Source organism: Erpetoichthys calabaricus, chromosome 13, assembly GCF_900747795.2.
Source record: "Erpetoichthys calabaricus chromosome 13, fErpCal1.3, whole genome shotgun sequence".
NCBI classification, from domain to species: Eukaryota; Metazoa; Chordata; class Cladistia; order Polypteriformes; family Polypteridae; genus Erpetoichthys; species Erpetoichthys calabaricus.
The window spans coordinates 102601931-102674019 of NC_041406.2; the positions used below are offsets into that span (position 1 = coordinate 102601931).

General features: G+C 38.7%; 2 protein-coding genes across 2 annotated transcripts; both read right to left on the reverse strand.

Annotated features, from left to right (window-relative positions):
• Positions 1–12821: 12821 nt before the first annotated feature.
• On the reverse strand, positions 12822–48232 carry LOC114664016 (natural killer cells antigen CD94-like). Its single transcript, XM_028817989.2, has 6 exons — positions 47971–48232; positions 34851–34967; positions 30805–30882; positions 29438–29601; positions 24397–24509; positions 12822–13208 (listed from the first exon to the last, which is right to left on the reverse strand). Exons 1-6 carry the CDS (start codon positions 48086–48088, stop codon positions 13088–13090), a joined length of 711 nt encoding a protein of 236 aa, XP_028673822.2. The 5' UTR covers positions 48089–48232; the 3' UTR covers positions 12822–13087.
• A 9380-nt stretch (positions 48233–57612) lies between these two features.
• On the reverse strand, positions 57613–69066 carry LOC127530086 (killer cell lectin-like receptor 8). Its single transcript, XM_051935955.1, has 3 exons — positions 68917–69066; positions 66038–66141; positions 57613–58939 (listed from the first exon to the last, which is right to left on the reverse strand). The coding sequence occupies exons 1-3, from the start codon at positions 68926–68928 to the stop codon at positions 58822–58824; spliced, it is 234 nt and encodes a 77-aa protein (XP_051791915.1). The 5' UTR covers positions 68929–69066; the 3' UTR covers positions 57613–58821.
• Positions 69067–72089: the final 3023 nt, after the last annotated feature.

Below are 72089 nucleotides of genomic sequence, written 5' to 3' on the forward strand. Positions count from 1 at the left end.
TGAGGGGCACAACCACACAACCACGCATCATCATCCATGCATCAGTTTCAGTTAAGATTGCCTTATACAGCCTGGATTTTGTTAAACAAAATGGGCAGACTAAACACAACAGGTGTGTAACTCTAAAATCCGTCCATCGTGAGTGTACTTGAATGTTTAATTTATATCAGTGGACAATTAATGATTGATTAAAATGAAAACTTACCAGACATACAGTATATTAACAGTTTCTGCTTGGGCCTCAAGTGTTTAGTAGTGCAGCTACTTTGTTCTTAAGTGGTCGCTGTGTGAGAAATTCACCAGACGCACTATGGTATGTACTGCTGGTCAGAAGAAATGCGGGCACCAGCAATCGATTTTCTCAAACAAAACAACCATGACATTGAAATCCCTCTCACGCCTATAAATTACATACAGAGTGCCGACAGCAGCTGAAAGAAACACAAAAAGGCACCAGGCGTCAGCTCACAAGGTAACTGTCACTGGCCAGTTTTGTTAACGTTTATACTGTGTGCTGAACTTGGCAGGGAGAAGCACGATACGTGTCTGAGAAGTGATATATAATTTGTAGTCTTGTTTACTGTGTAAAGTGCTTTATAACATCCATATTGATTGATATTATATTTTGCATGAATGTTCTAAAAATGTGAGTTGTATTGTTGCAGCTCTTTCATGTTTTCTTTATTGTCATTACCAGCAATTGACCTCAAGTTCTCTTGTTAGAATCTTCATTTGCTTCACTTATATAGAAGACTTTTTGAGTTGGAAGATTACGCAAGGTACAGTTTAAAGATGTTTACTTTTATGAATGTTTTCAGACTTATTCTTGGTTTGCCTACATCCACTAGTAAGACTGATAGAGTCGGAATGTACCATGCCAGTCCTCACAGGGATGTGAAGGTCATAAATCATGATGCTTTGGGATCATGAGGTGGTTCGTTTTGTGGTAGGACCTCCCAGCCTCCCTTTCTCTGTTTGTATTATTTGTACTCTTTGTATTATTTGGCAGGTACTGTATCACATATCTATGATCTGCTTCTCACAACTGAGAGGACGAGGTGGATGTTTGCTGATGGCCCGACCAACCACAAGCGTGACCTAGTAGGTAACCAACCAAATATATATATAGTAGAAATCCGGGGCATGTACAGCTGCTCCAACCCCGACACAGACAGGCAGAGACACAGGTGCAACATACAACACTCTTTATTTACAGCTGGGAAGTGTTTTTCCTCGCTCCTTTAGGGCACAGCACAACACAGAACCAAAGTAAACTGAGACAGGCCGTTTCTTTCTTTCCTTTTGTCGGTCCTTCCACCTCCACTCCTCCTTATAAGCTTCGTCCTTCTTCCTCCCAACTCTGGCTCTCGGAGTAGTGGCCGCTGGCTTCTTTTATACGGCACCCGGAAGTTCTCCAGGTGCTTGATGTTCTTCTTCCAGCAGCTTTTCAGAGAGTGGCGGAAATGCTGCAACCCAGGGTTTCAGCTGTAGTTGCAGTGCCACCTGGCAGAGCCCACAGAACCCAACAGGTCTGCACCAAACTCCAACTCCCATGGAGTCCAAGACACCACTGCAACCCAGGGGTACTGACACCTAGCACTCGGGGGAGGTGATGCTCTGGATACGCTTCCTCCCCCAGTCCTTCCAACAGAGAGGGATCCCAACCGGGTAAGGGCCCTGGCCATCCGCCACAATATATATGTGTATTTGTGCCCACTAAAACTAGAACTCTCATGCAGTCCTGTGGGTGTGTGAATGGGATGCATGCCTGAGGGATATTGCCACCGAGTGTACTGGGGAAGCACATGGCCCTATGAAGCAGTCTCCCCCTGTCCATCCGTTACATTGGCCGAAGGCCAGGAAAGGTACCACTAACCAACCTGCCCTTCCACCCACAACCTTCCAGTAAAAAGGCCTCCCAGCCAGGTAAGGTAACAAAAAAAGGATAACCAGGTAAGGACACCAGCCAACCCACACTGACAATTAAGGTATATACAGTATATTGTGGCAGGCGGCTGGCGTCTATAACCAGCTGGGATGCCCCTGCACACTATATTCGGGAGGAGCAGCCCTGGACAGTGCAATACCTCCCCCTCAATGCTAGATGGTTGCCCCCCTGGGGTGGAGCAGTGCCCCGGGTTCCCACAGGGCTCCCAGGGAACTGGAGTTGGGTGCAGCCCTGTTGGGTCACGCAGGCACCGCCAGGGGTGCTGTGTTTGGGACTCCTGAGCCCATGTGTGCAGCATATTCATCACACCCGAAAGTGCAGCCAGAACTTGGTGATCAAGCACCTGGAGCACTTCCGGGGAAACTATAAAAGGAGCCAGCAAGCACCACTCAGCAGCCAGAGTCGGGTGGAGGAGGACAAGGTTGCTTGGGAGGAGTGGTGGTGCCAAGGAGGAAGAGAAAGTGCTTTTGTTACTTGTGTGCTTGAGACTGTGTTGTGTCTGTGGGTACAGGAAAGGCGTAGCGTACAGACAAAAAAAATAAAAGTTTCTTTGTTTTTACACGTGCCTCCCGTGTCCAGTCTGTGTCGGGTCGGGCGCTATATAGCATCCATCTTACAATATATTGTGGCAGGCGGCCGGGTCCCATGCCCAGCCCCTTCTACATATGTTCCGGGGGAGCAACCATGGGCATCTCACTACATCCCCCGGGATGCTTGGTGGCAGCCTCTCTGGCTGATGATGGTGCCTCAGTTTCCCGCAGGGTTTCATGGGAAATGGAGTTCTTCCCAACCCTGTGGGGATCTGGGATGGCCACCAGGTGGTGCTGCATGGATATCTCTACAGCCCCGCCCAGAAGTGCAATTAGCCACAGGTGATCAAGCACCGGGAGCACTTCCGGGTGGGCTATAAAAAGGGCCAGCATCCACCACTCAGGAGCCAGAATCGGGAGGAAGAGGACGAGGCTGCGTGGGAGTTGTTTGCTGTATTCAGTGCTTGTGGGACTGTGTTGGGCCTGTGGGACATGGAGAAGGTGTGCCCCATGGCTGAAGAGAAATAAAGAAAGCCTTGTTGATTTTTCACGTGCCTCTGTGTCAGTCTGTGCCGGGTCGGGCGCTATATATATATATATATATATATATATATATATATATATATATATATATATATATATATATATATATATATATATTTATATTCATGGCATTCGTAGTCTGTGTCACAATCTGATTGTATGGGTGGTTACCTACCAGGTAACGCTTGTGGTTGGCCAGCAATCTGCTAACATCTGCCACGGTGCCCTCAGTTTGTGAGGAGCAGATCATAGAATGGTTGAAATAGTTTACTGTCAAATAAATGCAAAGAATACGCGACACGTGTTTCACCCTCATTCTGGGCTCATCAGGCGTACACACTCCACTGCACTCCCTCTCGGGAATCGAACCTCGGACGTCAGCGCCAGAGGTGATGCCCCTAACGTTGCGCCACGGCGTGTGGTTCGTTTATTTGACAGCATGTAGATCGGGGTAATTACATTCACGGCATATATATATATATATATATATATATATATATATATATATATATATATATATATATATATATATATATATATATATATATACACTAGCTGTCTCTGCAGCATGTTTAGTTCTGATGGGAGAGCTTCCCCCATGTGGGGAGTAAAGCACATGGCCGTGATATCTCTGGCAATCAGCAGCTACCCTCTAAACACACATAACTCTGATCTTTCTCTCAGAAACGTCAAACGTTACTCTCTAATAAACTGTAGATAATAATATATGTTGAACAAACAGGTATTGCTGGGTAAGTGGATGCAAAGTATGCTCCAACACGTGGCGAGAGGTAGGCCGACTCGAATGGAGACTGGCGCTTGAGTGCATATATAAAACTATATATACTGTAGATATATAAAAATAACACATGGACCAACTTGTTTGACTGTCATGACTATTTTTCAAAGGGAGCTCTTGGTGTGGATGGTACAGTCAGTGAAGTGCTGACATTGAAGCGTATTATTCTTACCCCATATTCATTTTTTATATATTCAGTACTTATAAAAAATATATGACATTTATATTTGCCCACATTGCAAAGATCTGCTTTAAATTTGATATTAGAGTCTTTTTCTGTTGATTTGTGTCAAATAAGCCAGATTAAATCCACTGGGCAGCCAGAGCCAATCCTAGCAAGCATCGGGTGTAAGGCAGGAATGACAATTGAACAGGGTAACACAAACACACACACACACACAATAGGGTTAATAAATATAAATACAGCACACACATTAGGCTAAATATGTACACATTAGTAAAGTTATCCAAAATGAATGTGGGGTAAGAGCCGGCTGTCCCCTTTTCTGTGCTTTTAATTTGTGGATGTTTTAGAGCCTACTGCTATTAGGACTCAGAAAGATCAATGAATTAAGGAGAAAACTGTCTCAGAGAGCAGAGGCAGGCAAGTGAAAGTCGTCTGGTATTTTAGATGAGGCTTCTGTAATATGTAAAGCCAAAAGAAGTAAAGAAAGGACAATAATACACAGTGGTAGGGTTCTATGAAGCATCGGGATCCAAACTAAACATACAAAAATGAGAAGGAATAATGTTTGTCAAATGGAAAGAAAAGCCACAATATGATACAAAAATAGGAAATGAGGTTAAAATATTGGCAGTTACATTGGGTTGTCAACATATAGAACAATGAAACTGGTGAGAGGCACAAAAAAAGTTGGCCAAACATTAGGTTTATGTTCACTAAGGAAGTTGACCATGGAAGGGAAAGTAATATTAATAAAAAAAGCTAATATTTAATATAGCTGTGGTTTGCCACTCACCCAGTAATGTGAAAAAATGAATAACAAGAAAGAATGTTATACTTTTTTGGAGTTCAAAAAGTGTAGACATTGCAACAAATAAAGTAATGAAACAACAAATGTAAAGGAGGAAAAGTTTTCCAAGTGTGAATAAACACTAAAATTTGAACAAAAGAAAAAAAACACCACAACAGCAGTCAATACTGAGCCACATTAGGAGTGTAAAAAATAGCTAAAATGATAAAAGTGTCTAAGAGGAATCAAAAGAATAATGCAACTTTACAGCCCGCCTAAAAAGAAATCAGTGGTGTTAACACACCAGACAACCATAAATGGACAGTAAAAATAATTAACTTTAACATTCTCCAAAAAAGATTGTGCATAATTTGGTCAAATGCTTTGTTAAAATAATCTGTGGAATCATGAAATTAACCCATGGTGGGGAGTACTCTCTCCTAGCCCACTTACGTTTGGGATGACTTCACTGAGACGTTTTTATGTGTTGTCACTCATGCTTCCCAGATTCCTCCCAGGTATGTAATACCACTGTGGGCCGAGATGGGGTGCTGCTGCCAACTGTGTCATCTTCCTTTGCTTCCACAGTACAATGAGACCACCCTTTGAGGGCAACTGACACCGCTCCTCCTGGCTCCCAGACCATAAAAGCCCAGCCGCCCAGAAGGAGGTGTCACTTGTTGACATGATAGATAGATAGATAGATAGATAGATAGATAGATAGATAGATAGATAGATAGATAGATAGATAGATAGATAGATAGATAGATAGATAGATAGATAGATAGATAGATAGATAGATACTTTATTAATCCCAAGGGGAAATTCACATACTCTAGCAGCAGCATACTGAAAAAAAAAATTAAATTAAAGAGTAATAAAAATGCAGGTAAAAACAGACAATAACTTTGAATAATGTTAACATTTACTACCCCCCCCACCCCCCCCCCTCGTCCCCCCGCCCACAGGTGGAATTGAAGAGTCACATAGTTTGGGGGAGGAACGATCTCCTCAGTCTGTCAATGGAGCAGGACGGTGACAGCAGTCTGTTGCTGAAGCTGCTCTTCTGTCTGGAGATGACACTGTTTACTGGATGCAGTGGATTCTCCATAATTGATAGGAGCCTGCTGAGCGCCCGTCGCTCTGCCGCGGATGTCAAACTATCCAGCTCCATGCCTACAATAGAGCCTGCTTTCCTCACTAGTTTGTCCAGGCGTGAGGCGTCTTTCTTCTTAATGCTGCCTCCCCAGCACACCACCGCGTAGAAGAGGGCGCTCACCACAACCGTCTGATAGAACACCTGCAGCATCTTATTGCAGATGTTGAAGGACGCCAGTCTTCTAAGGAAGTATAACCGGCTCTTTCCTCTCTTGCACAGAGAATCAGTATAGACAGTCCAGTCCAATTTATCATCCAGCTGCACTCACAGGTATTTACCTGTATAGGTCTGTACCCTCTGCACACAGTCACCTCTGACGATCACGTGGTCCATGAGGGGCCTGGGCCTCCTAAAATCCACCACCAGCTCCTTGGTTTTGCTGGTGTTCAGGTGTAGGTGGTTTGAGTTGTACCATTTAACAAAGTCCTTGATGAGAGATCGAGAGACGGAGTTCCTAGGAGCCATAATAAGATGACTTGATACTCAGCATTTTCTGTTAAGATCATCAGAAGGAAACATTTCTTTGTATAACTACACAGTCAAGTGTAGATTTCTTTTTGATTATTGAAGTAAACAAGGACTGCCGGGTTAGCACCCCAACATTTATCATTGTCAACAATCCATTATATCCTCAATCAACTACTGTGTATATACTGTATATGTACAGTGCCTATACAAATATACAACATCTATATTTGTAATTAATGAAGACCACTCTGCAAAGAGCTGTTTTCACTTTCACATGAGGGTCTTTTTTGGGGTGGACTGATTCGGTCCCACGGTGGCGCAGTGGGTAGTGCTGCTTTGGAGATCTGGGGACCTGGGTTTGCTTCCCGGGTCCTCCCTGCGTGGAGTTTGCATGTTCTCCCCATGTCTGCGTGGGTTTCCTCCCACAGTCCAAAGACATGCAGGTTAGGTGGATTGGCAATTCTAAATTGGCCCTAGTGTGTGCTGGGTGTGTTTGTGTGTGTCCTGCGGTGGGTTGGCACCCTGCCCGGGATTGGTTCCTGCCTTGTGCCCTGTGTTGGCTGGGATTGGCTCCAGCAGACCCCTGTGACCCTGTGTTCGGATTCAGCGGGTTGGATAATGGCTGGCTGGCTGATTCGGTCCACATATTGCCCCTTCTAATACACTGTAAATGTTCAAATTAAAGGTCAGTAAAGGTGTAAAATGCTATGAAACAGAACCAGCACGTGATGCTTTATGGGACCGTATGGATGTCCAAAAAAGTGTAAAAAATAAAGAAAAGGAAACATTGGAAAGAGTTTTCAAAGACCACATTGCAACAGAAGAAAACTTCCTCTGTGGACTGGAAGAAAAAAGAGAAAATGAAAAATAAAAAATGTGGTAAAGGCTGTGTTTGGGTGAAAATTAAGTGGTCTCCCAGGCAAAAGAAATGACTGTAAGTGGAATATACAAGGAGCATAAGCAACTAGACAAGAAAAGAATGGATGATACAAGAGTAAAGAATGGATTAAGGTAAATTAAGTACAGAAAACATTAGATGAATTTGTAAAGACTATGGTATAAAAAGGATAAAAAAAGACCTAATGTATCCCCACAGACTAGGCACAGTAGTCCAGTACTCGTGAGAACTCATATCAATAAAGTAAGAGTACAAGAAAATACTTCAGATGAACAGCATCTGAACTAAAGTAGTTTCAGACATGACAGAAAAAAAAATGAGTACACTGCTCAACCAGCCCACCTGCCGGTGTGAGTGTAAGTAGTGTCAGGTCCAGAGTTTGCCTCCTGCTTATGCACACGACTCCCTGCAATCCTGCAATTGAAAAAAATAAATAAAACTGACAGTGTCTGAATAGATGAACATAGGAGCTATTTTTCTCATTAAATTCATTTACATATCAATGCATTATTAATACCGTCATGCAGCACTTCTGGCTCGTCTGCCAATTTACACCTCTAAGACGCAGAGAGGCCTCAGGCTGGACTTGTGTCGAGACAACTTAACAGAATCTCCCTCGGGAGGAAACAACAAACCACAAGGAGTTGTTCCGTAAGTAAATTGCAGTCCAGTGATGCCTGGGGGGAATGTGCTCTGTTGACCTCTTTGTGCTTTAGTCCCACCCACCTGAGGGCCTGGAGGGCTTTCTGGGTGTAAACTAGGGTATTAATCATACGAGGTGTGCCTTGATAATCAGAGTGCCTCGAGGCCCTCTACAACTGACAGCCACCCCTGCCCAGGTGTCTGCTATCCCATCTGCTTGCCCAGCTTCAGTCCCCCAGCTCACTTTTGTTTATTGATGGCTGTTGGATTCTTCTTGTCTTGGTAAACACTGATGCTGTTTATCTGTTCTTGATGGGATGAGTTCAGTCCTACCACTTTTCATACTTTTAAATAGTGGGTACCAAGACAGGCTATACTTTAAGGTGCTGGAGCTTTTTTAGGAGAGGGATATATTTTCATCATAATGAGAGCTGGTGGTATCAAAATGTAAAGTGCTACACTGTTGAAAAACAGTCCCTCATTTGTAGACACATATCCACATCACACCAGTCACGAATTAGCCTAACAATCGATCTTTAGGGTGAAAGAGGAAACTAGAAAACTTGAAGGAAATCCGCAAAGATGGTGAGCAGGTCAGGATTTGGTCCCAGTTTCTTCTATCTGAGAGGCATCAGCAATAACTCTTGTGCCATCCCAGTCTATATTATTTCCTTTTAAAGTGGTGCTGTATAACCAAACACACTCAGAGCTACTCATATTGAGGATAATGGCAGTGTGGTCTAGTGGCCACAAGGGGGCAGGCTCTCATGCATGAACTTCCTGCTGAGCAGCCTGCTTCTGCTCCGAGCTGCACGGCAGTTTGGTAAACAGTGCTGGACGTTTAGCTGGTATTAGGATGTCACTTAACATGAAAGGCACAATAGAAAATACAAAATCATTGTTAAAGTACAATGGCTGCAATTATTGAAATTCCTTGCTTAATTTCTTATTGACTAATTGTCAGTTTCAGAAAAGCTGGAACCCGACTAGAGAACTGTGTGGATTCAGAAGTGGCAACTGCCAACCGGTTGATGAGTGAGTGTGTGCACCCTACAATGGAGTGGTGCTCCACCCAGGCCTCGTTTCTTCCAGGATTAGATCCAGCCCTATGACCATGAAATCGGATTAAGTGGGTTCAGTAAATGTTGGATGGATGTATGAACAGTAGAAAGTCCCTCAACCTTCCTTCTTTCTAAAACATTAATCCTTCCAGCTACAATTAGACATAGAATGACATCATAATATTGTCAAACTTGCTTAATCCAGTTCAGAGCCATGGTGGTGATAGTCCACTGCAGGGCTCACTCACAAATTCTCAGATGAGACCAATTTGGAATTAATAATTAACCAAACAAGCACTTCTTCAGGGACATGTGCAGCCTCCACCTAGGATGCTGACTCTTTTGGGCAGCTCCTGTTTCTTGAAGGCCCAACTTACGGTGAGTCAGTGTGGTGGAACTGACCTACCTACACAAAGAAGACAAAATAATACTCTAAGAAACTCTGTGAAAAGGGAATTGAACAGCATAGGTCAGGGAATGGAGACAAGAAAATATCCAAGTCACTGAATATCCCTTGGAGTCCAGTAAAATCAATTATTAAGAAATAGAAGAAGTACTGCACTGCTGTGAATCTGCTAAAGCAGACAAACCAAAAAAAGACTGAAGAAGTCAAGATGAGAGAGACCTGCAATAACTCTGAAGGAGATAAAAGATACAGTGCATAAAACTGCAGAAACTGAGTAGACAACCACTGTTCCTGGGTGTTTCACCAGTTACAGCTTTATGAGAGAGTAGCAAAGAGAAAACCACTGTTAAAAAAAACACAGTTTGTCAGGAGGCACACAGGAGAATCTGAAGCCACCTGGAGGAAGGTTATATGGTCTAATGAGACCAAACTCAAGCTTTTTGATTATCAGATACATATCATGCTATACTACACATTATGAAGAACAAACCATCCAACTATGAAGCACCATCATGCTACAGGCACGATTCTCTGAAGCAGACCTTGGAATGTTTGTGAGGGTAAAATGAACGCGGCAACAAATCCTGAAGAACAAGCTGATGCAGCCTACGACAATTCTACTCCATGGGGGAAGATTTGTTTTTTTAGCCAGCAAGACGAAAACCCCAAGCATAAAGCCAAAGCTACACAGGAATGTTATAAAAACAACAATCTGAATATCCTGGAGAGTCAGAGTTCAGATCTCAATCCAATTAAGAATTTGTGGTTGGACTTGATAAAGGCGGTTTAGTCACAATCTCCATGCAACCTGACAAACCGTTACCAATTGTGCAAAGAACAAGAGTGGTGAAAATGTCCAAATATACAAAAATGATAGAGAGAGACCTGTGCACACAGACTCAAGGCTGTCATGGCTGGCAAAGGTTCATCTACTAAATACACTGACTTGAAGTGGGTGAACACTTATGCAATAAATTATTTTCTGTTGTAAGTGCCATTTGGGACTTTGGCATCCCATCCAGGAGGAAAAATGGGCCCTGGCCAGGAAGGAGTGGAAGGACAGTGACAGAATGGTATCCCTGACCAGTTTGGGAATTAATCCCTTTCCAGGTAGGGTAGCTTGGACTATAACTTGGATGTTTTCTTGTCTCCATAGAAGCACCAGGAAAGTTAGCCTGTTCGGAATACATACTCCCTCAACATGCTAGGGGGCAGTATACATGTGTCACTGCTCCTGTTTTCCGGACCACGGGGTAGGCTGGGTTCATGGTTGCCACCATGGGGAGCTGCACTGATAGACCATCCCTACTTTATGACACTTCTGCCTGACTTGGATGTAACTCCTTCAGAACTTTGCCCAAACGCCAGAAATACTTCCAGGGTCTAGCTTAAAAGGAGTCCTCCACCTCACCTCAGGGAGTTGGAGTCGAAATGCAGAAGACCACACTTGCATGGAGGAAGAAGAGTCAGGAGGAAGAGAAGAAAGAGAAAGGATTTACTGTCCATGTATATACAGTGCTGTGTAAAGGTACTTGGACAAAATAAATTCATTATATCTGAACCCGTGACTGTGTTCATGTCAGTTGTGTCCAAGCTTTGGGGCTCAGTGGCAACCGCTGTCTTCTGCAGTCCTTTATATTTGTAATTAATTTATACCCCTTTGCAGAGATCTGTTTTTACTTCAAGATTAAAGGGTTGTTTTTCTATTGATCAGTGTCAAAAAAGTCAAATTAAATCCACTGAGTTTCCGTGTTGTACAGTATAACAAACAATGCGAAAACCTCTATGGAATAAATAATTTTAATAGGTGCTGTATAATGTTGGGAATTACAAACAGAGAGGTCTATCACTAATATACACTGGGACCTCCTTTGTTGTACGAGCACCGCCATTTACAGCACGTGGCAGGGCTACTGTTATTACTACTACTACTAGGCAGGCTTCTGTAGAGTAGAAAGCATATCTGACTTCACTGGATGCAGCTCTGACCTGGTTTCACTGGTCAACAGACAGACTGGGCCCTGGAGCTGGAAGTGTCTCTGAAGGGACTGGAAGTGACTCCATAATTCTCATGGGCTGGAGTTTTAAAGAGACTGTCAGACATAAGGCAAGTAAATTTGGAGATGGTTCAGATGAGGGCTCAACCTTGGTCATTGAGAGAGGAAAGAAGATATGGGAGTGTGCTTAAGTGTGTCTGAGATGGGCTTATACTACAGGTACCCTATCTGGAAGACAGCAGGACCTGTTAGAAAGGATCAAGAAGGCCAGTAGGTTTATTGCTTTCTCTTATGGCTGCTACCAGGGATATAGCTCAGAACTCTGGGCCCTATATGCATAAGCAGTTTCTGTGGGCCCCTTCCTCTCAAAAACAAACTTTTCATTCCAGGCTTTGAAGCCCCCACCCGGGGCGCCCTGTGTAATCATTACTCTTTTTCCCCTGACTACAATGCCCATGGCTGTTAACTTAAATTCTCTTATAGTTATCACTCTATTATTAATAAACCAGCTTACTGTTAAAATACTTGTAATATTTTTAGAATCATTCTTTGGGTAAACTAGAGAGCTCCTCGTAAAGGTTACTAATTAAATGGTGCCACCGAATTAGCCTGCCATGAGTGTGAGTGTGATTGTGGCCTATGATGGGGTGATCTTGCCTTGTGTCCAATCTTACTGGCATAGATTTCACTCCCCCAAAACCCTGAAAAGGACAAAGTCTGCGCTGAAAATGGTGAGCAGGTGCTACAGTGTTGTGAGAAATGCTTTTACTGTTCAGAGAACTGCATTTTAGGTTTTGTTAACATACTGAGAAATCGAAGTAATTGAGAAACTGTTAATGAGAAAGTGGCTGGAACAAAAATCTGTAGCCACTGAGGCCCACCAGGATCTCATTTTGACACCTGTCATATGGTATGTTATTTCCCTCTAGTGGTGCCAGTGTGAAACAGCAAGTACTCCTCAATGTTCATGCTAGTCTCCAGCAGAACTCTGAACTGCAATACACTGTTGATTGTGGCCCTCCAAACTGGAAAGGCATGTCTTTAGGTAGTAAGTGGACCAAATCAGAAAATCCATCCACATGGTACTTCGTAGAATGAAGACCTTATTTTATGGATGTGAGTGAATGCTTGCTGCAAAAGCCTGGCTTAATGTTCTCAGAAAGAATGAAGAAACACTCAGTCAGAAAAAGACTGCATCCTCCCAGGGTGTCTTCATTGTGTGATGCTCAATCAGAAATAATTCTGGTGCTTCTTTAAATAATTCTTAATTATTATTTGTTCATAACTGTAATTGGTTACTTATTAATTAATAAAAATAGCAAGTGAGAATATTTGAAAATAAAAAAATGCAGATGTGTAACAAGACTGTGGAAAATCTTTATTTTATATAGTGCCTTTAACAGATAAAAATAATAATTTTATAAAAACTTCAATTTATTTTAAGTCAATTTACATTCCAAAAACGTTTTTCCTTTTTCATTTTCTAATATTTATAATATTTACCAATGTCCATTACTATAATAGGTCACAAATAAGAGGACGGGATGTCAGATTTGGAGGCCAGCTGTATACCTGATGGTTGCTGAGGCTACAGGGGTGGCATCAACAAGTCGCTTTGATGCATAAATTTTCTTCTTTTCAGAGTAGCTTAACTTGTGCAGCTCATGAAGCATGGCAGGGTCTCTGACAAATCCACATGAATTTATTTTCGCATTTGGACATTTGTGCTGATGTCTTTGTCAGAGACAGGCAAAATTTTCCCTCTTTCTTTTCAAAGTTAAACCTAAAAAATAAAAATAAAATTTTAAAAAGTCACATGCATTCTTTATACTTTATTTTATATTGTGCTTTTGTAGGAGTTTTTGTAAGGGAGAATAGAGAGGTAGTGCTGTGTGTCCTACCCTCAGACAGTGCGCTTAGTCGCAGTTCATTCATACTCACATGTCACACCTTCCACAGAAATAATTACTCCACCATGCCTTGAAAATACTACCCAACACACGCCTTCAAGTCCTAGTTGTGAAGCATGTTCAGATGCATCTTATACAAAATTATTGCTAGTATTACTATAGCACCTTGTTTTACTGTTGCTCACGGTTGCTCACTCTTGTTGTATTTTGAAGCTTTGTCAATAATTCCCATCTTGCTTAAACTTTTATCAGTATAGGAAATGGATCTCAACTCTTCATAACATACATTAATCATCAATTTGTACAAAACATATTACAATTCAGCCAAAAATGGTCACTCATACATGGATCGCTTGTTTAAATCTTTTTTAAAATATCCTAAAAAAGATTTGAATTGTGAATGCCTCATTAGGTCATTTGTTTTGAGAATACCCTACACATTTTGGTTTATTTATTTATTTTTTTTAATTTGATAAACCTTACTAATCTCTGATAGAAATTGTCCTTTAGCATGATCTTTGGAAGTCATAGTGCAGTGTCAGCCAATGTACAGCACTCTTGGAGCTATTTTCAGGTTAATGGCCCTGCTCAAGGGCCCAACAGAGTAGGATCCTTTATGTAGTAATGGGATTTTAACTGGAAACCTTCCAGATACCAGTGCAGATCCTTAGCCACAGAGCATCTCCTTTAGATATGGCATATCTTTCAGATTGTTTCGATTCTAAAATCACTCTAAATCTATTAACAGCAATGTTTGGAGTGACACTCAATGAGATAATATTATCTAAAGGAAAATCTATGGTGGTACCCTACAGTACTAGTTAAGTTCACAGCACAGATAAAGCATGCTGATTCTAGAGTCATGTATTGAGGAGGCATCGGCTAATTGCAAAGAATTAGCCAGGGCAGGTGACATGGACCCTCGTCTGCATGCTTTCCCATGGGCATCCTATTTAGAAGGTAGTGGCAGTACATTTATTCAAGTCATCGCTGGCTTTAGGTTTTGTGATTAACCAAACACTTCCTGATATTCTACATTCTGAGAAAAAAAACATTGTCTGACTTTTGTTCTAAGTTCCCTTGCAACAGTGTCTAAATGAATGAAAAGTGTATAAACTTTTATGCCAATGAACCAACAAAAATAATTATGCTATATACTTGCTGCCTAACTACAGTAAATGAAATTATGAAAATGATAATATTGAAATTAGGGTTACACATTACTGGTGTACAAAGCAAGCAATGGAATGCCCCATACCATATGCATCACATTCAATAAATGAAGGTAGAAAATGAAATGGAATTGTAAATGAATAATTCATCATACACAATGAAATACTTATTTCAGGCTGAGAAATAGTTGAAGTATTATTTTGGAAAAACTATTGCTTCTTCCCGAATTTATTGTTGAGGTGTAATTACTACTGTTCACTGACTGTTTTTGCAGAAACTACTTGAATACCTACATTGAAATGTGATGCAAGATTCAGCATGAATAATGCACACTAAGCAGTAGTAACCTAGCGTGTACAGCTGTGGACTGCAGGGGGAGCCCCAGCTCTCCAAACCCAACACAGGCAGGCTCAGACACCAGTATAAAATGAATAAAGCATTTTTTTTATTGTGGGAAATGCTTTCTCTGTAAGTGTTTTCCACCACAGCCACAAGTACAAACACTGTAGCACAAACACTTTACAGCCAACACACATCAAATCTTTTGTCCCTTCTTCTCACTGTCTTCATCACCTCTGTAACTCCTCCATTCCTCCTGGCAAGCTTCGTCCTCCTTCCTACCACCACTGGCCCCTGGAACTGAGGCATACAGCTCTTTTTTTCTACCACCCAGAAGTACTTCCAGTGTTCCATACACGTGGTCCGAGAGCACTTCTGGATGAGGTAGAAGCCCCATGAAGTGGGCTCCCCAGTTCTTGCAGCATCTCCTGGCGGCACCCATGGAGCCCAACAGGGCTGAGTCAAAAAACTCCAATTCCCAGCATACCCTGTGGGAATCTGATGCACTGCTGCAACCCTGGGGGGCTGCCATCTAGCCATAAGGGGGAGATAATGTCCTGTGTATGCTCTTTCTCCCAGTCCTTTCATCTTGAGGGGTAAGAACTCTGTCCATCCCACACAGCGTATGTAGTAGCTGATGAATACAGAGGTACCAGACATACTTCGGCTTACTTACTGACCAATAAAACTCTTGTGTTGATTGATTTGGAGGAACTGGACATACTTACCAGTTATGTACTCCCATACACATATAGATTGTACAATGCTTGCATAAAGATTCATCTAGGTTAATTGAAGGAATTCTGATCCACTTCTCATAGTTCAGTATACAAGTACAGTATTGAATTATATTATCTCATACTAGAAAAAAATGAAATTCTCCCTCTGAGGCGCAGTTCAAGAATTTGTTATAGAATTCATTAATGTTGTAAAATGGCTACCAGGTTCTTGCTTAAACTCTGTGGTTCTTTTAATATGCATAACACACAACACTGGGATTTTTTATTTCCATTTAACTCTGTGATGTGGCCTGGAGAAGGAGGTTATTTTTTTAGGTGGAATATTATTGGTTTTTTGGAACATAATGACTGTTCAGCTATATTGCTTATGAAAGTGTCATTCTGACTAAACTGTGTATGTATTTTATTCTTTTAAATAAAAATAAAAAAGTACCATTCTTATGCTTGTTTTTTGCAGGCAACAGTTGCTCTTTTTAAGTATTGCTCACAGTTATGAGCAAAACAGACAACTTTGATTCACATACAATTTAATGAAACTGATACTTAAATTTGTTTCATAGGCAACAAACACAAACGAACCGCAAAACTCACTTTATTGGAGATGCTTAACCTTTTCAGCTGACATATTTTTGGGTAAATGGTCAAGACCTGTGAAACTTGTCAAGCTGGATAGGAGTCGAGTGCCCTCTGGAAAAGCTGAAAGGCAAAACTGCACCTTAGAATGGCCAGACTGTTTGCAGCTTAGTGCAGCTTTTGACTCCCATGGAAACTGACCTTGAGCTTGTCTGATACCTTTACTGTGTTTTGAGAAACCGTCTGCTCTTCTAGCTCAAAAAAGCCAGTTGTTCACTTTGGGGAAGAAGGGGGAGAAAAGTGGTTGTCTTTTTATTTTTTAAGTTTTTTTTTCAAAAAGAGTTTCGGTTCAGTTTTTAGTCTAGTTTAGTTTAGTTGGTGTTTTCATGCAAAATGGAGTACTTTGGCTAGTTGCTACCTTTCTGGAACTTTGAGAGGGGCCACAGACCTTCAGACGAAGCATGCTATCTTCTTAGCTGCTGGACACTTTCCAAGAAGCTCTGTCTCCAGCAAGAAGTCTTTGTTTTTCACTTTTCAATTAAGAATAGATAATTTTTTTACTAATAAAAATGCCATCTGGGACTGAATGAAGACTTCATGAACCCACCCAGTGTGTGTAATTCTTTGTACTGCTGATATTTCATTGCTATTGGTTATTATGCAAATAAAATTAATTTTTAAGTAAAATCTTAAACTCACTATTTCTGTCCGATTAGCATTGTTGACTGCTGGATTGCCATTCTTTGTAAAGCAGCACCCCCTTGAGGGCACCAATAATGCTTTGTGTAATCTTCTACTGGTGATAAACTGAGCTGAAGTAAAGGAACGGCAATGAAAGAGAGCCCCAGTCAGTGAGGAGCCTGCCATTAGAGGTCCCTAGGGTTGAATATGCGGACATCGAAACAAGTAAGAGGTTACACGTAACAGTTATCACTGGTTTTGACATTTCTTCCTGACTCCATTTAAGACATAAGCCTGAGTGGTTAGTTGGTACCTTTTGTGTTAGATGCATGCCACAGGTGATCTGATAAAACACTAAAAAGAGTTTTTGGTGGGGGGCTTAACGGTTCTTTGGCATTCTAAACAAGTTATTTTTCTCCCTCAATCTAGGTTCATACGTTTGTGTTTTACCTGTATTTTGTACCTGTAGATGTGTAACCCATGTAATCTGAACCACCATCCCAATAAAATCAGTTCTGTTTAAGAATCTTGTTTGCATCACCATGTGACATGCTGCATAGTTTCCTCAGAAAGATGCACCAAAACACACAATTGTGCACCTTACTATGTTTTCTTCAAAGGAAACCCCATCACGTGGAAATCCCCCCTTTTACCAGCCCCCCATGTTACCTAACGACTGCCTTTTCCTGTTTCTTTATTCATCCAGGTGATGGCTCCATGGACCATGATTTTCACTACAAATGAAATGTTTCAATCATCACTAATCATATTCTTTCAATTACTACAGCAGATTTTAACTACAGATTTTAACTAGCAGATTTGAATCCTTCAATAAATAACAGTGACAGACCCCCACGTGGGTTTTCATTAATCTTACATTACCATGCAGTTCCAATCACACAATGAAACAGGCAAGGATGGGAGCTTTAAGCCCGGCAATAATGTTCTTTGAATTTTTAAAGTGCCTTTACCACCATTCTACCTTACCAACTGGGGCAAAAGCTCGAGGCTTTGAATCTTGCTGTTCCCACAGTCTCCTGGGTCCTGGACTACCTGACCAACAGACAGCAGTTTGTGAGGCTGAGGGACTGTGTGTCAAACCTGGTGGAGAATCAATACTGTCAAGCTGCTTTATATATTTCAGAGTATCCCCATATATATTAACAAATCGTTCTTGAAGAAATTAGACTCTAATTATGCCCTCATGGCCAGATGGGCTTAAAGTGGAGAAGGGCAAATTGATTGTAATTGCCTATTCCACTCTACTAGCACACAGTCTTATCTTGCTAAACTGGAAAAATCCCAGCCCACCTGTTATAAGTCAGTGAGTAACTGATGTTCTATACTAGTTGTAACTGGAAAAAATCAAATTCTCGCTTAGAGATAGATAGATAGATAGATAGATAGATAGATAGATAGATAGATAGATAGATAGATAGATAGATAGATAGATAGATAGATAGATAGATAGATAGATAGATAGATAGATAGATAGATACTTTATTAATCCCAAGGGGAAATTCACAATTCACAAAAACAAGAGGACATGTTCAAACCTTTTCTAAAAATATGACAAGATCTAATTAATAAAATTTTAGAATACATATTTATATATTGGGGAAAAGGACACTCTCCCTTCTTTTTTATTTTTGTCCTTGTTTTGGATCTCCTCTCTTTCTCTTTTCTTTGTTGTATCAGTTAGATTTGATCATATTGCATGGTATTTTCTTCAAATAAAATGTAAAAAAAGAAATGGTGGGGTGTAATACTGAAGAACTTCAGGGAACTGTCCTGTCAACCTCCCTGTTCACCCTCTACACAACAGACTTCCGGCACAACACCAGCGCTTGCCAACTAAAGAAATTTTCTGATGACTCCTCCATCCCAGGCTGCATTAATAATGGAGACATTTCAGAGTACAAGAAGGGTGGAGGACTTTGTCTTGGGGTGCAGAGATAACAACCAGCAACTCAACATCAGCAAAAAGAGCTGGTGGTGGACTTCCAGCATGCCAAGAAGCCTCCGAGACCAGTCACCATTCAAGGGAAGGACATGGAAGTGATGCAGAGCTACAAGTACATGGGGGTTCACATAAACAACAAACTGGACTGGTCTGACAACACAGTGGTGCTGTTCAAGGTGGGGCAGAGCAGACTGCACTTGCTAAGGAGACTCCTGTCTTTTGATGTGTGCTGGAAATGTTCCATTAGTCCATAAAATGAAGCCATTTCAATTTGTAACAAATTAAAATGACAACACTGCCTGACAGGATACTACTACACAATCGACCTGTTTTACACAAGTTCTGAGAAAATGGACATCATAAAGCGAGGTGTCAATGGTTCCAAGAAATTTGCCTTGTTGGTAGGAAATTGCTTGGTCCTATATATTACTTGTTTGTCTTTAGTTGTTTCTCCATTTTGAAAAGTTTCAGCAGATAGCACCTGATCTGAAGCCGTTGTATCGCTACTTCCAGGCTTGGTAGTTGCAACCATTTCACTCACTGCACTGTCTGCATAACCTGCTTGCGGCCATTGTGACAATTCACCAGCATCAGCTTTCTCAGTTACTATCGCTGGCCCTTGCACAGTTTTAAAAAAGGTGGAAATCTTGGTAAGCTTAGCGTTTTTCAGTTCCTGTTGCCGGCATGCCTTACGTTTAACAGCACCACTCTTATAATGTTTGCCGGATACGCTGCGACTGGTCGACATGGCGTCGTATGACAAGAGTATAAAAAGCATCATATTGTTAAAATATTCGGCGATTGATGACTAGCAGGGACCATAACTTAACAGTATTGCTATGACTTACCATTCATGAGTTCAAACTTCGAAAACTGTTGACATCAAATCAAAGTACAAAAGTAACAATTATTTACAATAATAATGTATATTTACATTCATGTGATGTCCTTCAAAAGTTCTTCTGTTCACGTCTGCTATGGCATGCGAAAGGTCACCAAATTTGGGAATGTACACTTCTCTGTAAGGCGGACTAGGATTTGTTGTGCCTCCGATTAGACTCCGAGCCTCCGAACTAATGAAGTCTAAATTCATGTAAACTGTAGGCCTGCCGAATACGTAATATCATCATGGATTGAATTGGACTTGCCTGGTGATGGTGCAAACATGTCACTGAAACTGTGAATTAATAACACAATGAACTGTGCAAGTGATTTAAGTTATTATAACTTTTTTTTAAATCTATATGGCCCAAGTTCATAGGCCCTTGTGCTTTGCACATTCTGCACAATCCATTGCCACACCATTGCAGTGCCGTATATATAGAACATACTGAATGTGAAGTAAAGCATAGAAAAATAACTCATCCTTAAGTATTGAAAACAACTGAAGTTTAACAAGAAAAAGTAAAGTTTAAAGAAGAAACGCTTTCTCCTTTTATTCTGCATGTGTATCAACTTTTTCCTCTTTTTTTGTGTGAACTGTTTTGTTTTGAATTTTCAATAAACCTTTTAAAAACTAACTTTATTGGTCTGAAATAAATACGCGTTTGACTCATGCCGATCCTGCTCTACCAACTCAGCAGATACACATGGCATGTTTATTTGATTTTATGTCATAACTTACTGCTCTTTAAATGCAGAAGTCTCTTTTGAATCATTTAACCTCCATTGCCTTGAGCATGGGAAAGGTGTTATATAAATACAATTTATTATTTATTATTATGTTATGTTTATCCCTGGAAAAATGAGTCAAAAATGTCTTCAACATGAAAAAATGTTATTAAATGTAACTGAAATATGTAAATACAAAAACAAAAACATAAATACAGTAGGAAAGGTATGTCTAGGCGGCACGGTGGCATAGTGGTAGCGCTGCTGCCTCGCAGTTAGGAGACCCGGGTTCGCGTCCCGGGTCCTCCCTGCGTGGAGTTTGCATGTTCTCCCCGTGTTTGCGTGGGTTTCCTGCGGGTGCTCTGGTTTCCTCCCACAGTCCAAAGACATGCAGGTTAGGTGGATTGCTGATTCTAAATTGGCCCTAGTGTGTGCTTGGTGTGTTTGTGTGTGTCCTGCGGTGGGCTGGCACCCTGCCCGGGATTGGTTCCTGCCTTGTGCCCTGTGTTGGCTGGGATTGGCTCCAGCAGACCCCTGTGTTCGGATTCAGGGTTGGAAAATGGATGGATGGAAGGTATGTCTATTGGCCACTACTGTATTGATGCAGATTTAGTTAACATCTTTTGTGTGACACGTTTTGAAACAGTCACCAACACACAATCTGATGTTGCAATCGAGACATCAGAAGTGTGTTTCTTTGTACACCTTTCTTGTAATATTTTTCTGTTGCTTGCAGATGAGAGGGTAGAATGTCAGTGCCTGATCTGCATGATTAATACTCTCCTGGCGTTATTGTAGGCTGCAACAGAGAAGGGTATAGTGACTTCCAACTTTCACCTAACACAAACAAAATGTACTACATATTGATAAGTGCTTAAGAGGCTAATGTCTTTCTTGTCTTTCCAGCTCATTGCTATCACTTTGCTTTTTTGCCTCCAACCTACTTACACCACTTTAAACCTTCAGGCACACTAATTCACCAGGTATATCATAGCATTTTGGTCATACAGCGCCGAATACATCAGTTTCACTACCCATGTCAACGTCTGATGACCAATTCACATTGTCATCACGATTGCTTGATTCAACTAATGATTCAGTTTCAGTTTGTTCTAAAACTGGCTTTACAGCTCCTTGTGTACATGCTGCTGTGTTTTGGTTAGAGGCTCTGCCCCAAAAGCACCTAGAGCATGGGAAAGGTGCTATAGATAGATAGATAGATAGATAGATAGATAGATAGATAGATAGATAGATAGATAGATAGATAGATAGATAGATAGATAGATAGATAGATAGATAGATATAAATAAAATGTATTATTATTATTATTATTATTATTATTATTATTATTCCATTTGAGTTCATGCCATAATGTATCATAATAACCGGGTCCATTCCTTGGGTCTAGGTAGAAGTCTATGTAATGTATGGTGCTTATTATTATTATTATTTATGAATATTGATGAGTTATCATAGAGTGGCAAAATGCATAGAAATATTGATGTTGTTTTGCAGCATAACATGTTTTTATCCACTTAAAGGCAGCAGAATACTGTCCTGAGAGTTATTCAGGCTTTACACTGTAAATTGAATCAACAAATATCACCCTGAATCTGGCTCGGGCTTAACTAAAATTTCACAGAATTCCAAACCGGAGTCATGCTCTCATAGGGCTAATGTTAAGGTGGTTAATAAGGTTCAATTTTCTGCACTGTTCATGATGTGTTTTGGATGTTGATTAGCACAATAATATGAATTTTACTGTCCTCTGTACATGTGACAATACTGACCCTTTGCACTTATGAACATATCACTTGAAAATTCACCATATACTGTATAAGTTTATCTTTATGTTCCTTTGGGGACAAATTCTAGCTATCTATATGTTAGTGATATTATGTAAGACATCAAGGCTTCAAAACATGCTTTGAGTAATCCAAGAAATATTCATTGAAGCCGGTGTTGGTGCTTGTATCTTTTTGGACTCACAACATAATTGATGATTTTTGAAACCTCTCAGCCTATTTGCATCACATGACAGTTTTGGCTCGTAGATTGAATCATAGAGCAGGATACCTGTGTATATAAGACTGCTTGGATAGATGACAAAGATTTGATATGTAAGGGTAATTTTGTGCTTTCTCTGTATAACTTTGAAATAGATCCATGAAAGAAGAAAATATTTTCTCCTATTTGGGAACACCTCCATCTTAATACAGCCAATAAGGTGACATTATTAGAGATGATTTACATGTTAGAAATGTAATCTGTCAAGAATTTTGCATTGTGTTTGATTGTCCTTTTTTTCTAAATGTTATTGTGCTCTTAGAAATTGGGATACCACAATAATATGTCATTCATTATAAGGCATTACTGTGTGTTGTATGAGAATAAGGATATAGAGGAAATGCAACATGTCACGGCTGGGAAAAAACCATAATAATAATGCTTTTCATTGTAGGAATAGACATACTGACCCTACAGTAAAGATTAAAAAAAGACCAAATAACTGATATTCACCTCACTTCACTTTCTCTTCTCCTGTTCTTCCATTCCCATCACTCTTTTCCCCACATATTCATTGTCTCTCCTCATCACATGTCCATACCACTTCTATCTATTTTCCTGTCCTTTCTTAGATATCTCTCGCACTTTTGTTGTACCTCTGTTTGTCTCATTTCTTATTCTGTTCTTTTCTGTATCTCCATACATCCATCTCAACATCTCATTTCTGCCACATCTTCTTCTCCTGTACTCCCTTCTCTCAGCTCCATACCTCATTGCTGATCTTACTGCCGTTTTAAAAGCCTCACCTTTAACTTTCCTCCTGATACCTTCTTCCAATTGTTCCATCCTCGCTACACTCTGTGGGATATCTCTGCATCAAATTTTCCATCTTGGGCTACCACTGATCTTAGATATTAAAATGCATCCACTCTTTTCAATATCTTTCCCTGCCACTTCTGAGTCCTGTTCATCATTAAACCTTAAATATTCTGTGTTCTTCCAATTTATCTTCAGTCCTCTATCTTCCAAAGCCCTTCTCCACTTTTCAAACTTCTTCTCCACCTCCTCTTTTCTGGTGCTACACAACATCAGCAAAACACATGGTATATATCACAGAAAAAATATACAGTAGAAGTTTTCTCATGAACAGTTGTACTTATGTGTGTTTTTTAACTTACACATCCCAGAAGCCTTGAAGGATAACTGATGACTCTGGTATGTCCGTAGTGTGAGTGTGTCTATGTGTGTGTGCAGTGCCAGTTGTAGGCTATTTTGCACCCTAGACCAAGCTTATTAGTGCACCAACTGACTGTTCAGAAGCTAACCCATGCGGCTAGGGTTTTTACCCCTACTTATGGTCTGAGCACGAGACAAATGCCTAATTCACCTTAATGGTGGTGTTGGCCCTGTGTGTGTGTGTGTTTGTGTGGGTGTGGGTAAGCTCTGTAATGGACTGGCATCTTGTCCAAGGCTAACTTCTGCTTTTCACCCATGGCTGCAGGGATAGGCTCTGTCTGAGTGGGATTCAGCAGGTTTGACAATGTTATATTGTTTAGGTGTACTATTATGTTACATATATAAATGATTTATTTTAACATAACAAAGTACTGACATCTTTACTGTCTACATAAATATTTCATTTAAAATCAGTCATTTAATTAATCAAAGTTTTCCAAAGATATTGTAGCCAAGCATGTGATCATATCTTTTCTACATTTTTTATTTGTTCCATCTTCGCAAACTGCGACCTGTGAAATAGAGTGAAGTTATGATCTCTAAATTTTAAGCATAATTTGTCATTCTATAACTTTTTATGTATGTTTTAAATATCTTAATGTTATACATGATTTTAAACTATTTGGCCCCTAGTCAGACATGCCTGAAAGTTCTAGTTTCTTATCGAGGATGTTTAAGTTGTTGAATGTGTGACATGGTGAGAAGATAATAAGAAGTGAAAACCAAGTCCTGACTCACAGGGAATCATCTAAGGCCTGCTTATTCACCCACAGCCAGTTGTTCTCTTGGTTTTCACCAGTCAGGCCCATCCAGTAAAGTGTTTGTTCTTCCATCAATTGACGAATGAAGTCCTGCAAACATAAACAGAAGTACTTTAAGCATGGTATCCCCTGAAAGATCACCAGAAAATTAAAAAGCTGAAACCCAGAACAGACTACAGGGAGACTCTCAGTACTTGGAATATCAAGTTCAGTTTCAGACAATGGCTTCTTGAGTGGAGTCTCTAGGAAAGCAGTGAGGCCCTCAGTCCTCACCACTGATTGAACGATTAAGTCGTTTCACATTGTCATGTTCTTGGTTGTGACTTGCATAAATGACACTTTTAAACAGTTTTTCTAAAGCACACTATATAATCTTGAACTTGTAAAATTTGATTCTGGAGTCTTAGTAATTAAAAAACAGGAAGAGAAAGCTAAGTAATTTTCAGTAAAAGTCAACTTTGTTTCTGCCATTGTAAATTTAACAAAGGTGTAGAAGTCAGTCAGTTATTGTTCAACCTGCTATATCCTAACACAGGGTCACGGGGGACTGCTGGAGCCAATCCCAGCCAACACAAAGCAGGAACAAATCCCAGGCAGGGCACACACACATTAGGATCGCCAATGCACCTAACCTGCATGTCTTTGGACTGTGGAAGGAAACTGGAGCACCCAGAGGAAACCCAAACAGACACAGGGAGAACATACAAACTTCACACAGGGAGGACCCGGGAAGCGAACCCAGGTCTCCTTACTGTGAGGCAGCAGTGCTACCACTGCGCCACCATGCCGCCCAGGTGTAGAAGTACTGCACAACATTTTTACTTTCACTGAAGTAACAAGTATTTCAGGTAAAAAAATACTTGAATAAATGTAAATAAGGTGTCTGCTTTCAAAAGTACTCAGGTACCAAAAGTAAAAGTACATTTTTTATAATAATAATAATAAATCATGCCATTGATCAGTAAATATCTGCAGTCAGAGGAGCTTCTAATTTTCCACCATAAGATGTTATCCACCTTAATAAAAGGATATGTGTCTGTCTGCATGCTCTTCCGGCTGCTAGGTCTCTGTCATTCCAGAAGACAGCGCATCACAAACAGTTTTAGTAATAAATTGCGTTGCATATGTCATTCCAACAGATGGCACATCACAAACGTTAACACTGCTTTTACGAATCCTATAACAAATGGCATATAACAGAAACATATGCATTACATGATTGTGATAAAGTGAGGTCCACGGCTGTTTGGCAGCTTATGAATAAATAATTGCTGCACTCACATCTTTGTGTGGGGTTGGTGTATGGTAGCATAACAAGAGCAGTTCCTGTGCGCGATGCAGGAGCAGATGACCTTGCACATAGTGGCAATGCTTATGGAGTGAGGCAGGTGGTCAGGAGTGAGCATCAGGGCCATGAAAACCGGAGGTGGTGATAGGGGCGCTCCTTCTGAGCACTTTCTTGGGGAGTAGGAGCGGTCTGAGTGATGGCGTCTCCCCGCAAAGGTCGAAGGTGAGTGGCGGGAGAGATGTGTGGTGCTTGCTGCAGGGACCGGAACCGGACCGGAAGAAAGTTGACTGCACTTGCCGGCGGGCGTCTCCTTTTACTGCAAGGTCCAAATGGGATAAGTGGAGGAGATGCCAGTTTTTAAAGGGAAGCATTGGGGCTCGCTGTTTTAATAGTCTGTCTCTGGACTTTAACCTCATCGTTTTAATGGATTTATTTATTTGCCTTTTTAACCTCCTTGGTGCTCTTTATTTTATGGATCATTTATTTATTGACATTTTGGAGCACTGTACTTTTTGGACATCTTGTTTTATGATTTTTTTTTTATAAAAGCATTCTAGCACTTTTCATCATCCCCTTGCTTGATATGTTTGTCCTCATCTGCTCAGCCCATCCCAGTCATGACTATCGACGGTGTCGGGTTCAAGAGGTTCCCAAAAATGAAGAGGGAGCAAGGAGCGGACCCACACCATCAGAGTGGTGCACTGCAAATGTTAACACTGAGGTCTGTGTTGATTATTTAGATGGGGAGCACAGCTAGTCCACTTCATAAACTGTAAAACATTCTGTGCAGCTTAAACAGCAGCTGATTTTCAAAATTCCTGCATTTTTTCTTTAGCTTTCCCCAAGCTGAAATTCCATAAACTAGCAACAAAAATACTTATCTTTGCTTGAAGGAAAGATAACATCCATTTTATTAGTTCTGATAACAGCAAGAGTTTGATATTGTGCAATATTTTATTTGTACAACATATGTATATTTTTGCACATTATATAACTTGTGGTCTAAAGATATTACTTGTACCCATGAAATATTTTTTGCACAAGATTAAAAAAGACACTGCTTTTTAGGTCTTTAGGGACTCCTTGGGTTAGAGACGGTGTCACTGACCAGAAAGCAGGAGACAGAGCAGGAGGTAGCAGAGTTAAAGATGTTAAGATTTGCACTGGGTGTGATGAGGATGGACAGGATTAGAAATGAGGACATTAGAGGAGACAAAGTCAGAGAGGCGAGATTGCATTGGTTTGGACATGTGCAGAGGAGAGATGCTGGGTATGTTGGGAGAAGGATGCTAAGGATAGAGCTGCCAGGGAAGAGGAAAAGAGGAAGGCCTAAGCGAAGGTTTATGGATGTGGTGAGAGAGGACATGCAGGTGATGGGTGTAACAGAGCAAGATGTAGAGGACAGAAAGATATGGAAGAAGATGATCTGCTGTGGCGTCCCATAACGGAAGCAGCCGACAGAAGATGAAGAAGAAGGGATTCCTTATAAGATAGCTTAAGCAGAGGAAAAAAACACTTACATCAACATACTTTTTAAATTTAAAATAATATTCTTGAAAACAGAGGTTTCTTTAGGTGCTGGCAGGTGCAGAAGGCACTGCATTATGCATTAATTACCTTTGCATTTTATACATTTGAACATTTCATTGTGGAAAAAAATGCACATTCAGTTTCCATGTCTTAATATTGAGAAAGGGAAGGACAAGATGTGGTAGAAAAAAGTGTACAAGCAATAGGGATAACCGCATCCTGGAGAGGTTTGTGAAACAAAACCCATTCAAAAATGTGGGGGAGATTCACAAAGAGTGGACTGCAGCTGGAGTCAGTGCTTCAAGAACCACCACGCACAGACGTATGCAAGACATGGGTTTCAGCTGTCGCATTCCTTGTGTCAAGCCACTCTTGAACAAGAGACAGCGTCAGAAGCGTTTCGCCTTTGGACTGCTGCTAAGTGGTCCAAAATTATGTTCTCTGATGAAAGTGAATTTTGCATTTCCTTTGGAAATCAAGGTCCCAGAGTCTGGAGGAAGAGAGGAGAGGCACAGAATCAACGTTGCGTGAGGTCCAGTGTAAAGTTTCCACAGTCAGTGATGGTTTGGGGTGCCATGTCATCTGTTGGTGTTCGTCCATTGTGTTTTCTGAGGTCCAAGGTCAACGCAGCAGTCTACCAGAAAGTTTTAGAGCACTTCATGCTACCTGCTGCTGACGAACTTTATGGAGATGCAGATTTCATTTTCCAACAGGACCTGGCACCTGCACACAGTGCCAAAGCTACCAGTATCTGGTTTAAGGACCACGGTATCCCTGTTCTTGATTGGCCAGCAAACTCGCCTGACCTTAACCCCACAGAAAATCTATGGGGTATTGTGAAGAGGAAGATGCAATACGCCAGACCCAACCATTCAGAAGAGCTGAAGGCCACTATCAGAGCAACATGGGCTCTTATAACACCTGAGCAGTGCCTCAGACTGATCGACTCCATGCCACGCCACATTGCTGCAGTAATCCAGGCCAAAGGAGCCCCAACTAAATATTGAGTGCTGTACATGCTCATACTTTTCATGTTCATACCTTTCTGTTGGCCAACGTTTCTAAAAATCCTTTTTTTGCATTGGTCTTAATTGATATTCTAATTTTCCGAGATACTGAATTTGGGACTTTCATTAGTTGTCAGTTATAATCATCAACATTAAAAGAAATAAACATTTGAAATACATCAGTCTGTGTGTAATGAATGAATTTAATATACAAGTTTCACTTTTTTAATGGAATTACTGAAATAAATCAACTTTGTCATGATATTCTAATTTTATGACCAGCACCTGTAGTTATTTTACACTTCTGGATGGATCTGAAAGACAGAAGCATCCCAGCTGTAGAAAAGCTAAAAAGGCTCCCCTCAATGATGCTTTTCCCTTTCAACTTTTTCATCAGATGTCATTGATAATTTTCAACACTTGATTGGCTTGTTATTGGCTTCATTGCATCCCCTTATTGTGCCACTGAGAGTCAAGTCAAAGTCAAAGTAAGTGTACACAGTGCAGATAATGCAGCATTCTATTTAAATATGCTGATACAATTAAGTGCTACAATTACACAGAGACCATTAAATACAAGTTCCACATATCAATGTCGTGACTGATCTTTTGACATGACAAATTGACTTGTCCAAGATCTAAGATGTTAAAGTAAGTTGGAAGATCATGGGGGTCTGCATTGTGTTTAGGTGTCTGACAACCAGGGGGGAAAAGTTATCACCTAACTTAACAGATCTGGCTTTGATATTGTAGTATGTTTTTCCAGATTGCAAAAAAATTAAGAATCCATGAGAGAGAAGGGTCTTGCACAATGCAGTAGGCCTTGAGGACACAGCATTTGGAGAACATGTCTTCCAGAGAAGAGAGATACAGTAAGAACATAAGAAATTTGACAAAAAAGATGAGACCATTCAGTCCATTGACCTCATTTGTTTAGCTAACAGCTAAGCTGTCCCACTCAGCCTATCTCTCAATTTAAGAAGAAACACTAGTGCCCTACAAAGTTTTTTAATCTAGAATCCATTAGAATAAAGGACCTTGTTTCTTCTAAAAAAAATCTTGAAGTAAGGTGACTAATAAGAGCACAGACAGCACATCACTGAGCAATGACGCAATTGATGGTGAGAACCTACTTCAATGGGCTTACTAGTAAACATGTAGTATCATCATAGTATCATAATGTTTTGTCTTACCAGCTCCTCTGTTTTTCCAACTATTGCAAGATGAGCCTTCTTAGATGCGCATAATTCTGAACTCTTAGTCCAGGAATTTGCATCTAAGTTGTTGACATGGTAGCATCTCTTCTCAAATCTGTGCCATCCTTCATGGCAGGAGTTACATGAGCCTGGTGTGGTCCCTAGAAAAAAGGAATCAATTGTGCACAATGGAAAATGCAATTGGTGATGACCTTGACAAGTAAACTGAGTGAGAACTTCATGAAGAAAGCATTACTGAAAGGCCAATTCCTTATGAAACTATCTAAAAGCCTTCATGGAAATCCAGCATATGCAATGGTCTGAAGGCAATTTAGTTCACTTATTGAAGCTAAAAATCACAAGTTAAATGCCAGCCCTCCGAGTATTTCCTGGCGACTTATTGGTTTGAACTGATGAGGTCAGGAAGTACCATAGTGCACCGTTTTCCTGTAAAGCTTCCTTCAGATAGTCCAACCTCACCTGCATGACACAACAAAGTTAAACTTGGACTTGTTTACTGTATTCAACCACCCAGATTTAATTACTTCCCTTTTCTCTTGTGAAATTACAACTGACACTTTCAAATATTCATTGCCTTGAAGTACTGCAATGGATATTATTATTATTATCTCATATGTCTGTGCTTACTTTATATGACACATTGGAATGTGTACCTGTGCATAGGGGACAGCATAAGGCCTCTAGTGACTGTAATTCTACTGCCACTCCAGGGGTTGGTGCTATGTCCTGATGCCTTTCTCTGTTCCTCCTTTTGCAGACTGGATGTTTGATGATTATAACACCTCTGACATCACTTCCACTGTCCATCCACCTGGATCCACCTCTTCCTTTCCGAAGGACCCAAAACTGGAAGCTCCACCATCTTGGGACAGTTCTGTTCTGAACTCTTGTCTGCAAAGATGACTCATCAATAATTGTGTGTATTTTGTTTATTTTTCCCATTCCAGTTATACAGGGTGACCCAGCTAATATCCCAACTCTTTATTGCTGTTGCTTATTTCTCTTACAGTGGTGTAGTTGGCAGGATTTGTTTCTAGGATGACAGAGCAACAGGACGTGACAGGCATTCTTCAGTCCATGGCAACAGGAAGAGGCAGGTCCAGGTGGATGGACACCAAAAGTGATGCCAGAGGTGTTATAGCCATCAATCATCCAGTTTGTAGAGTGAGGAATAGAGAAAGTCATTTGGACACAGCGCCAACCGTTGGAGCAGCGGTATAATTTTAGTCACAAGAGCCCTTCAGCTGTCCCCTATGCACAAGTGCATGGCAGGACATTTTGATTCACTGTTAAGCCCATGGGCCCCCAAGCACCAATCCATCCCTATTCCTCAAAATACAAACCTTGTGTTTTCAATGGTGCCTTTGTATACAGGGAGTTTGTGTCTCCAGGATCTGATCCAACAACTGGATCATTGGTAACTTGAAAGAAAAAAGATATGATATATCAAATAATAACATGTTTAAGATTATTGCTGCTGCTGAATATTTGATTAATCTAGAAAAGTGGAAACAGAAAGAATGAGATATTAACACGAGTCAATGGAGTCATGACACTTTTACACTAAACACTGCAATTTGTTTACACAAATAAAATAAAAAACAAATTTCTCTCTGTTGTACATAGCAGAAGCTAAGACATTTGACTTGCAGCTGAGTTTGGGACAACCAGATAAGCTGATTTTGAAGTTATAAGACAAGATAGTGAAGGTTCAAAATACATTTTCTCCTAAAACATTAATAAGAATAAAATGTTTCTGTTTTCAAAGTAGGAACCGGGAAGATGGGTGGTCAGTCTCATACTTTGTGCCAATTTTGATTAAGCTATCTGAGCACTGAGAAGAAATTAAGGACTTATATAGTGCCTGTAAAAAGTATTCACCCCCTTGGAATTTTTAACATTTTATTTTTATATAGAACAACATTAAATCATAGTGGCTTAAATTTGGCCTTTTTGAGTATAAATCATTATCCTATGCAAATGAGGGTTAATCCCAAATAAACTGTAAAACAGAGCTCACAAGGATAACGTCAGTGTGGTCTAGTGGCCACAAGGGGGCAGGTTCTCATGCTAAAGCTGCCTGCTGTTCAACCATCTACTGCTCCGAGCAGTAAATTGTGTTGTGCTGAACATTTAATTGGTTTTAGGATATCACTTAACATGAAAGGCTCAAAAGAAAATTAAAAAATTAATCTTTAAAGCACAAGAGATGCAATTGTTGAAATTTTCTGCTTGATTCTTTGCTGTCAAAAAAGATGGATCTACATAGAGAACTGTGTAGATTTAGGAGTGAAAACTGCCACCCAGTAGATAAGTGAGTGTTTGTGCCTTATAATAGACTGGCATTCCACCCTGGCCTGATTAGGTCCAGTCCTGTCAACTTGAACTGGATTAAGTGAGTTAAACAATTCCTGGATGGAGAGACAGACACTAGAAAGACCCTCATCCTACTTTCTCCACCAAAGTTTGAATCCTATGACAGAATAAAATTATCAAACCTGCTTAATCCAGTTCAGAGTCATGGAGGATCAGGGCTGGTCATGGCAGCACTGGTCACAAGACAGAATGAGGCAATGGGCCACTGTAGGGCCCTTTCACGCTCACACTCACAAGACCAGCTTGGAATCAATAATTAACTAAACAAGCACATCTTCAGGGAGACATGGGGAGAATATGCAAACGCCACACAGACAAGGAACAAGTATGCATTTTGAACCTAGGATACTGGATCTGTAGGACAGCAGCACTAAATCAAAAAACATAAAAATACTAAACATGAAGTGCAAAGTCCCTTTACATTTAGTTTAAAAAGTAGCCACCACCTTGGAAGTTTCCACAGTTTATTGATATTTTCTGAATCACAAAGAATTTAATTTGGCTTTTTTCGACACTGATCATCAGAAAGTGAGGAACTCTTTGTGAACTCTTCAAAGTGGTCTAAAGTAATTACAAGTATAAAACACAAATGAATTAACCACATAGGAATTCAGTATTCAGTAGATCCACCTTTGGCAGTGATGAGGGCCTTAAGTCTGTGTGCACAGATCTCTCTCTTTCTGTCAGTTTTGCACATCTGAACTCTGCCATACTACTCAAACTCTGTCAGATACCGTGAGGGAACAGACTTTGTCAAGTCCAGCCACTAATTCTTAGTTGGATTCTGACTCAGTCTTTCCAGGACATCAACTTTGGTGTTTTGAAGCCATTCCTTCATAGCTTTGGCTTTATGTTTGCGGTTGTTGTTTTGCTGGAAAACAAATCTTCTCCTAAGGCACAGCATTGCTACAGACAGCATCAAGTTTTCCTTTAGGATTTCCCCCTTATTTTGCTGCATTCATTTTACCTTCACAAGCCTTCCAGGGCCTGATGCAGAGAAGCATCCACACAGCATGATGCTGCCACCCCTAGGCTTAATGGTAGGGGTGGCATACTCTTAATAATGTGCAATGTTGAAACATGGAATTTAATCTGATGGCCAAAATACTCAATTTTGGTGTCATCAGACAAATAGACATTAGATTCTCCTGTATGCCTTCTGGTAAACTCTAGCTGAAAGTCATGTCCTTTTTTATTTAATAGTGGCTTTCTCTTTGCCATTCTTCCATAAAGCTACAACTGGTGAAGTACGCTCATGATCTGCACAGCCTCTCCAGTCTGAGTCTCAGTAGCTTGTAAATCCTATTAGAGTTCTCAGAAGTCTCTCACTAGTCTTCTTCTTGCATGACAACTCGTTTTTTGACAGATTTACCACTGTGTCATTCTCTTTCCCAGGGCTATTCAATCGCTTAGATATTTTCTTTTCTCCATCCCCTGACTTGTGCTTTTACATCCCATTTTCTTGGAATTGGAATGTTCTTATAGATAGTGTAAGGGACAGCCGGCAGTTAATCCCGGCCAGGACACCCCAATAACAGAAGGATAGGGGAAGGCAGCTTATCAAGGACACTGCCTCCCACAGGATGATAGATGGCCCCTTCTCTGGACTGCAGAGGTGATTCAGATGCCCGCAGGGCACTATGGGACTTGGAGTTTGGCAACACAGCCCTGCTGGGTACCATGGGTGCCACCAGGAAATGCTGCAGGGAGACTGGGGATTCCCTACTGTTTACATAGCCTGGAAGTACTTTAAAGTCACGGGGACAGAAGCACAGAAGTACTCCCGGGCTGAAGAAGTTACAAGTTCTCCACCTAACCTGGAAGTGCTGATGAGTCACGTAGATGGAAGGACAGAAGCACTTCCGGGTCAAGGACTATAAAAGGAATACTGGAGTCCCAGCAAGCGAGCTGGAGTTGGGAGGAGTAGGACAGAGGTTGCTGGGAGGTGTGGAGGAAAGAATATTGTGTAGATTTATTGTTTATTTACTTGTTTATGGTGGCTGTAGTGATTAAAAGGCACTTTGAAGATGGAAAAACAATTAAAAGAACTTCTTTGTGCTTTTACCCTGTGTCTGTGTATCTGTCTGTTGGATTCAAAGGGGCGACAGCGACCCCTGGTGTTCAGATAGATAGATAGATAGATAGATAGATAGATAGATAGATAGATAGATAGATAGATAGATAGATAGATAGATAGATAGATAGATAGATAGATAGATAGATAGATAGATAGATAGATAGATAGATAGATAGAACTTTATTTGTCCCCAGGGGGAAATTTGGCTTTGGTCTCCATTGTGTATCTTAGGTCACAAAACTGACTCACCACTAGTTGGCCCTTTTACATACAGGTGCATTTATGCTACAATTAATGGATATCCCAGACCAGCGATCTTTATTTAACTAATTCTGTCATTTCTAAAACCATTTGGTTGCGCCAGTGATAATTTAGGTGTGTCATATAGAAAGTGCAAATATTTATCAGATTAATTATTTTGTGTTTTACCATTTTGCAGAGATCATGTCTCACTTAGATGTTCTTTTTCTGTTGATCAGTATTTAAAAACCCAAATAAAATCTACTGTGAATCAGTGTTGTATGACAATAAAAAGTGAACACTTCCAAGGGGATGGAATACTTTTTATAGACCTTGTGCATAAATGAGCTCATGCTCTTTTAAAAGGGTATTTATAGCTGCCACATCATCTTAATCTTCAACCCCAAAAAAACAGAGGGAGTTTAAAATTACAAGCATTACCGGTTCTTAGTCTAAACATGGTTACCAGGTCTCCAAACACCTACTCTTCACTCCAAATTATCAAAAGTATACTTCCATAATTTGCACATTTTATATAAAAATCAGACTTTGGATGCTGTTAACTGTTAATGGCACTATATAAAAATAGATGACCTTTATATATACATGAGTGTCAACGTTTATGCTACTCCTCAAACAGAAAGCAAAGATCAATTCATTTCTGGGTCCATTTCTTTCCAGGTATACCATACTTACATACAAAAAAATGTAAAATCCCATAAACGGCACCAGCTGCAATCAGGAGGCCAACAGTCACTCCAAGAACAATCCAGACGGTCCTCATAGGTCGAGGTGGTCGCCTTTGAGGAGCACCTATTTGGGGAGAAGAACATGTAACATTCTGAAGTGATGGCAAATTATTAACCCAGATTTTCATTTCTTTCTTTTAGCCTCTCCTTTCTTGTAATGTAATAAGGTTATTATTTCTACAGAAACTGTTATTTAATTGACTAGAATTGTTAAAGTGCCATCAATTGAAAAGTAAAAAGAGCTGAGACCTTTCTGAGCACCATAAGTGAAACGTTTACTCATTTTTAGAGAAGTGGATTTATTTCTATTAAGTCACATATCTTGCATGGTGCTCTTTTAGATTATCTGAGACTTTCTTAGATGATATTATCAAAAAAGCTGCATGTCTTCATAACTTTAGAGACAAGAAAATGAAGAAACCATCTAAGTGTGACATTATGAAGCAAGCAATTGTTGTAATCTTTGTTTCAAATTTCATAGATCAATTTTTTTATCATTTTTAAAATTTTCTGGCATATTTATTTTTGTTATTTATTTTCAGCATCATTGTATTCATCACAAGGTCCTCCATTTTATTTTGTTTCACAGTCACAGCCATATGCTTTACAGTGGTGCCGGCCATTGTTACCACATATCTGTAAATTGCTGTGCCTGTGATGTCACGGGCTGTCGCCTACTTAAAATGGAGGCTTGCTGCACCAGGTATCCATAAATTTGGAAAAAGAACAGTGCCCATATTTATCAAGTGTCTTAGAATTACTCCTAAGTATTGCATTAAGTGTCTGACTAGGATTAGAATTTGTCCTACCTCAGAGTAGGACATGAGAAGTATTTATGAAGTGTCCTACACACACTCCCAGCAAGGCCATGGTTGAAAGTAAATGATGCCACTATTTTACAGCACTAAAGAGCCGAATAGTGGTACACAAGATGACATTTTGTAGTTTCCTTGCATGTCTTACAGATATATCAACCTGGATGAAGGACCACTATTTACTGCTCAACCTGGCAAAAACCAGGCGTCTTCTGATCCCAGCCAGCCTGTCTGCACAATTCCTTATCTCTTTACAGCTTGGCTCACTGTCGCTAACACTTGCCAGGTCAGTACGCCACTTTGGGGTGGTAACTGATGAGCAGCTATCTTTTCTGACCACTTTTCTACTGTTTCTCGTTCATGCAGGCTCATGCTATAGAACTTCTGCAAGATCAGACTTTATCTGATGTATGTAGCACAACTTCTGGTCCAGGCTTTGGTCTTGTTGCACCTGAGCTACTGCAAGTCTCTTCTGACAGGAGTACTCGCATGTGCTATAAGGCTACTGCAGATGGTCCAGAATGCAGCAGCCTGTATTGCATTTAACTGGCCAAGACGGGCACATGTCATTCCTCTCTTCAGGTCACTACATTGGCTCCCTGTAGCTGCACACATTAACTTCAAATCCATGATGCTTGCCTACAGAGTAGTTAATGGGTCAGCATTCAAGTACATTGAGGCACTGGTGAAGCCCTATACTTCTCCTCACCCACTCAGGTCTGCCAGTGAACAGCATCTGGTGATGTCACCTCTGTGTGGTATCAAGTCTCAATCCAGACTGTTTTCCTGTGTAGCTCCTAGTTGGTGAAACGTGCTACCCACCTCCATCTGTACTGCTGACTCCCTCATTGTATTCAAGAAGCAACTGAAAACCCATCTTTTCTGTGAATAACTGTCAAATTAATTGGAAAAAGCTTTTCTCTGTGTTATTTTATATTGTTGGTTAATTTGTTGCTAGATTAAGTGTAATTGCTGTTATTGTTTGCAATCTATGATTGTAAATTTATTAGTTACTAGCCGTGCCCCGCAGCTCCGCCTGCGTAGAAGTGAAACAGGACAGTGAGGAGGGCCCTGCCCGGCTCCCTACTCCTGACGTCACGCTTCCCCCTCCCCTCGGCCCGCAGCCTCTGTCTCGGATTAGCACAAATATATTGGTCCTGCAAGCGAACTATGATTCTTAGTGCAATGAGAGAAGTCGCAAAATCAACCAGAATGTTCAAGCAAATTATAGAAAAAAAACAATCTAAATCCATTCAGTAGTTCTGTCGTTCGCTAGCTAAGCGGATGTAAGACACGCCCCGAGGCTGGTATGTGAGTGAGGAGTACCCTGCCCCCTCCCCTCGGCCCGCTGTTTCTCTCTCAGATTCGCGCAAATAAATCAGTACCGCAAGCGAATTATGATACTTGGCGCAATGAGAGAAATCGCAAAATCAACCAGAATGTTCAAGCAAATTATAGAAAAAAACCTAATCTAAATCCGTTAAGTAGTTCTGTCATGAAAAGCAGACAGACATACAGACAGACGTTGGATTTTACATATGTAGAAATTAGATCTTTTTGTTACCTGTCCTATTACACTTGCTAAACAAACAGACATGACCTAATGTGACTAGATTATGTTTACCTCTTTGTAAAGTCGCTTTAGATAAAAGCATCTGCCAAGCAAATAAATGTAAATGTAAATGTCCTTGGAAATCATAAGGACACTTCGTAGTTTTCTGATACTAACTCTAAGGCTTCATCACAAAGATAATAATAATAATTAAGTATTTTGAAAAGAAGAAAAGGAATAATAAGAAAAAGATAATAAGGTAGGATATTGTGTTTATCTGCACTCAATTGTCATTTTGCAACAACATCAAGAATACGATTACATTCACATTTACCATGCCGAAGTGACTCAAATCTGATTTTTTGTCTTAATGCGACACAGCTCTAATGATTTTAGGGCTGTGTGGAAACATAAATTTGATCTTTTCAAATTACGTTTGAATCACTTTCATATGTGGCCCTAGATTTGATATACAGTATATTAGATTCATGGCCATGTGACATGAATGAGAACGGTCAGATCAGAATTCATGTGTTTTTTTGCATATACTCATGAACTGAGTGCTGTCATTATTAGCCAGCACTGGCAGTGTGGCAAAACATTAGTGGAAGAGAGTTACGGCAGTGACAACTGTCACAGTCCCACCCAGTGGTGAGGCCAGCTTGTTGAAGGCCCCTGTGCAGAGCCCTGAGGTGGGCCCCTCCTATCTAGCATAACTGTTAGTAATTTATTCACAACTAGATCCTAGGAGCCGGCTGGGCAGTGGTGTCCACTACCGCAACACTATAAGATCACACGCTGGTGACAAACAAACCGGCTCTCCAAGTGGAATTTTTAATAACTCTTTTAATTGCTTTATTACAGCAGCTGAAAATTGGCAAAAATAAAATACATTTTGGGAATGGAATGTTGGAGGTGTGGGTAGTAGTAGTACATAAATATATGTAAGATGTGGACCCGATTATTTTTCAAAGACAACTTTGTGAAGGAAGGTTATTAAAATGTAATGTAAGCTAGAAAGTAGAAACTGCTCTGTGCTATAAAATGAAGCCCACACAAGTTCTGAGAAAATGGACATCATATAGTGAGGTGTCAATGGTTCCAAGAAATTTGCCTTGTTGGTAGGAAATTGCTAGGTCCTATACATTACTTGTTTCTCTTTAGTGGTTTCTCCATTTTTAACAGTTTTAGCAGATAGCACCTGATCTGAAGCCGTTGTATCGCTACTTCCAGACTCGATAGTTGCAACCATTTCTCTCGCTGCACTGTGTGCATAACCTGCTTGCGGCCTTTGCGACGATTCACCAGTATCAGCGTTCTCAGTTACCACCATTGGCCCTTGCTCATTTATGAGAAAGGTAGAAATCTTGGTAAGCTTAGCGTTTTCAATTCCTGTTGCCGGCACGCCTTATGTTTAGCAGCACCACTAATTATTATATTATATATATTATTATATACATAATATATATTATATATATTCATATTATTATATTAATATTAATATATTATATTATTAATAATCCCCTTGGGATTAATAAAGTATCTATCTATCTATCTATCTATCTATCTATCTATCTATCTATCTATCTATCTATCTATCTATCTATCTATCTATCTATCTATCTATCTATAATGTTTGCTGGATACGCTGCTACTGGCCGACATGGCGTCGTATGGCGAGAGTATAAAAAGTGTCAAATTGTTCAAATACTCGGCATTTGCTGACTAACGGTGACCATAACAACAGAATTGCTATGATTTATCATTTACAAGTTCGAATTTCGAAAACTGTTGACATCAATTCAAAGTACAAAAGTAACAATTATTTGCGATAAAAATTTTTATATGAATAGTTTACACTATTCATCTGACATCCTTTAAAACTTCTTTCATTCAATTCCGCTATGGCATGCCAAAGTTGCCAAATTGGGGAATGTGCACTTCTCTGTAAGGCATACTAGGACGTGTTGTGGCTGTGATTAGGCTCAGAGCCTCTGAACTCCTGAAGTCTAAATTCGTGTAAACTGTAGGCCTGCCGAATAAATAACATAATGAATTGGACTTGGACATGCCTGGTGATGGTGCAAACATGTCACTGAAACTGTGAATTATTAACGCAATTATTTGAGTTATTCAATTTTTTTTTCTATATGTCCCGAGTGGACCCCCAAGCTTGTAGACCCTTGTGCTTTGCACAATTCACACAAGCCATTGCTACACCACTGGTCCCACCATTGCTGGCTCATTTCTCATACTCACACATCTCTTTGAGCAGCTGTGTGAGTAATAGCTGTGAAAACAGTAAAAGATAACCGTCTGTGTTTTTATTGCCTTCTCAACCTGATCACATATGACTGACGATCTGTTTGCTTTCGTTTAGTGCAAAATGAAATGCATGTGTTAGCTACTAGTGCATCCATTTTGTCAGTTTTAAAAGCATGAGTCTGACAAATGTGAAGTTTTTGCTGTTTGTGACACAGATAACTCATGTACAAATGTATTAATGTGCACATGTATGCCGTTAAGGGTGTGTTCACATTACAGTTAGATGCAGGTCACTTGTACTTATGAATGTGAACCGTCAAGATAGGAAAATCTGACCTGAGCTAAAAATTAGAATTGATCAATGAGGCTCGTAGCTTAAGCCTAATACAATTTGCACACATCACCAGCTGTGTGTTGATACTGTGATATACTGACATGCATGTGCCCATTCATGTGTGTGCAGTCAATCACGCTAATAACTCCAGAAAGCAGAGATTTCCATGAATGCAGCTTGCTTTAACATTACCTGACATATAGTGATGGGCAATGTATAAAACTGCATACAGTATTAAGTGAAACGTTGTAGGGCATTCAAAGTTTGGTGCAAGATTCCAGAAATGGTTGGTTGTGACAAGCCAAATCATAGCCATTGCAAAGCTGCATTTTCACCTTGGATAAAAAAATCATTAATACCTTTATTTCGGCTGAGATAGATGAAGTGATCATGTGATGTACAAGATTTGTTCCAAATATTATTCCATCTCTGTCAAATCGATATCTTTGTATTTGTTCATCTTTGTCCAGTGTTTCCAAAATTAGGGATTCTGGAATATGCATGCTTGAATCTTATCTTCTGGCAGCTCCTAGTAAGTTAGAGCAGCTCATGGATTCTCCTAAATCCTGGTGATATTCGGAGTAGTTTCTTAAATTAGAAAAATTGATAAAATGTCATTACTCTGGCTCCTAAGAGCAGGACTACATTTGTGCCAGTTTGTACTGTTTTTGCTTCACTGAGATGCTTGATAAATATGGGAGATGATTTGTATCAAATTTCTTACCGTGTGTCTGATTATGGACCTAATTATTCTAGTCTGGTGTTTAAATTTTGAAGTTTTGATATTTCATGGCTAGTATTTTTGTTTCTGGTAATGAATTCATTTTGTTTTTCTGGCTTCAGACTTCTGAATGTTTTTTAACTCCCGTCTGGAAAGGGCCCATTTAAGGCCAGGAAAGACTAATCTGACCTTTTGTTGTATTGCACATCCATTGCACTATATAGCATGGCTGACGGGGTGGTAAGCTCAAGTTGGCAGACTATCCATTTTATAAAATTGGAATTTCCTAATAATACTGTATGCAACTGAGATCACCAGGGGCCTCATGTATAAACGGTGCGTACGCACAGAAATGTTGCGTATGAAGGTTTCCACGCTCAAATCACGATGTATAAAACCTAAACTTGGCGTAAAGCCACGCACATTTCCACGGTAACTCATACCTTGGCGTACGCAATTTCTCCGCTCGGTTTTGCAGACTGGCGGCACCTAGCGTCAGTGCTACTGTTCCTGTGTGGTCACCCTTTCTTTCTTAGCTCCACACTCCTGACGCAGCTTTATAAATACACTGAACCTAACTGCATATTGTTTATTAGTGTAATGCATCTGATTGTGCAGCAATATAATGGTCCAGGGAATAGCCATAGTATTCCAAATACCATAACTGCTTTAGCGTTGTAACTCTCACTGCATCTTCTTCTTCTTTCAGCTGCTCCCGTTAAGGGTTGCCACAGCAGATTATCTTTTTCCATATTACTCTCACTGCACCACTCGGAGTATTTATATCACTGTATCTGAGTGAGGAATCACAGCAGCAGCTGATCGGAAAGAGAATTATCGGTACACAGCATGAAGCAGACGCTGCCTGAGCCAAGGCAAAACACTTCAGAGACTTCCCTGTATGGACTTCGCGGTTTAGAAAAAGTTTCATCCCAAGAACTATAAACGCACTCAATCAGTCCATCAAATGCTCCTTGTAGAACTGTTTGTACTTATAAGTACAATCACCTCACTGTAAACTTGCACTACATTTATAACATTGCACAACCTGCACCACTTTATGAAGCGCGTATTTACATATGATGACAATATCATTTTAAGATGAAATGCAGCAAAATATGTTGATTATATTATACAGATAAAACTTTAACTTCATTTAAATAATCTGTATTGTTAATAATTAAACATGTGAGGACACAGTGCCGCAGCGCTAGCTAGTTCAGGGATTGTTCCTGCATTGCGTTGTATTCTTGCTGGTGCTGACACGACACTGGAAGGATAGACGGATATAATAATTAAACATGTACTACGAAGATATTTCAATGTTCCTTAAAAGTTCTGAAAAATCTGCGTTTTAAGCTTACAGATGGCTTCACGTCTATATAGCTGATTGTGTGGCGATTGGGTTTTTGGAGAAAGAAAAGTAAGGACAGGAATTGGAGGTTAGTACGTTTGAAAGAGACAGTACTTCTGTAATAAATTATTTCATCGAAGATCGCTCATGGCGCAGCAAGCCTCTTGCGTGAGATATGAACAATCACTGCGCCACCGTGTTCCCATGTTTAATAACATGCTTTCATTAATATCATCATGAAAAAGATATCACGTATACATCTCAGTATTTTAATTATTCAGAGAGCTGTAATATCACGAATGTAATGGATTATGTGTCCTGTCGGAGAAAGAGAAAGCCCGTTTAAGAAGCAGGTAGTGATTCACACACAAAGAGCACATAGAAGATCAAATACAGAACAAAGCATTTAATGTGCCACTTTAGTTACAATGGGATTTGAGAAACTAGTAAATTAACCGATTTTAAGATGAAGTTTATGATGTTCTACTTTAATGGCAAAATAAACTTCGTGATTAAAGTGGAAATTTCGAGATTAAAGTTGACATTTCATGCTTTTTTCCCACTGTGTGCCTATTTTTTTTGTCTGGGAGGAGTTGGGGCGGGACAGAAGGCTCGTGCATGTACGTTACTTTTCACGCTGATTGGGATTTATGTAGTGGAAGAACGTGAAAGTTTGCGGACGTACAGATTCCTGCATCTGGATTTTTCTGTGTGTACGCACATTCCCGCTTTTGTGCTTACGCCATGTTATAGTATGAGTTCTACGCACGGCGTTATACATGAGGCTCCAGGAGATGGTAGTGCCACGTAAGAAGTTGGTTAATTTAAAGAATACACAATACCATTATTTGTTTGAGCAGAAAAAGACGATGACGTTTGCTTTCTTTAGCTAGAGCAAATAGCAGCTGCTATGGCGTCCAGGTCTTAAATCTTTCAAACCCTGAACATTCTTGAAATTAGAGCTTGGACTGCAAGCCTTAAGAGTATCAAAGAGGAAAAACGTGATAGGAAGAGTTCGAACTTCTGAGGGGATAAATTTTGACTTCTAAGACTCCTGCCTCACCGTTATTCACCATGTGGCTGATTTGGGGATGCTGATTTTGGCCAGGAGAGACTGGTGAGACTGCCTGAAGGAAAATCAGAAATGGCCGAGTTGTCAAAACAACATGCGTCAATTCAATTTTTGCTTCCAGACATTTCAATTCTCTTCTTGATTTTTGAAATTTGCTCTGAGTATATTTAACGTTACTAAAAAAGTATTGTACATTACAAACAAAGACTGGGGACACTCTGGGGGAGGGGGTTCTGATTGTGTCATTTTAGTGTGTCACTGCTGTGCATTGGGGGGTGGTCATACAAACTTGTCGTTGTCTATGTACTGTAAATGGATGATCCTGGGGTGTCCCCTTCCCAGTTTGGCACACCAGGAAACCTTGTCTATCCTGTTGCTGATTGTAAATCTGATTTTGTTTCTTTTCTGAAGAGTTGCTTTGTCTGACACCCTTTTCACATATAAGTAGTAATTGATTGAGAACTTTTTCTATAGTATTGCTTGTTTCTAAGCTTAGGTTTGAGATATCATGGGTATGATGTCTTAATTATTTTAAAAGAAAGCAAAATATCCATTCCCTAATGTGTCTTATCTGCATAAAAGTGCAAAAACACAAATTAACCAAGCCGAGGGACACAAAATTGACCTGGTGGCTAAACCACTGAGTTTTAAACCATAAAACTGCAAGTTCGCCCCTACAGCTCATCTGCTCTGGGACGCTACATGAGTCACTTAATTGGACTGGAACTGCAAGAATAAAACATCCATCCATTATCCAACCCGCTATATCCTAACTACAGGGTCATGGGGGTCTGCTGGAGCCAATCCCAGTCAACATAGGGCACAAGGCAGGAAACAAACCCTGGACAGGGCGCCAGCCCACCACAGGGCACACACACACACACTAGGGACAATTTAGGATCGCCAATGCACCTAACCTGCATGTCTTTGGACTGTGGGAGGAAACTGGAGCGCCCAGAGGAAACCCATGCAGACAACATGCAAACTCCACACAGGGAGGACCCAGGAAGCGAACCCAGGTCTCCTAACTGCAAGGCAGCAGCGCTACCATTGTGCCACCATGCTGCCCGAGAATAAAACAGCTACACACAATTGTACTATGGCTCTGTACTTGTAAATCTCTTTTCTATTACAACTTTCATCCCTCCAGCCATCCATTAGTGAACCAGCACAGGTGACATGAGCCTACAATAGTAGCTTTGGGCACAAGGCAGGAACCAGCAATGGAAAGGAGCAACTGTCCGAAGATGCAATATTTAATTAAGCTGTTTTTAGCATTTTTTAGTAGATTTTTTCTATAATCTCCAAAAGATGGAATTAACAATATGTTGCAAATGAGAAATATTTCATCAGTAGACACATTTTTAAAAAGCAGCATTTGTTTATTTGCTTTTGATCTATGGTGGTGGTTGGAAAAAATTACTGCGCATATGGAGCACCATGTGATGGACTAATCACTCACATTTATGTCTGATTAAGATACGTCAGTAGCAGAATGAGAAAGGAAGAGTGGAGAATGCAATAAGACCAAAACAAAAGACAGAGAGGAAACAGAAAGCAAGATGGATGGATACTATTGTGGAAAATGGTGGAAAAATCTGGGGAGAGATTTACCACTGGGTCAAAAAAACAAAAAGACAAAGAACTAAATGGATAAAAATAAAAAACACACTTTGCTCCTTTTAAGAGTTAAAATATACAGGGCCCCATATCCTAGACCATTCTCTTACTACTAAAACATAGAAAAATGATGGGTCATTTTTTATTATTACTGGCATTTTTCTTTTGCTAACTTTCTGTGATTTTTGATTTATGCACTTTACAATAAAAACTCCTTAGGTAAACAAAGAAACATCTGGTTAGCTTTCAAGCTTTTACATTTTTATTTTATTTAACTGCGTCATGGCATCCTGCCTGTACAAAAATTCTGACCAACTTTAAGGTTTTAACAAAATACAGTTCTCTTTAAATCAGATAACTTAACCTTATTTCCACCAATTATAATATTACATAAAATTGTGCTTTAAGATAAAAGGGAAGGCATCTCCGAGGCACCTACTGATTTTGTTACTTTGGTTTTTAGAAGCCATGTGGTTTAAAGCTTAGTACAGCATATTGCCACATCAGCTCATTAATGCAAATATCTCACAGCAAGAAGCAGATTTTCGCAGATAATTCTTTCTTTCTTTTGTATTTATTCTCAGAAATGGTAATGTTGTCATTGAAACGTAAGATGTTACCTGCTTATGAAGTGGTTATAATCAACTATTAAAGTACTGAGGCTTTGCAACGAACAGCACCTGCATATTTTGAGGAAATACTACATTGACAAACACAGCTGAAAATAATGGCTAACACCCCACCCAAAAACCCGTTGAAATTGCATGTTTTACAGATATTATTACATTTCCTCATTTATATTATGAAGTTCCATGGCCATTCTCTGATGCACACTATTAAGTAACAATGGAGATACACAGTATGAAGTTAACGCCATGATTCTGTTACAAGAAATAAACGCTTCAGACACCAGCATTCAGTCTGCTGTTAAAAGTGTTGATTATGTTATATAAAACCATTCTATTTTCATTCACTTCTTACTTTATAGTGATCCTTTGCAATTACACTATATTATAATGTACTTTAATATTACAGAAGGATTAATAGTATATTTTGTATGGTTTGATAAAATGTTGGAATTTCAAAAATTAGCGGATTAAAAAAATCCTTCACATATTAAATGTACATAGGATAGGACGTTTTCAATATTTTAGCATTTAGACCTTTTTTGAGGCCTGTGAAGTAAAGAGAAGCAAAGTAAAGAAAATGAAGCTTTATTCCAGAGTGTATGACTAGTTATTATGTATGTATGTATTTATGTACATAAACAGTATTTGAACTGAAAATAAAAAAGAAAGAGACATTTCATTCAGAAGTGCTTGAAAAAGTGACATTATTTCACAAAAGTGGTAAATATCTTGCATTCTTATTTTTATTCTAAGGTGGACAAATATTATATCATATTTATTATACTGTTTGATTGTTTTGATTTGATTTAATATAATTTGTTCATCTCCATGGGAAAATTGTCTTTTCGCCCAACCTTTGGGGGTCAGTGTGCAAGGTCAGCCATTGTACAGTACCCCTGCAATCATTTTCAGGTTATATTATATTATATTATATTATATTATATTATATTATATTATATTATATTATATTATATTATATTATATTATATTATAAAGCAATCTGGCCTTAAAAATCATGCTTAAACCTCTATTGGCGAAGTCCACTCAAAAAATAGGAATAAATACAGAAGAAGAAGATTATATTATATTATATTATATTATATTATATTATATTATATTATATTATATTATATTATACTATATGTTAAACATTTCTCTGAAAGGTTTTTGGCCACATAATCACAATTATTCATTCATTCCTCCAGATCCGACCACAGCAGCATTTAGTATAAAGCTGGACCCAACCCTAAAAGAAAAGCCAATCCACCTCAAGGTACCCTCACTCCCTCATACAAGTCACACAAGACCAATTTACCATCACCAGTCAGCCTACTCTACAGAAGCTGGGAGGAAACCAGGGTATCCAGAGAAAATGTCTTTGAGATACAAGGATAGCTGAATAAACTCCACACCGAGAATAACCAATCTAAGATTCAAAAAGTGGTCTATGGAGGCCAGAGCTAACCGTCGTGGCACCATTTCATCTGGGTAACATAATTGCCTAATATTATATTTTATTATAGTATATTATTAGTCATTACCTTTTCTAATTAAAGTATGCCAAAGATTCTGTTTTTTTTTGCCCATAAAATACTAACTGTTAATTGTTAGTATTGCAAAGATTTTATTGTTGATATTAATATTTTGATTTATTCAATGATTTCTTCTGCCTTATTGCTTACATTTGGGTTGTGCTATCAATAATTTGCGTGAAAAGACATATGTAGTTCTCTTAATATTACAGAAATAGCTAATGCCAAAAATAAATAACAACCTTATGAAAAGGTCATCTCCACTTATTTCTATGTGTCAAATATAATAAGCCTACAATCTAATGGTCACTTTCAGATTTCAGCAAATTAAAATTGTTTCTCTCCTTATTTTCTGCAACATGACCTTTTAATGTAATGTGCTACAAATCTGCATTGAATTGTACAATACTCTCCGTCATGATTTGTCAAATGATATACGGATAAAGCCATTAAAAATTCTACAAAAATAAAAATATAATGATGTTTTGTTAGATTTTGGTGAATTTTGCAGTTTACTCTCACCATAAAACAGAATTCATTTTTATAAAAACAAATTATGTTTTTTTATTAAAATATGTTCTGTTTATTTCTTTACCAAATGCAAATACTTGCCAGGACTTCTTTCATATTTAATGTTATGTTCATAATAAAAATCTACTGAAGAATTCAGCGCATAACAATTTACAACATGACTATTTTTAAACAGGACATACAACTATTAAGAAATAAATATTATTCAGTTATTAATAATGGTTATGTAAATAACATTAAATAAAACAGCTATACAATGTGCAATAAAGTTTACAGAATTTGCTTTAAATTTAATATTGTAAAAACTTCATTTCTTTTTATAGAAACGGCATGACTAGATTTCATGTTTTCACATATAATAATAAAGACAGACAAATGTAACATTTTGGAGGAGATCTGCATTTTAAATCAACCGGTAGACTTGACAAGGTCATTCTTCATGAGCGTTCACTCAGTCTTAGTGAAACTCATTGCCATTTCAATTCACAGAATTTCATCTCAGTGAGTTTCTCTCAATTATTTCTATAAAATCACATAATTCAGGTAGCCACAGAATTGTGTTAAAAACAGCAGCTCACTTTAAGAGGTTTGTTAATCAAACTGCAGCTCCTATCAAATAACCTTTAAGAAGAAGAGCAGTACCTCTGGCATGGGGGCCCTTGCCCTTCCCAGGACACCCTTTCTGGTTAGCGGGTCTGGGAGGTATTTTGGGATGTTCAACCATCTTGTACTCTCCAGCTCTTTGGTCAATGTCAGCCATTGAGTGTGTTGAATGGGTTGTGAACAGAAGCACAAGAGCAGTGCAGCACCCAACATGTGTAGCCGGCAGAGGCGGGCCTTCATGATGCTTCCTCTGGCTTGCAGAAACTTTAACAACCTTGTGAATCTTAATATCACTTTTATTAGTATTTATGTCAGAAACATTGATCAAAGTTATTAGGAAAGATAAATGTACCGGTTCAAATAACATATTTAGATTCATTTTTAGAAATACTGTATTCACCCATTATTTCACTAAAGTGATGCACAGGCAGTTTTTTACACTGAAGCTAACCCTAAGGGCTATTATGGTTTTATCACAACAAATATCAGCAAAAAAAACCCAAAAATGCTGAATTGTGGAATCATTCAACCTCGATCACTCACACAGTATTTTACATTTTTTGAAACAATTGAGACTTGTACTGGTCACCTCATTTTTCTTGTAAATTCACTGGTAGCTTAAACATTTTATGAGGCTACTTTATCAAATCAAAGGCAGTGAACATGAAAAGTCATTGACCGTGGGCATGTAGAGTGAATGGCAGAGAAAGGCTGGGTGAAGAGGTGCGCTATGATAAAGGGGGAAATGGTGAGGCCTGAGGCCAACAACAACACGAATGGCAACAAGAGATTGGGCCACAAGAAGTCAAACACCACATCAGAGTGGAGGAAATTCAGGGGGTGGCTGACCAGCTTGGGGAAACGACTCACTTTAGTGTGATGGCCTGATTTTGATATGGCCTATCCTAATAATCGGCTGCACCACACCCCAGGCTGGAAAAGCACAATCATCGCTGAGATTAGGTTTTTTGTTTTTCACAAGCTTCTGTGGATTCTGCACTGCCAGCTACAAACTCAGAAATAAACAGTGCACTCTCAAAACGTCTAGTTCTTTACTGGGTGGTGTGGTTCCTCATAGATCTATTGCTTGACAAAGCACCATTCCATTCTTTGGAGGGTTCTTTGCAAATGAAGTTGGTACTTTGTGCTTTGAAAAACTTCGTAAAATGTAGAAAAAAGCTGAAATCTTATATGGTATGCTACCTTGTAGGACACAAACAGATTAAGAAAGCCTGAACTTAACCTATGATACGGTGCATAGCAAGAGTAAATTTAAAATCATAATTTATTGGTATTTCACAAATCTGTTACCATCTATTTATGGTTATATTCTGTATGGAGAATTTTACAGATTATAATAAATAAAAGGTTCTTTCTGGAACCTTCATGTGGTGGGTCTTTAGGGAACCAAAAATTGTTCCACTATGGCATCGCTCTGGAGAACCACTCTGGTACCTTTATTTGTAAGAGTGAAGGTAGGAAAACTGCTTCATTGCAATTTTCTCATAATAAATAGTATTTTTTCCATCCCATCCACCCACCTCCAAAAGCCAGAAAAGTAAATTCTCACTCAAGACCATAAAAAAATATAAAGTTTGTCTAATATAATTATTAATATGTACAGTACAGCCAAGGTGGAGTTATGAAGAGTCCGGCATTTCCCTTCAGTTTGTGTTGAACTACTCTGGCTGACATGCCACATGTACCAGTGCTTTTGTGAATGTCAACATACAGGCCCATTGTTTTGTTACAGCTGCAGAGTATACATTCTGTGCCCAAGAGGGAATGACACCAATGCCAGTGCATGTGCTTGTAATGGCATCCATTCTTCCATTTTGTGAACCTAGTTAATTGATTTTTATATTGTGGGGATCTGAAGATAGAGGGGAGAACCAATCCTGGATTTGACACAAGTCGATGATGAGAAACATTCACATTTCACTCATTTAGAGTGGGCAATTTCCCTAACTCACATATCTGTGGAATATGATAGGACGTGATAAGAAAAATCTGCAAGTCCACACAGCACGATTGTTGAAGCCTTGTTGACTACACCAAGTTAAAGCAGCTTTGGACTGTAATGCATTGATAGTAAAAAGCAGAACATTTCTGGATAAAAAAGGACTGTTCTTGTAATGTGTAGATAGTGTACCTTTACAAAGATATTTTATCCTTTTCTATTCTTAAATAACCTGTTATGTTAAAAGCAGCTTTTCATGATACTTGAATACTGAAAATGTACTTTGTCTGGTAATGGTTTGATGTTTGCTTAAGAATTACTTAAATATTTTGATAATTAGTTTAAGTAGAAGGTACAAGTAGCTCTACTGAGTCTGAGGTATTGCTTAATTATGCATGTTCTCATTAATAATTGCTACTATAATTGTTTCAAAATCTGTTTCTTAGTTACACAAACTTGCTGTGCTCTTTGCAGCTCATTTTAGGAACATGATCTTAGATTTGTAAACTTTGGGCGAAGGAACAACAGAGCTTCTCATAACCTGTTACAGAAGATGCTAATGGCAGAGGTGTATGAGTTTTGAAAGCACTTTTTGGAGGCAAGAAATGTATTTGCACAAAAGTCAAAGTTGTCTTGGAGACAGGATGACCAAATCGTATCTAGATTAACTTTATAAGATTGGCGAAAAAGCTGATTAGAGAGAAGAAGAAACCTACTGCTGATAATTCAAGCAATGCAAGAACTGGGCCGCCAGGAAAGACTAAACTCCTAGCAGTATCAGGCCATATTGGTGTTTATTGGTTAATTTTGCTTTTGGGCACTATCTATGTTTAACAATGCTTACAAACCAAAATTTATTAAAGGCTGCTTTTTTGGATGCACATTTGCTTTATTATACCACCAAGGGCTGGTAACCAAGTTCTTTTCTCAGGTAGGTCAATCAGGGTGAGGGAGAGAGCACACTCCCAGTAGGAAGGCTACAGTGACAGTCACACTGGGATGAAGTCTGAGCGAACTAAAGGCAGAAGATAGTGGGCCATAGTCCTGGATGTAAGTGTGTTGCAGCTGTGAACTGTATATCCCCAAACAGGGTTGGCAGGTGAGGTGAGGCAGAGTGGTGATTGCCTTTGGCAAGGCAGCATTTTCAAAGAACAGTATTTTTAAAATTTTCTTTTATTTTACAAAATAATAACACTATAGTGGTAAGGAAAAAGGTCTTTGCTTAGCTATTTCCATGTTGAATAGTAACTTTTTACTTGCAGATCAATTATCCCAGTTGTAGAAGAGTAGGCTAGTTGATTGCTGACAGGCTTGGTGTGTGGACTCACGTCAAAAGCGCTTGTAGCCTGAGCTTAAGCAGCTGACTGTAAAGCAGTCTAACCAGCTGCACTGTTTGCCTGGATGTGTTGCTGAATGCTTCTGGATACTGCATAGTTGTTTAATAGCAGATATCTTTGTTTTGAACAAATGCATGTGCAAAAAGGGACAACATTACAAAAAAATGAGTGAAATATGCGCCATAACAACAACATGTACATGCAGTGCCTTATTTATAATTTCTTTAAAAATCCAGAGAAATACTTTCATTTCAAAAGTTTAAAATGTTTCAGAACTCAATTCACATGCAGGGTTCAAGGAATCAATAGAGCACATACAGACATTTTGAAGCTACTTTAAACTATAGCAGCAGAAATATAAAAAAACAAGAACACATTCTCACAGGACAAATAATACAGCCAATCAATCAATCAATCAATCAATCGAAAAATTAATACATTTATATTATGCAGGTATTTCAAAATGAACTTAACAAGTACATCAGGAGAAAGCACTAAATTGCATAATAGAAGTGGGTAGAAAAGCCCCGCATGAGGTGCTTCTTGGCACACCAAGGTGAAATGAGCCTGTAGCTAAAAGTGTTCAAAGAGAGTACCTACTGGAGGGGACAGAGGGCATTTTTCATGATGGAATCCAATTTTGTAATCTTCTTTTATTCCACCACAGCTTCTAGTGTGACCGGGGTTCGCTGTGTAATGGAGCAGGCTTTCCTGGTGAGTTTAGGTATTGTGCTCTTTTGAGCTTCTTTTGAGCTCAGGTTGCTTCCCCGTGAGACTGCAGTGTAGAAAACCAAACTGGATACTATGGACTGGTAAAACATTTTCAGCACCTTGCTACCAACATCAAAAGACCCGAGTGTCTCCTTAGCAAGTACAGTCTGCTCTAGTCCTTCTTGTACAGCACTACAGTGTTGTCAGACCAGTCCAGTTTATTGTTTATGAGAACCCTCAGGTACTTGTAGCTCTGGACCTCCTCCATGTCCTTCCCCTGAAGGTGACTGGTCTCAGAGGCTCCTTGGCACACCGAAAGTCCACCACCAGCTCTTTTGCCTTGCTGATGTTGAATTGCACCACAAGACAAAGTTCTCCACAACCTTCCTGTACTCTGACTCGTGTCCAAAGGTTGGTAAGTGTGTGAATAGGCAAACGAGAGTAGCAACAGAGGTGTGTCATATAACTGTGGGGCCACATTAAAAAGTATTTTCATATTTAAAAAGGTGTCTACAAAAGCCTTCACACAATAAAAAAATATGTAATGGAAAGTATTTTTTCAACTACTCTTATTCTCAATTCTCCAGTGGTCATTGAAAGTTAATCAAATACAGAATGTAGTCAGTTCTTGAAGCATAATAGTAAAATGCACAAATTTGTATTGAGATTTTGTTAGTAACTATTCTGTTTCTCTTCTTGATACTCAAATGTGTCACTTGGTGCCACTGCCCTACTGCGAAGTTGTTCTGTCTGCCTAAGATAAAGTCATCTCTGATGGAGGATTGCAGGAATCGTCGGGTAGAGGGATCCTTTCATCTGATTGGCTGGCCCAGTGCTGACTCAGTTGTGGAATGGCCGGTAGGAGGAGGCATCTTGCTGGCCGAGGTCTCCGGGACTCTGAACAAATCCAAATCGTATTATGTAATATTATCAACTGTTGAATTCTGCTCTGTACTTGTAATATTTGTATTGCTCTATCAAATTGTATTGTGTTCTATTTTGTGTATTGTATTGTATTTACCCCTTTTTTTGACACCCACTGCACATCCAAACTATCTGGAAAGGGGTCTCTCTTTGCACTGCCTTTCCCAAGGTTTCTTCCATATTTTCCCTTCACGCTTTTTTTGGGAATTTTTTCTTGTCTTCTTAGAGAGTCAAGGCTGGGGGGCTGTCAAAATGCACTGCCTGTTCAAGCCCATTGCGGCACTCTTTGTGTGATTTTGGGCTATACAAAAATAAATTGTATTGTATACTTGTATTGTATTGTACTGAATCTCAGCTGAAATAGCAAATGGGCTAAGAGCCTTTAATAAATAGCGAAACCAGTCAGGAGGTTGTAATGGAAGGACAACATGAAAGGAAGCACGACCCAGATTGGATGGTTATTGATTCCTGTCCCAGTCAGGATCAAAGAATACTGGATGGACTGGGGAAGACTGGGGATTCTGAGCAGTTTATTCCCCAGTATGAGATGGGTGAGTGTTCCTCTGGTTTGGCCCCAGTTTGGACGCCTGTAGGGTTTCCTGGGACTTGTAGTTTCAAAATGCGACAATGTCAAGGTCCTTGGGTATCGCCAAAGGGGGCTGTTGAAAATACACCTCCTTGGTTTGAGAGGCTGCTGTGTGACCTGGAAGTGTTTCTGTTATACAAGGTCATGGCTCCAGAAATACTCTTGTGTCTGTCATAAAAGGAAGCCAAATCTTCAGTTGTTGAGTTAAAGTCGGAAGGCACAGGCAAAACTCAGCTGGAGGTGCAGAAGGAGACATTGTGTTCATTGGTGATTCTGGTGTGGACTGTAAATGCTGGAGAAAAGAAGGTTTTATTAATAAAAAAAAACATGTATCTGTACCCAGACTGTCTTGGTGTAATTGTATCTAAGGTTTGGGGGCCTGTTGTATTCCACTGGAGGTCACTTCATGAAATGACAAAGTATAATCTTTAAAATTATTGAAAAAGGACGAATAATAATAATAAGTGTGATACTGAATTGGATCTGCGGTGGGCTGGTGCCCTGCCCGGGGTTTGTTCCTTCCTTGCGCCCTGTGTTGGCTGGGATTGGCTCCAGCAGACCCCCATGACCTTGTGTTAGGATTTACCATGTTGGATAATGACTGACTGACCGACTGAATTGGATTAAATGGATTTACAATGGAAGCATAATAATACCTGATAAATACAAATTAAATAATGTAAACATAAAACCAAATGGTAACAGTAACTTACTAATTCCCTACACATACCTAAGGGTTTCTGACCTTATTGGGTGCCAGGTAGTAACCAACCCTGAACAGGTAGCCATTATATCACATGGACACTCCCACCCAGAAGCACATTAGTGCTGCCCATTATCCTAAGCATGGCACATGAGAGAAAATCAAATCAACTGAAGAAAAGGCATATGGGCACAGTGACAATGCGTAAACCATACAAAAACAGTGACTGGACCATGACTAGAATTCAGGGCAGTGGAACTGTAAGGCAGCAGCATTAACAACAGTGCCACCATACAGCAGAATTTAACAACCATTTTAAGTTTTAATTAATTTACCTGTATGAGCCCCACGGAGAATAGATGGTCATCACAGCTGAACTATGGTAGGACCTCTTACCAAAGTAGAAGGTGTCAAGAGATGAGCAAGCAGAAGCTGGAGGCCAGAAGCAATCCAATCTCACATTATTTAGGTGGTAGTGGTCCACTGGGGGAGTCCCAGCTTGGACACCCACATGGATTCGTGGGAGGTGGAGTGCAGAAGTGCAGTCCTGTTTGGGTCCCTGGGTGCTGCAAGGGGGTGCTGTCCGAGTAGTACTGCCCTGGTTCCCAAACAACCCAGAAGCGCTCCCTACATGTCATGCCAGGTAACTGGAAGCCTTTCTGGGTCCAGGTTAAAAGGAACATGTTGCCGTACCTCAAGGAGTCAAAGTCGGTAGGCAGCGAGTAACACTCAACTGGAAGCAGAAGGAGAAGAAAGAGCTTCATTGTTTTACATGATTACTGGCTGTGCTTCATAATATAATGTGCTTGGTGGATTAAAAGTCCATTATTTGATCCGGTGACTGTGTTGGGCCTTTTTGGGTCTGGGGTTTGGGGCTCAATGGCTCCTCCTGCTGGTTATACATGTTCATTTTTTTAATATTATTAAGCTAATGCATCAGTGTGGTCAAAGGCATCTTCAAAATAAATATTAATAACAGCAAATCTATCTTATTAATATTGTCCCTTTGTAAATGGCTGAAAAATGTCAGTTCCCAGTATAGTTTTAGCCATTATATATAGAGTGCCTTCTGACTGGCTTATCAGGTTCATCTGATTGTTCTCAAAGTCATCATTTCAAACTGTGACCAAGTTCTGTAAGTTTATCTTCCCCTGTATGCAACTTTGTAATTCTTTCTTGGTTTGATGCCGTTTGTTTTTAAAAACCCGGCTTTATTGTGTGTAGTGCCTTTCATCACATCTAAGCAGCATTTACACCGAGTGTTCATTTACACATTGGGATGTCAGGCAAGTGACAGAAAACATTAGGAGCCATGCAGCGGACAGTAAACAGAACTGATACTGCACCCATGATGTCTGATGCCCAACTATTTTGTTATTGCATGACTGGCCAGTTCGAGTTTGGTTAGGGGCTTTGACTTACTCTCAGTTTTGTATTTTATGTAATACAATTTTTTGTCTTATCATGGATTATGAGTGGTGCTCTATACAGTAAATACTGGTACACTACATTGATTTGTGTTTCACTGCATTATTGCACGTGTGACTTTCTTTCTTTCTTTCTTTCTTTCTTTCTTTCTTTCTTTCTTTCTTTCTTTCTTTCTTTCTTTCTTTCTTTGCTCTGATGAAGCAATGCTGCTCTGCTGCTCTCTCTCTGCCCACATCTCGGTAGTGTTGAGCTTTAATGCACCACTGACTGAAGCCCACAGACCGTGCACTTTGGTTCATACAGAGTTTGGCAACCCATCAGCTTCCGGGCATTGTGCAGAGTCCCACCTATATATTAGATGCTGCGATAACCACCTCTCTTCATTTCCTGTTGTCAACAACATGTTCAAAGGGGGCAGCTTTCTGAGTAAGGAAGTGGGAAGGAGACCTATCAACACATCAGCAGTCTGCACAGCCTGCCATTTCTTGTTTTGCCTCTGCTCTTACTCAGCTGTCTGTTTGCTTTTGTTTCTGATCCATTATCATATGGGCTTTTGCTGCACTGCTTCTGACTTTTTTATTCAGACATTGGACATGCAGGTAACAATTTCACTGGACTATGTACATATGATGCCACAACTACCAATAATACATTGTTTTTATGTCTTGTTATTTTTCCAAGTAGTCTATTTTGCACCTGTCATACTGTTCACTTATGAAAGTTCCATTCACCAATTTTCTCAACACATCATTTCCATTACAGGCTCACGAGCAGTTGATTGCTACGTCAGCAGCGCTAGCAGCACAGCAGGAATCAACCCCAGATGTAACATTCATGCACAAACCCATGGCAGGTCAAACATTTATTTTACATAGCACATTTCACAGAGTCTACATACTCCTGACTAAATTAATATACATATATTTTGGATGATCGAGCAAACCAAAGTGTTCATGTATGTACAGTACAAGGAGAAAACATCTATCCGTTTCCACTCCTCCTCCAGTAAGCTTTGTTACCCTCCTCCTGAGTTTGGCCCCTGGAGCTTTGGCAGCAGGCTTCTTTTGTCCTACACCCAGGAGTACTTCCGGGCCATTAGAGTGGTCTGGAAGCACTTCCAGGTGAGGTGGAAGCCTGCCAAAGTAGGTCTCTGAGATCCCCATAGCACCCCCTGATGGAACCTACAGAACTCAACAGGGCTGTACCATGAAGCCCTATGGGAGCCCATGGTGCCACTGCAATACAGGGGGACTTCCATCTAATTATCTGGGTGAGATAATGCCCAGTACAGGTTCTCACCCCAGGTCCTTCCAGTATATAGGTGTCCCAGCCAGGCAAGGGTCCTGGCCTTCCACCTCCACACCTTTGAATGAAATCTTCATGTTTCTTGGCAATCTATCACTTGGAGTAACCTTCCATCCATCCATCCATCCATTATCCAACCTGCTATATCACTAACTACAAGGTCTCAGGGGGTCTGCTGGAGCCAATCACAGCCAACACAGGGCGCAAGGCAGGAAACAAACCCCAGGCAGGGCGCCAGCCCACCGCAGGGAGTAACCTTCATTTCACAAAACAATCATGCACTGACATGTTTCATGATGAAGCTGTTTTATTTGAAATTTATTAATACCTTGCAACAAAAGGAAAGACAATGTATTTGCTTTAGTGAACAGAATACAAAATTCAATGCAATTCAATTACAAAGGTTTCTTTACTAACCAATCAACATTTACAGTTGACTAATTAAAGAGGAGCTAAAAGACTGGAGTAATGGCTGCTGGATATGAGACTTTGCAGTCATATGTGAAATATAAATTACGCATTAGTCATTTCAAGCAGTAATATCCATATGCAACATTGGACATGTCTTGGTTATATTTTTTAATTGATTTAATGGGACCTTGATAAAAAAAGTATACATTTCTATATAAAACATTAATATTTCTGGATGATTCCACATTTTCGAATACTAGTGTATATGTATATCAATCATGATTGATTTGCCTTACACTACTTTATTAAGGTTTCTTTTTTTTTTAGATATTTATCCAGTCAATCTCACAAAATGCTATTTAAAGCCGTGAATCTTTATTTTATATGGGACATTTTACAGGGGATCTTGACATAGATACTACATTCAATCAATGCAGTATCAATAACAAAAAATGAAACAGCTTAATTATTGAGTACAAAGCAAACAGCAAGGTGATAAACTCGTCTTTATAGGGACTTTGGAGAATCACGAGCTTTCACACACTGAACATAACCTATCACAGTCTGCTTTTGATACTGAACGGCTGAATGCTGAAAATCTTTTTGTCTCTAAGTGGACAATAAAGGGATTAAACAGAAGTTGAATTACTATGGTGGAGGATATAAGTATCCTTGTTCATTTATTTCTGATTTATAAAGTTTTTAGAATTGACTGCTGACAAAGAATTGGCTGCCAAGAGTACATGAGAGTGTGAAGGATTGGTTTCACCTCCAGCATAAGACTGTTGTTACCTCCACTCAGTTCTACTAGGAGAAGCTCCATAATAAGTCTAAACTTGCTTCTGTGAAGGCATTGCTGGCTGGATAACAGAACAACAAGGGTACAGCAATGAAATTCACTACGGCTGTAGAAACTGAACTGCCAGAAAAAGTAGAGGATGACATTCCTCTCAGTTTGACTCAATTCCTATACCTTCTAAGAAGATACCCTGAAGGAAACAGCTCTCCAACTGAAAAAGATATTGGGTACCAGTCTTAATTCATTCAATTAACAAAAATACCCTTGAATAGTTAAATTAAAATGTACTCAAAATTAAATCACTTCATGAGACTAAAAAGTTATTTTTGAACTTCAAATGTTAGCTCTGTGACTCTCGGGCCCTGCCTTGGCACAAAATGTAAGTGCATAAACTGGCTCTTGGGTATTAGAGTAACATCACAATGTTGTTTTCCTTCATAAGCACTGCTTTGAATTCCCTAACCCCATATATCACCTCCATTGATTGATTATTTAGTATTAACTCCTACTGTATATCCAAGTGAGGTGGATGTGCTAACAAGAACAGGCTGCCTGACGGTCAATGAGCCTGAAGTTCACACAGATTTGAAGAATTCACTCTGTATTTACTTGTGTTCATATGAAAGCGGGTCCAGTATCTTTATTTTTACTGTAAGCCAAGAACACATTTATTTAATCACCAGTTAAAACATTGAGACAAAGGTATGAAAATAGAATATTTTGAAGTTAAAGCTGTTTCTTACAAATCCAATTAAGTGAGATCATGCATGATGTTTTCTGTGCTTTTAGCTTGGAAAGATAGACACAGTTTCTGCTGGGAGTTTCCACCAACTTGAATGAGAACCTAAAACAAAAAACAAAATAAAAACCTTAAAGTAAACATTTTAACGTACTGAGCATGGGTGCCACCTGCTCAGTAACATGGGGGTGGTGGCTACAACATATGTAGATAATAATCCAATAATAACCGCAGCAACAATAATAACAATCGTCAAACTGGTGTACACAAGGGATATGAACGTCACAGAACTAAAAATTAAATAATTCAAACAGCAAAAGGACTGCAGCTTTGGCTTTAAATGCATTGCTGAATATGTATACACTTGATATCTTCATTTTATTTGTATAAGATGTGATCACAGACTGAAAGTAAGTTTAAGAGCTCACTGGTGCAGTTACGTAAACTATGAAAACAACACAAATTAAAATTTCATGTTCATATAGTCACAAAGAATAGACAGAAGATAAATGAAATTTAGAAAAAAATGAAATTGTATATACACTATAACACCACTAACTTATTAAATATTCCTGAAAACTGTGGTCAGTGAATGGCTATGCTATAAAATAACAAGTTAAAAAATGTACACATGGCATGATGTAACATTTCTGAAAGTATACCCAGCAGAGTGCTATCCAGTAATTATCAAAAGAAAAACAAGTTACCCATCTAAATATTAATAATAGTTAAAGCCCAGTAATTCATTAAAATGAGACAAATAACTACGAACTTGGGAAGAAACTGATTTATTGTGCAATGGGAATACCAAAAATGACAATTATGTTAAAGATTTGAATTCCAGTTGAAAGGTACACAGAAGCAAAACTGACCTTTCAGAGATCAATAAACCATAATGCCAGCTCAGTCTGCTTTATATTGTACCACTACGTAACTCTTTCAGCACACGCAAACAGTAGTCTTGCCCTGTCCTTGCTATTTGCAGCACAATCAACCTCTTTGGGCACCATTAAAGCTGTATACCAAAGCACAGTTCTTGTTGCATGCCCAGTGGCTCTGATCAACTGCATTTCATGTCTAAACCCACAGCTTAGGGGAGCTGCACCTTTCAAATGTTACTAATTAGTTCAAACGTCATTTAGTCACAGGTTGATAACGTTGCTCTTTTACATTAATAGTTAATATTAATTCAATCAACTTATATATGCTTACATAATTGTTTTCCTCTTCCAATCATTTCCAGAAAAGTGACCATTTTTGTACTTTTATGGTTAACTTACCTAAACCAGCAGAAGAAGGGTGCTGCTGTATAAGGTGCCCTTTCCCTGGCATTATAAATTGGGATCCAAGCATCTGGCAGATGAGCAAAAGAGGAAAATGTACAAAATATACAAGTTGGTGTTACCCCTATCAGGGTAAAATTGAAGTTGCACAGATGTTTCTTTGTTTAAAGATAGACGTGTTTGCATATTCTCTAATGCTTTTCAATGACAGACTTTGCCATTTGAAAACTTTGTACAGGGTAATCTGTTTGAGATATCTCAATGAAAATTGAACTGTCTTGACAAATGTATTTGAAGAATAAGTGTGACAGATTTCATCAAAATCACTCCATGCGGGGCAGAGTTGTTTCCTGTGCACTTACAGACAGAATGACATGGCTATCACAGTTGGTGCTTCTTGAATTATATGCGGATAAACCTAAAAATTGGATTAAGATGGTTTGAAAAAAGAAGGATGGATGAAAAGAGTAATAAAATGACATTCTTATGTGAACTGCTGCATACAGCTTAGTAGGGTTATGATCTGTCAACCAAGTCAAAATAGAAATGTTTTAATCTAGAATATCATACTAAGTGTCTTAATTCCAATTTTGGTAGGGATTTTAGCTTTTTTAATTTAATTTTTTAGGCCTTTAATCACCATATACAATTTCTTGTATTAGGAATTTGTCATTTTTAACATACCCCAACTTACTCCGTAGAGAGTTTTTTGGGGGCCAGGATCAGCTATTTGTACGGCAATTCTGGAACAATTGCAGGTTAAGGGCCTTGCTCAAGGGCCCAACAGAGTAGTATTCCTTCTGTCACTGCCAGGATTCGGACTGGCAACCTTCAAATTACCAGCCCAGGTCCTTTAGCCACAGTGCCACCACTCTGCCTTGATAAATTGGCTGGCATAAACAGATTCAAAAAATGAATGAGTAAATAAATCCATTCAGGCATTTTGCAACACGCTAACTACAATTATAGGATAAAAAGAAACAAAAGGGTACAAGATAGGAACTAAGCCTGATTGGGTGCCAGATCATCATGTAATGCACCCACACATACCAACAAGTCTTCATATGAGATCAGTTTAGAGTCGACAACTCATAAAATATGCATGTCTTTGGTATGGTAGCAGAAAACCAGAATACCCAGAAAGAAACTCATGAGGAAATAGGGGGAAAATGCAAGCGACACACAGTGACTGAATGAGTGAATAAAAATAAAAAAGGTCAACCCTTTCATTTAGAATTGTGCAAAATGTACCCAGGGCAAGACCCAACCTGCGGGGACTGCCATCCAACTATACACAACACTAGGCCACATGTTTTGGGATTGCACTAAATTAACATCATTTTGCATCAAAATCTTTAGAAAGTTCTCAGACAGCCTCGGTGTGACAATCACTCCTAATCCATAAATTGACTTGAAACCACATTACTAACATGCAAATGTATCTCACTTAACTGGAAAAATTCCAGTTCACCTTCTATAACTCCATGGGTAAGTGACATTCTCTGTGATCTCAAATTAAAAAAAATAAATTTATGACATGGCAAGAATTCAATAATAAGCATGCTAGGCCTGTGATTGACTCTCGAATGTTTATTAATTGTTTCATTACTTTTAAAAATATAGTTATTTTTCTTTTTATCTGTGTCTGTCTTCTTATCTTTCTTGTATTGCTTTCTTTCCTTTGTATTTCTATTTTTCCTTTGTTTTGTCTGTATTCATTTCAAGGCAAATGTTGCATCTGTTATGTTATTACCAGTAACGCTTAAGCTGGCACTTAAGTTTTCAATTTGCCTCAAGAATGATTTAAAATATGAAGAGGTAGGGAAGTGATGGCGAAGGTGGTAGGGATGAGAATTGCGCCCATATGCATGTGCTGCACGGCCGCACTGCTGGCTCTGCTGAGAGTTGATTGTACAATAAAATAAAAAAATAAATAAAAAGAGGAATAACCTTGGAGGTCAATCATCACCCCAGAAGTGGAAAGTAGATGTCACGTAGTATATGTGTACTAAAAATCAGGTCAATAGATTAAATGGTTTGCGAGCTACAGGTGATTTAAAATCCTGGACAGAGAAATGGACAGCCACGTTAGCATATTATATATAAAGAAGAAGATTATAGGTTTGATTGAATAGAATGCCATTTTATTGCTTTAGTTTTCAGAAGTAAAATATTAAAAAAAAAGTCTAATCCTAAGATGTGATGGACAGTTACATTAACATGTAGGGTGGGAACATTAATTAAAGCAACTATTAAAGACAAAGCTGAGCAATACATATCAAGAACTGGTGTATTAGCAAATGGTCAACATGAATATAGGAGGGAAAATTATGGTTAGGAAGCAACAAAGCATTTGATCAGAGAAGTGCATATCATATCAATTATATTGATTTTTAAATGTTTGTGGCATGATACTTTAGCATGAGTGGTTTTTGGTTAAAGTAAAAAAAGTGGAATTTTAAGGCACGCTAAAGCAATGCACACAAAATTAGCGTAAACACTAAAAGGAAAAAGGCTATAGAGTTAGGAAAGACTTTAAATGGGAGGGGGCCATCTGGAATCGATTAATTTAAATATACCTGATCATAATAAAAACACAGCAAACAGACTGGAACAAGTTTGTAGATAACATTACACTAAATGGAATAGCAGCAGCAGCCAGGAGTCAGCAGAATGAACCTGTACAGAATTAAGACTTGGGGAGGTATGTGGCAAAGGCAGTTTAATGTAAAGAATTACAAAGTAAAAATTTTGCACATGCCTGTATAACAGAGGAGGTCAAAAGCATGAAAGTACACTGCATGAGAAGGACTTAACAGTCACAGTGGAGTTGTCATTGTCCACAAAGACACAGACTAGACGCTATAAAGAAGACTAAGGGTTGTTGGGTAAGACAGCACAATGCGTTAAGAACAACTTAAACTTATTGTATATCTTAAGATATACAATAAAATAAAATATTGTGAGGATTATATATATTATACAGTCTCCATTTATAAAATTGATGAAGCAGAGATAAGGAAAAGTACAGAGAAAAGACTTATTCAAAAAGTGAAAGGTTTGGGTTATAAGAAAAGATTGAAAATTCTCAATTTTTACACTCTGAGTAATTTGAGATTATGAAGTATCATGATAGAAATTATTCAAATTATGCTATAGAGGAACACAATTAAACAGTGTAGTAGATAGCATTACTTTAGGAACCTACAATTGTCCACTTTTTCTTAAAGAGATGGGTGAACAGAGATAGATGAACAATATTGAGCGGAATGGCTGGTTCTTATTAGATCACTTTGTATGGATTATTTTTCACTTTGACATTAAAAATTCTTTTTTCTGTTGATCAGTGTCAACAAAGCCAAAATAAATCCACTGTGATTCAATGTTGCAGAAGAACAAAAATGTAATTTCCTACAACTGAACAAGGGCTACTGGTTTGACTGATAACACTGTCAGAGTGCTCATAAATTATACAGTACATCCACAATTTTTCTGGATTTCACTTTTATATCAATAAGGTTTTTCACGTACAGCTACTGAACAAGGTTATTATAGTTTTGCCTTTTAATATTAGTTTTTATTTCTATATTTTTTCTGACCTTACTTGGAAATTCAGTTTAGTTTTAGTTTTCCTTCATCGTGTATTTTTAGTTTTAATTTAGTTTTTATTTTACAAAGACATTTCTGTTTTATTTTTATACATATTAGTTTCAGTTTTAGTTTTGGTAATTATGTAATGGTTAAAGAGCTACTATGGAGTTTAGCTTTGTGTCACACAGAACTGTAGACTTAATGTATTTGGATATGAGTTTAAGAGCTTACTACACTACATCGTTTACTATCTGGTTTTGCTTTTGTGTGATAAAAAAAGCATAATCAAAACCAGATACTGAATATGAACAATTTTAAACAATTTTATAATTTAAAAAATATTTTCTATATCATTTGTGTGAACAAAAATACGCTGACTGTTGACACTTTTTATCTTTTCGTTTTTTTGCCCAGCATGGGACAATTTGTAATAAAATATAGGTGAATTTTAAGGTTTGAGGGTTTTTTTTTATTCTAAATGTCTATAGCACGCAACATATCTTGCTCCAAGACAATGTGCTTATAATGAATGCCTTCAATATTGCATTTAAAAATCTACCATACTGAGATTTTTATTTTAAGCATCTGAGATTAGGAACAATATATACATTATGTAAACCTGTTTATCCAGAGCAGGATCACGGGAAACCTGGAGCCTACCCCAGCAAGTCTTTATGCAAGGCAGCAAAAATCCCTGGTATGCAATATGTATGATAGCTATTGTTAAGAACAAAACAAATATGATATTTCAACTATTTATTTTGAGAGAGAGAGAGAGAAAAATTGAAAAAAGGGGGACAAATTAATATATTTAAAATAAATACAAAACACATTAGTGTGTTTAGTTTTTCACCAGTTGGCAGACTCTCTTCACTTACCTACTAGTAGTTCAGTAGAGATGTTGCCAACTCAGGAATTTTACAAGGTATGTATTGCTTCATTGTTAAACAATGTTTTTAAAGCAGAAGTGATTGGTCAGTAACAATATGCTGATCTTGTATGATGACCTAGTCAGTCTCTCGATTGGTGCCATTTTATTTTGAAAAAAGATTTCTCCTGTGTGAAGTGGAAGGTGAATTATTGTCAACAAAACGCAGGCACCTGAGAAATAAACTGAAATGTTACTCACTCATGATTTTTCTGTCTATACGGTAAAGGTTTTGTTGACCAGCACATTCCGATTTCAGATGTTTCAATTACATTTTGATAAGAAGCGCAAAGAAAAGCAGCATGTAAATCGCTTTCTATTTCACATGCTTTATGTGCCTGTATTCAGCTTGCTCTGTCACCGCAAATGCTGTGTGAACACCCGCTCTCTGTCACCAGCCGCCGTTCACTGGATGAATATATGTGGCTAATGGTGAAGTACTTTCTGTTTTAGAGTTAAAAGTTACAAGGGTTAAAGACTAATGACAAGAGAATTCATTCGAAAACGAAAACTAAAAATATTTTTAGTGTATTATTATTTTATTTCAGTTAGTCTTTCCAGCTACTTTAATAGTTTCGTTTAGTTTTAGTTTCTCATTTCGGTTTTGTTAATTATTTTATTTCAGTTTACGAAAATGTTTTTTTTAATAATAGTTTCAGTTTTGATGTTAGTTTTTTTAACTATAGTAACCTTGCTACTGAAACATTTTTACATTTTTTTTCTTTCTTATGAAGAGTAGTATATCTGAATAAAAGGAGTCAAAGGCCTTTTGACACTCACGTTATTTTTCCTATTTACTTTCACAGAGTTTCAGGTATCTCAAATTGCATAACATTTTCTAAAATCAGTTTCATATTCTCCATATTTTTCTTATGAGAAGATATATAGAATTTCTGCCATGACTGAATCTATAATGGTATATTCATCTAAATAGTTTATCTAATATTCTAACATTTCACTGAAATATCTCTAATGATCTGTCTTGATATTATTTTCAATGTTTTTTTTGTATGGAAAACAACATTCCAAAAATAAACAACATACAGTAAATAAGAGTGAAATCAGGTAAAAATGTGGGCAAAACTGCTTTGTTCACAGCTTGCAAAGTGGGTATGAGCTGAACACGTTGAAACAGAGCTGTGTGTTTATGTTGTTGTTGTTAAGGATGATCAGACTGTTAAAGTGTCAGAAGGCTGGTGCATCAGTCCTCGCCACAGATCACAAGTCACTTGTGCTACAGTGGTAATAAAAAAAACACATGTAACCAACTGAACCATAGCTGTGTCCTTTTAAAGCACCTTAGAATGGCATTCACTATTGAAAAGTGCTACATAAACTAATGTCATATTTCAGTCTGCGTTTGATATTTCCCCTCTAGTAGTAGACACAAAGACCACTCACAGAACATCATTAGTGCTGTTGTTCAGCCATGTCCAATTCATGCTTCTGTTCCAAGTGACTCCTATCCACACCACTTTGTCTTCAATCTCACTTTGTAGGAAATGCTGAAGGTAAGAAATGCAAAATACGAGTGAGATGCTTTATTCAATGAAACAGTTACGGCTGTCCACTATATGACTGTGTGTCTTTGAGTTATATGAAGACTATGGTACTTTTAACAGGATTGTTCAATAAGTGTGAGGTTGGTAAAATATTCTTACAGTGTTGTTTGTAAGTTTACCAGAATGCTAAAGTTTCTTCATTCTGAGTATGAGAAAGCACATAAGTTAAACGAGTGAATGCATCAGGTGTGTTGTGTGCCGGAGAGAGAGAACTTATTCAATGCCTTCAGTCTTATTCCTTCACTTTGGTTAGATAGACAGAACTTTGTTTTATCTCAGGGGGTAATCTGGCTTTTTATAGAAGCTCTTTAAATTAATAAAAACATAAATGGGTAGAAGAATGAATAAATGAATAGATACATACATAAATAAACACATACTCTATGGTCAGATTACAGAGCACAATGGTCAAAAAGCAAGAAAATGTAAAAGAAAGAAAACATCCGACTTAGCAGTCCCAGTCACAGTGAGGCCTTATGCGAGCATATTGCTGTTGATATAAACGAGCCCCAGTTGTGTTTGCTGTGGTAAGAATAAACAACACAGAAATACATCTTATTGTTTAATACTAACACATTTTGTCACCTTACTTCGCAGATGTCTTATTGACAAATAAACCATTTGGACTGATTGACTTTCAAAATAAATTTAAATAAATTTAAAACATGAAAAGGACACCATCATACTGTGTGAGGACTATGCACTCGTCAATTAAGGAAGCAGAATCTGAGCATACCTCTGCAACGAAACTCAGCCACAGTCACAGTGTCCTTCGCTCAAATGTTGATGCAACATGTGTGCTCTAGGTCTGGTATCCTGAATGCCTTTTATGAAGGCAACCATTTTGTTGACTTTGGAATAAAGCTGTGACCCATCTAATGGATCACAGATATATTTGTTGTTCTTTCTGTCTTGAGCTTCTGTAAAGTTCTAATTTCCCCTTGGGGACAAATAATGTACATCTATCTATTTCCATTGTTAGCCTTTGTGCAGCATATTCACATATTATATCACTTGTGCACCATATGCTTTTGAAATCAATTTAGGTTTAAACTCTTTACAGTTTATGTGGAGAACAGAATACGGAAAGGTGAGAAACAGGTAATTAGGCAAATAACACTGGTCTCTACAGAAATCCCTTCCTTTAAAAAAACCAGTGCATTCATAGATTTGGGTGTGCTGAATCCATTAATAAAACTCAAATTTCTCTAAAACAAGCCATTTCCGCAAGGTATTGAATTAAATGACAAACACCATTTTGAAAAAAAAGTTGCTAATTTTTTTTAAAGTTACCTTTGTTTTATGGCATAAGTATTTTTCACACTCAGATTATTATTTGAGGTATATTTTGGCCTAAAAAATGACAGTCTTCCTTATTCTTGAAGTGGAAACAACCCAAAATCAAGCATGTGCTACATATCTTTTGCTCTCAATCAGTATTTCATTCTCTCCCTTTTTTTCCACCCAAATAGCAAGAAATTTATATTTGGGAGGTTAGAAAGATATCTTTTTATTGCCCACAAGAGATAACTTTTTGTTTAAATATTTTTTATGGAAATATGGGAGCCTTTCAGGGAAGCATCCTTCAAATCCAAGATGTACGACCTTGAGAAAAGAGTTTGGAAGACATTTGAAAACGTGTTTGACACAATCTGCCTACACTTGGTTGCAACATGTCCTTAAAAATCCACTTCCTACACTCTCATTTCAATTTTTTTTCCCCGACAACATGGGAATATTACTGATGAACATTGGGAAAGGTTCCACCGGGACATCGCTTAGATGGATAGACGTTACACAGGAAAGTGGAGTGAGTTGATGTTAGCTGTGAAAAACCTTCAGAGGATTATAAGAGAACAAAAACTACCAAGTAACTACTTTTTGTAAGTAAACATTACATTTAAAACAATTATATATATATAATTTATCATTCATGTTATATTCAAGTTTAATAATTAATTTTTAAAATATATTACACTTTTTTCTCCAAATTAATGTTTTTTTTTTATTTTAAACCTTCATCTTTGAAAAACTGGATAAGACAGAGCAATTCTGTTTCCAGTATTTGGACACAACACCCTCAGATCTATAAAGAACATCTATAATTTTTTTTTTAAAAGCCATTTTTTTGTTTTTTTGCACACCCAGTGTGACCCACTTTTTAAAATCAAAAGTGTAAGAATTTTTAAAATGCCATCTACTGCCATACACTGGCATTGCAAACTGCCTTAAGGTCAAATATTGTTGCGCCTCAAAGAGGTAAAAAAGCAGTAACAAATATGATAGATCACCTTATTCCAGAAAATATAATTTCCTTGAACTATTTGCTGAGTTTGAAAACAAACGTTTCAGCGGTCACAATGGAGTTGCTTTTTAAAACTAAGGAAAAACTTGACAAATAAAGAAAACAGACAAACGCATGAGGACTGACACTGTCTGTTTCTGGAGTTATTGGTTTCTGCTTTGTTTGTGTGAATACCAGATAGATAGAAAGCAAGACAGATGTAAAGGCACAATCCACTGTAAATCTCATAGATGGACAGACAAAAAGTTTCTCAGAAGTAAAGCTGGACCTGTATCTTCACACAGGAGCTCCTAATTTAAAGTTAACGACAACATAATTAGAAATAAAAGTTACGACTCTGGTTGCCCACATCAGATTCCCAAACCCAACACGTACGTCTGTGACAGACACGAATGACACTACTTTTTCCTTACCAGCTCTTTCATGTCATTAATCACAACAAGCTGAGCTCCCTGGGATGCACAGAATTCCAAGCTGGACAACCAGGTTTTATCTGTGAAGTTCTGAAAGTAGTAGCAGCTGCTCTTATATCTCACCCATCCTCTGGTACAATCTTGGCCTGGTTTATCCGAAAATTAAATCAGTAAATGATACAAAAACAGAATGTCAGTCATATGTGAAGCAAAACGAATTCTAAATTTAAAAAGGCTATATGAATATGAAATAAATTACCCTTTTCATTTGTTACATTAAATGTATGTTTCACATTTATATGTTTGTTTGTTTTTTGACAAACAGGTTTACAGTTTCAGTTATTCTGATTTATAATACAGCCACCGTCACTAGAAATTACTTTGTGGTGGTGCTCACTGTCATAGGACCTATACAGAGTAAAATAACAATCCAGCTTAGCTGAGCCTATAACTAATAATTTATTTCTATTTCAACGACTTACTTGGCTGTTCACGAAAAGTGATACCATTGGCAATGTACTCTGTAAATGTGACCAACAAGAAAAGTAGTATACAAACAAGAAATGCAATGTTACTTACTCTACTTAAGTCATCGTCACAGAATGATTTGGGAAAGTGTTACGACAGGACCAAACTTTTGACTTTTCATGTAAATTATTTAAGCGTCCCTGAATACGATTTGACCATTTTTAAAATGATGTTTGTATGTTTGTCAGTGTGTCAGGATGTGATGGGAGCCTCTTGATTTTGAGCCAAATTGTCCAGTAGATTTTATTCAACAAAGATGATCACTGTAAATATTCAGGTATATACTGTATATACATAGGGGAAATATTGTGACCCTGTCAAACTGATGAGTGCTCAACAGATTTACAACACAACTCTGAACTCTATTATTCCAGTCTGTGAATGTTACGTTACAGTATACAGTATGTTATGATCTGTAGCTGCATTGGGAAGTTTTTATAATAATAAAGTGAACCTGAAGGTTGCCACTTCAACTCCTTCTGCATCACTGTGTGATCCCTAGAAAGTCAGTTAATCAGCTTCTGATCCAAATGTAGACAATACGCAGAAATCGTACTGTGTAGTAGCATTCATTGAATTGTTCAGTGTTGAATAACAGCATCTATGGTGTATAACAGAAGTTGACTGCTGCAAAATATCTGAGATTATTTCTTAAATGCTAAAAAGTGTGCTATTATTTGTTAAACTAAAATCACGTGGAAGGTGCATACAACAATAAAAATAAAATTCTGAAATTCTGAAAAGCCCAAATCATTTCTGAGATGACCATTTTGCTTTGTTGCTGTTATTTTTTTTGAAAGAAGAGTTTTTTTCATCTGTATTTCATAAATTTGCATTTATTTATGTTATTATTATATTTATTACTTTTTCTTTCTCATTTTGTTCATTATTTCTTTGTATTTTTTCATGACCTTCTTGGGTAATGCACTTCGAACCAGATATCTTGTTTGAAAGTGTACCTTAGAAGTAAATGTTATGTTGTTATTGTTGTTGTGTTTTTTTTTTTAATGACACCTCTTCATTTTTTGGTTCCTGCCTACAAGTAAATTACAATAAATGTAAAAATAATTTGTTTAAATAATGAACTTGTCACCTGTTTTTGAATGCTGCAAATCCAAATTGCATGAACAATTCCTGCAGTCGTTTAATTCTTCATTTCCTAGTTAAAAGAACAATGACATCATTTTCTTTTCCTTCATATGCATTCATTTACTTAATCATATCTGACAGAGATAGAGATTTCTCAGCAATGATCTCAGCAATGATGAAGAGTCAGTTTTGCCAACAGAGCAAATTTGCCCCCTTTGTAACATTTACTATAAGCACTTAAACAGTTTGCTCACAATACGACTCTAAGCAGGCCCACTTGGCGGGATGTGAATGAGTGTGCCCTGTCACGGCTGGTGTACCACCCAGGGTTGGTTCTGCTGGTCTTGTGTTTAATGCTGTCAGCTGATGTGTATGATTGGGTTCTATAAATATTGGATGGATAAATGATATTTCACGTTTTAGTATCTTAAAATTATAGCACAATTTTTTTAAAAGCAGCAATGTTTAAGCAATGTTTTATTTAAGGGACAATAAATGGTAATCTTGTTCAAGACTTCTTCATTTAATTTCACATTTCAAACCAGAAACAACTTGCTCATCATCTAACCCCAATGTTTAACAGTACTGACATGTCACTAAGACTTTGTGAATTATAACTAAGGCACTGAACACAAAAGCATGAGGTTGCCAAACTTGGATTCATTATGTAACCCTCAGACAGAGAGACCTGACCTGCTAACAAACGTAAAAATCCAGTATGCGATCCTGTGCCACATTTTGGGGTGATGTTCGTCACAGAAATGTGTAAAGAATAAAGACAATTTGTCAGAGAAGGTGAATATTCAATAACCCCTGACTCACTACCTGACCCTTTGCGACATCTTAACATGTATATGTTTGGAAAAAATAAAGCCATATCTGTAAATCGGTTTAAAATGAGATTTTCTAGCTGTTTTGTAATTTAAGTCCATAACTACTGACATTTGAATGAGAGGCGTAGCCTGACAGCAGTCACGTACAAGAGATTTAGAAAGACTAATAATTGAAAGGATTTTAAGGTAACTGAACCTCACAACAGAAAGCCCATCCTTCCTTCCATTTTTAAATCCACTTTATCCAATTCAGGATCATGGGAGGTTGGAACCCAATCTAGCAGTGTTGATATAAGGTAGTAACCTACTCTGTATCAGGCATTAGAGCACACTTACACAGGCACTGAGCCTCACTCATGCTGGGTGAATGCAGCCAGCGATCATCTTAACCCTGACATCTTGGAATGTAGACGGATTACACGTGCGGGCAAAGGGAGAACTTACAAACTCTACACAGAGAGCAGCTTAGCTGTTTGGGGATTGGAAATTGGGGATTGAAGCTTTGCAGCAGAAGTGCCAAATTACTGTGCCACTGTGCCCCTCACCGCCCAATTAAAAGATACTCTATGAGTAAAGCTGTAACAGATTGTAAGAGCATACCATGTTGAAAAGTTATGTTTCAAGTTAAATTGCAAATTGAAACAAAAGCATGTTAAGCAGGTCATTCAATGCCAATAAAAGCCAAGTGGATGGCAAATTAAATGTCTAAAATACAATAATTTG

Excerpts from the sequence above, each read along its gene's own strand:
- LOC127530086 (XM_051935955.1), bottom strand. Across the intron at positions 58,940-66,037 it reads AACAGCACTAATGATGTTCT|GTTCTCATTCAAGTTGGTGG; the intron begins GTGAGTGGTCTT and ends TTTTTGTTTTAG.
- LOC114664016 (XM_028817989.2), bottom strand. The coding sequence starts at position 48,088 with ATGGCTGACATTGACCAAAGAGCTGGAGAGTACAAGATGGTTGAACAT. Across the intron at positions 29,602-30,804 it reads GGCACCATTGAAAACACAAG|GGACCACACCAGGCTCATGT; the intron begins GTTTGTATTTTG and ends CCTTTTTTCTAG. Across the intron at positions 13,209-24,396 it reads CAGGCCTTAGATGATTCCCT|GTTTAACTTTGAAAAGAAAG; the intron begins GTGAGTCAGGAC and ends TTTATTTTTTAG.